This window comes from Plectropomus leopardus, chromosome 23, assembly GCF_008729295.1.
Source record: "Plectropomus leopardus isolate mb chromosome 23, YSFRI_Pleo_2.0, whole genome shotgun sequence".
Lineage (NCBI taxonomy): Eukaryota > Metazoa > Chordata > Actinopteri > Perciformes > Serranidae > Plectropomus > Plectropomus leopardus.
This window is the reverse complement of record NC_056485.1, coordinates 12,613,474-12,677,659: the sequence shown is the minus strand read 5'-3', so window position 1 is coordinate 12,677,659 and position 64,186 is coordinate 12,613,474. Positions and strand designations below refer to the sequence as shown.

At 38.0% G+C, this 64,186-nt stretch overlaps 2 protein-coding genes across 2 annotated transcripts; both read right to left on the bottom strand.

Moving 5' to 3' along the window:
• Positions 1-20,140: 20,140 nt before the first annotated feature.
• On the bottom strand, positions 20,141-22,316 carry LOC121962422 (homeobox protein HMX2-like). Its single transcript, XM_042512677.1, has 3 exons — positions 22,284-22,316; positions 21,063-21,360; positions 20,141-20,688 (listed from the first exon to the last, which is right to left on the bottom strand). Exons 1-3 carry the CDS (start codon positions 22,314-22,316, stop codon positions 20,141-20,143), a joined length of 879 nt encoding a protein of 292 aa, XP_042368611.1.
• Positions 22,317-23,976: 1,660 nt separating this feature from the next.
• On the bottom strand, positions 23,977-26,666 carry LOC121961797 (homeobox protein HMX1-like). The gene is made up of 3 exons (XM_042511826.1): positions 26,417-26,666; positions 25,602-25,784; positions 23,977-24,404 (listed from the first exon to the last, which is right to left on the bottom strand). The coding sequence occupies exons 1-3, from the start codon at positions 26,664-26,666 to the stop codon at positions 23,977-23,979; spliced, it is 861 nt and encodes a 286-aa protein (XP_042367760.1).
• Between the last annotated feature and the right edge of the window lie 37,520 nt (positions 26,667-64,186).

Below are 64,186 nucleotides of genomic sequence, written 5' to 3'. Positions count from 1 at the left end.
TTTCCATCAGCTCTTGTTTGGGTCTATATATAGCAAAATTCAGGCGCAGTAGCCAGGTTACAACCTTTAGAGGGAAGCCTCTGCATGTTTACGACACAATATATAACATTTTAATACTTTGCACTCAAATATTACGATAAGAATCAATCATCAGCACTACTAAATACCCAGATATATTGAAAAAAGTGGTGTGGGAGTTTAGAAACACTTTAAAGTGCTTCTTTTTGCCACTGACGGGCTCAGATTTTTATAAGTATTGGACCCTGTATAGAAATCAAATGTATTTTATTCACCTTTGGAATGATTTTGTTTGTTATTATGTGTAATCAAGTCCCACTCGAGGAGAAGTATTGTTCTGAGATCTCGTGAGAGTTGACTGTTTTGCTGCTGAGGCTGCAACTCTCTCTCTTAATACTGGACCCATTTCAAAAATTGTTGTTTCATTAGTCACATACAAATACAAAGGTCTCCTCATAAGTCTAAAGATCTAGTTGCTGTCAGTAATTCTTCTAAAGATTTGAACTCACCTCAGGTCCCCCCTTTAGGCTGCACAGTCCACATTGCTCATGCCTCTCCATTCAGGATCTTACCAAACTCTGCACCTTTTTTCCTCCTTTCTCTGCAATTTTAGTTAAAGTTAAACTGCATGTATAAACAGTGCAATGTGCTGGTTGAAATCCATGTTTTATTTGGTCCAAGAACACATGACAATAGACGTTTTCACAGATTTTTAGGGCTCCAGTAAAAGCCAAAGCCAAAGTCCAGATAAATTTTTTCTCTAAAATTTCACTGATTTAAGTACTGATTATCATTTCAAGCAGCAGACTGAGAAGGAATTTTTCATATAACCATGGTTGCTTTCTTATAATTTAATAGCTGACAGTGCAGATCTTTTATTAATGTAGCAACTAGTCAAATATTCATGAGGAGCCATGCAAACTTATTCAGAAAACCACTTGAAAATCTGAACATTAACATGACAGCAAGCTTTTTTTTTTTTTATAGCACATTCACATATACAGCAGAAAACATTATTGTTCTGTTTGCATCAGCTCCTGGCGGAAAAAATCTGTCAGAACAGCTTTAGTGTTTTGCAGCTCAGAGGAAACACAATGAATTTTATGCACTTGATTGTCACAGTTTATCAGTATCAGAATCATTTTCAGTTTGGCTCCAAAAAAACTACTACACATGCAAGCGATGCCTGCGAATTTGGCAACAGGGTGCAATAAAAAAAGGATATCCATAGGGTGTAAGTTATTCAAAAGCACCGGCCATTAAAAAAAAATCTGATTTAAAGTTTAATTTGCCCATTCACTGCTGATTTATGGGGATATTTCTGGATCATGCAGCAATTTCATTAACAGCCCATCTTCTTGTAGCTTGTAAATAACTCGTTATAAACCACTTAATTTTGATATCCCTATTCCCTTCCCAATGATGAATAACTGGTTTTTAATTTACAAATGGGTGGGCGTTTAATGAGGCCTGAGATATTTTATTCTCCTGCTATAACGCTGTCTCCAAAATTGTGCGTAGTGTAATCATGCAACGCTATCCGGCACAGACACTTTCTGGCAGCAGCGAGGCAAAACCTGCAGCCCAGAACTGCTCCACTTAAGGGAAGCTGATGTGAGAGGAGCAGACAGGCGAGAGTGGAAGGCCCTCCAGTCATGCAAAATGCAAAAGAAATATGACTTTATTACAGCTCCCTAATGGTGACATAACAATCTGTTCAGCCACTTCCCTCTAAATCTCAAAGCATTTTTGGAGAGTGCTTCGGTGGACAGCAGAGGATGGCTTTGAAAATCTCTCTGTGTGAATGAGTTTAAACACAATTGAGTTTGAAATATGGCTTTGACCGGCACTCATCCCTGACAGCTTTTATTTATTTATTTTGCTTGTTCTTCATGTCAGAGTATTAAATGTCCTGAGAGAAAAAAAACAACACACAACAGGATATCTCTGATCAGTGAAAGGGCTCCTATGATACAACATCTGCTGTCTTTTTGATATTATTAACTGTGAGCAATTAAAGACACATGCAACATTTTGGAAAATAAGGCATCGATGTTACACTGTTATGTTATGTTTAAGTCAAATCTTGCAAGAGCAATATTGTATTATTTCACACGCGCATATATTAACTGTCACTCGCACGTTTGACTTAAAGGGAACTAGAAGTGACTTTCAGAAGTCACCCAGCTGTTTGGGAGCATTTACCAGACCTCTGAATCACTGTCCGTGTCTCAGATTTGTTCAGAGCTGAGTCCTGCATAAGTCTGATCATCAAGACCTACTCTTGAATTGAAACTTTGACATTGCAGAATCTTTTTTTCTTTACTTTTTTTCTTTTTAAATAATATTGAGCAGCACGTCTCCACAGTTTACGTACCTGTCAGTAATATACCTGATTGATTGCTGTCATATTTTCACTCTTGCTCTAGTCAGGGCCGACATACAAAGTCAGCAGTCAGAAGATTACAATGTTAAAACATTTAATTTATTCTCATTTTACACTATTTTTTTCATCCAACAACTGAAATCCCACTTGCATCATTTTTCTTTCTTTTTGTCCAGGACTGAACCTGGATTGCATCCACATGTAGAGACCTAACTAATTTTAGGTAATAGGTGAATGTTACAGACTTACATAAATATGATTAGCAATCTTTAATCAATGTTAACCTATTTAAGCTAACTGCTCCTAGCAACCACAGCGGCAACTTAAGGGTGTTTTCACACTTGTTTTTAATTTGGTTGAATCAAATCATAATTGTCCCTCAATTGTAAAATTGTAAAGTGCCACATTGGTGTGCTTTTCTTTGTCTCATTCTTTACTTCCAGGAGTTTCCTGCATAGAAATTTTGATAGATAGCCGTTTCCTCGTGCATTACAAATTTAGGCCCGCTTGTAAATGCTGCCATGTGAACACAAAGCAAACTTAAGACAATAAGCGACATTGTCACAAATTGGTCCCTAATTTAGACGAGAGCAAACAAACTGTAGGTCTGAAAATGACTTTAGTGTTTACTGAAGATGAGTTATGGAGGCTGTTAGGCTAGTTGTTGGCCAAAAAATAGTTAAGAGATAGCTAGGCTAGCTGTTTCTCACTGCCTCCAGTCTTTATGCTAAGCTAGGCTAACCGCCTCCTGGCTTTGTGCTTAAAGTTCTGACATGAGAGTGGCATCAGTCTTGTAACTGTGACCATCAGAAAGAACATACGTAGGCATGTTTTCCAACTATTTCTTTCTTATTCTGAGATACATTTGTGGACAGGAGTTGGTGGTTATTTTTATCATTTGTTCACGTCTGTATGTACTCCTATGATAAGTGACTTCAAGGGGAAAATGTACTTTTGATCTTAGACACCAGGCTATCAGCACATATGTTGATATGAAGATAGAATTTCATTTTCAGATTTCCTTTTATTTTACCTTGAAAAAGTCCAAACATGAAAACAGAAAGTTCTCAGTTTTAGTTTCTCTACACTGACAGAGTATTAGGTTTAGATCTGGATATTGGTTATAACCCTTTCAGGGTAACACCAGCAAGGGTTCACTATTTGCTGCCTGCTCCATAAATCTTAAATGAGGGACATTTTGCAGCTATCTATTTGTGGAGTTTAGAGATGAATAAAATAAACACAAACTCTTGTGTTTTCTCTTTTGTAGGGTTGTGGAATTAAAGTGGTGAATAATGCATGGCTGAAAGCATCCGTCTCTCTGAGTCACCTCTTCTGGACAGCGGGGGATCTGAAGGTAAGTACGCACAGATATTTCTACTTAAGTGTTTGATTTCACAACAAACTGGTGCTGTCGAATGACTGCAGCGCTCACCTGTTTTTAAAAGCACCGTCAATAGACAGAATAATGCAGGAAATCACCTTTTGGCTTTGTAGTTTTGGATGGATGGGAAGACTTTTATTGACTCACTGATGTTATAATAGAAAACAGATAAAGAGAGTCACTGTATTTGTAAAAGAGAAAAGCCTGAGCAAAACTTTGGAAGCGTTGTAATTCAGTAAAACGATAGATAAGATCACACTGAATGTCAGCGAGTTTGTACAAAATTTAATATGCGAGTTAAGTAAAAGCTCTGGCACTAAAATTGTAAGCAATACAGGGGTATTGTGCTGTTTTTACACATTCAGGTGAGTTTGCTTGTCATATTGAGTGCAACTAAGTCTGAAAACTGTCTTTTGTCGCTTTGTCGAGCTTGAGAAAGTAACTGATGATGATGATGTCATAGTGATGTCAGATCAGAGCAAATGCGGCTGATCAGCCAATAGTGGCACTGAAGCACTGTGTTTGGAAATGGAGAAGTTGTTATCCCGTGTTTTATCTCTATATTTGTTGGATTATCGCACTATCAGACTGCAAATTGAAGCGTCACTCTTGTATGTTTACATTCTGCAGTTGCTCTGATCTGTTTTTTATTTGCATCAGTTTCTAAGGGCTTTAATAGAATTCATGCATATCAAATCGAAAGCTGATAGTTTGAAATCAATGGCTGTTTGCAAGGCACGCAGAGTCTAACAAAAACAGGGGGGCCACGTGTACTCAAAAAGTCTTAAAATGTCTTTAATCCTTTTTAAGGCCTTTTTTTGTTTTAGTAAATGTGTATTTAATTGTCCTAAATTCAGACTGGATGGTGCTTACTTTTTTTTTGTTTTGTTACATCAATGCAAAAATTTCCATTGTTGGCACTACGAGAAACATCATTTTAACAGCAGGGGAACACTTTTCAACAGGGGAACTGAATTTGATACAACACCTGCAAGCACAAAAGCCCCAAATTTTTGGCCCTCTGCATTTTTAGATCCCACATCGAGTCTGCATTGTTAAACTAAGGCAGTGCTTGCCAGCTTGCTTGTTGGTTTATTTAAAGGCACAAAGAGCATCATCAGTCATTTTACCTCACTGTTCATTTTGAACTGACATCAGTGTGCTGACTTGAAATGAGTATATTTTCGCTTTTGGTTTGTATTTCCATTGCCAGTTTGGTGTGAACTTTAATTTAAAGTGGTATTACAGAGGTTTTAAAAGTCTTTAATTTAACTTGTTTATACCTGTAGACACCCTCAAAAAGAAGCTAATAATTTGCCTAATGGAGTTGATGGATTTGTATGCCATTATGACATAAACAGCTGCTTCATGGTTGACAATCCATCGATCCAATCAGTGACGTGGAGGGACTCTTGATTAGCCGATTATTATCACGACAGCATTTACATTGTTGCAATTGTTGTTAAATAGACATGTCTTCTCAGTATTTCCCGACATTGTAGTTTGGTTTTATTTCACTCTGCTGTAGCAACAAGTATGTCAACAAGTACGTTGACATGGTTTGACATCTGTGTGGGCTTTAAATTCTTTTAGATTCAGGCTGATATGTAGGTCTCTTGTGACTGGTTAGGAAAAATCAAATCCCTTCCTGTGGAAATCAGTAAGTGTGGATGCAGCGTCAGCCTGGTGTAAACACCAGTGTGTAGCGAGTTAACAATCCTGTCTTATATCAGGCAACAGAAAATTAGGATCCAAGTCTCTTCATTTTAACATCAGGGTGATGATGGAAGTGTTTGTATGCTTTTATCAGTTCTTGTTGTACTTGCCTCAAATTAGTATTCTTTAGAGAAACATTTTAAGTGCAATATAAATACCCACTCTCATGGCTCTCTGACCTTGTGCACCTGTATGTGGCAGTCATTTCAGATTAAAGCTCGCGTTATTTTCTGTGATATTTCAAAAGCCTGTGTTTTTTTGTTTTTGGGCTTTTAATATATTGCAAAATAGCCTTTGATAAAACTAATGTGGTAGTCAAGACCATACTAACTGAGACCAAGACTTGACTGGGACCAGTATGCGAAGACTGAGACCAAGACTTTAAGGGGCCGAGGCCGAGTCAAGACCAAGAGGGTGTTGGCAGCTGATATCTGTGACAAAAAAACAGCAGTTTTACATCCAATCACAGTTATTATGTTAACTAATAAATCCGTTGTGGTCTCAACCAGTCTCGTTTAAAATCCCAAGTCAACTGCGTCCAAGACAAGACCGAGTCAGGATGAGTTTGATTCCAAGATGAGACCAAGACCTGCCTCGATACCAAGACTGATGTCGAGCACTACAACACTACATAAAACAAACAAACACACATATGAACACCTTTGGTGATTTCCAGGTCAAAAGTGACATGTTCTAAAGAACATACATGAAATGCCGTGTGTTTTTGACACACAGCTGATTTGACTCAGACATGTGTTGACAGTTTGAAGTGGCCGTGCACTGTGGCCTTTGCCGCACATCATTCGTCTCAGCTGATGAGTAATGTGGACAGCCGTGTTAATAGCAGCTTGGATAGCAGATGACAGGTTGGATGAGAGTCTTTTGAGCGTTGGATCATGATGAGAGTTCAACCTCAGGCTGCTGTCATGCTGGATCCATTTGTCGGCTGAGATGTACTGTGGAGGATCTTCCAGCCTCCGTCACCAGCCTGAGCACATATAGAGCTTCTTTATTATTTTTGTGGTTGTTTTCTGCTTATGTTAGCTGAACGCTCCTCATGCGGCAATTAACAGAGCAGTTAGTTTGCATTGCACCATCTGCATCCGCATATCACCCAGAGCCACAGGATTTGTTTCAGATGAGTGCGTCAAACAGAGAGAGCTGGACTGTTACAAATTGTGTTTCGCTTGGGATTCCAGCGAGGGCCACCGAGCTGGTGAACGGGTCACAGCTCTGGCACCGAGGCAGCATCGCTGTTTAGCTCTGCTGTGACCAGCACTGCTTCAGAGACCCGACTCAGAGGGCAAGTGGAGCAGGAAACTGCTGATTAATTCTTCACTGTGAAAACAATCATATCGTAGCATCGTGTCACAATTATTGTCAAACAGTGCGGCGCATTCATGTGTGATCGAGGGTGAGGCTTTCATCCAGAGCAGGTTTCAGTGGGTGTTCAGGTAGGAGCTCGATATCAGGCGACATAATCAAACATTACTGGCTTTTTGTTTAACACACAGTTGCGATAAAAGTTACTAAACTTCAATTATTGACATACAAGATGTAAGAAGGCTGTAAACAACACAAAGTCTTCTCCATCAACTTTAATGTGCAAGTATAAAAACTTTATGCCAAATCTGAACCTTTTTGTAAACATGTTTCATGTTTAATCACATTTTTCAACACCATTTAATTTGTGCTTGCTGTGTCATGTCAACATTTTGCTGTCTGATTGCTATAAATGAATTCATAAGCAATGAGTTGGATGATTTACTGATGCAATGGTTCCCAAAGTGGGTGCTGCAGCTTCCTGGGGCACCAGGCTACTGGATAGGCCAAGAAATCTGTTTTTTTTTTTTGTGCATGTGTGTGAGCATATTAAATAACATTTCAAAACATTACACTCAAAATTAGTCAACATTCACATTGACATATGACCTTTTTAAAGGAATACTTCACCCCCAAAATGACTCTCACTCTGTGTTATGTTGAAATTGTGAAGAAAACGTTTTTCTCACATGCCTCCGAAGTGACCAGAGCATCAAAAACCGAGACAATTCGTGATGAATATAAGTCACAGGGGTCCACCTTTAACAACAACAGCTTTTCGGCTTACAAGTATTTCACATGAAAAACAGTATCAGAGCAATAGAAAAATCCCCATGAACAATAGACGTGTATGTGTGTGTTCTACTGTCTATAATTTGTATAGACACTGGGGATGAATTAGGTTATTGAATTGTTTCACTCCAAAAAAATATGCTTCTCAGGCTATTGCACACAGTTGTGTTGTTTTTTTGTGGCTTCCTGACAGGGAAATCCAAACCATGCTGTTGAAGCCTACAGGTGATCTGAAGCTTTGTCCAAGTGTTTGCACTGGAAAATGATCATAGTATAGCATGTTGAAAAATCGTCCGAAAAAGTTTTTGACATTAAAAAGAGTCATAGCATAGCACGTCAAAAAAGCATGATGAAAAATTCCCCATTTTTGACCTCAAAAAATAGTCATAGTATGGTGCATCATATCTCTGATTTTGTTTGTTGACATGGAGCACTGTAGGAACAGATTAATTTGTTGTGTTATTGAGTGTAAAGGTTGTTTCTCAGCAGCTGTGAGTTAATGGTTCTCTTGGTACTCTACTTTAACGGTTTAACTGCAGCGATGACACAGCCTGTTTAAGAGCCGCAGGTGCATCTACCTGGCAGGCTGCCACTCAGGCTATTAGCCCACAATCCAGTGATCCCTATTTGGGGAGCAGTTGTCCTTTTCACTGCATCAACCACAGCTTGACTTGTATTCCACTCAGCCGCTGATCGCTCCGTGATATGTGTTTACCGATGAAAAATTCCCATGACTGAGGCTGTTGCACTTGTGATTTCGGGCTGTCACAGTGGATGAGCCGAGCGATGCGCAGCTGCTCGGCCCTCTGGGAGAACTGAGCTAGGAGCACATGCCGCCAATTCAGAAGGAAGCAAAATGGTTACAGTGCATTTTATGACATTTTTTGTGGTGAGAGATGTGGGTCAAGTTACCGTCCTGTCGCCAATTGCCTGGAAGAGGAGAGTAAATCAGCAGGAAATACACCAGCTGTCAATTAACCGTCACTGTCACACTACAGTCTGATATTGAGTCAGCACTTTGTACACATGCACATTACAGGACGTAGATGGGGTTAGGGTGTGCAGGCTCAAGCACATATTGTCATTTTTTTTTTACAGTTTCATTACAAACTTTACTTGAGGTAAAGAAATACAGTTTATTAAAGGGAAGCTCAGTAAAATATTCTGTGAAATTGTTTCTCACTCTGTGTGTTTCTCCAGTAACTTTGTGCTCTATGTGGCCATAAGTTGCAGTTAAATGTATTGCAGTAGTATTTAAGAAGTACACAAATCATCCTGGAACGTGCAAAGAATCTCATTGACCCCAACCTCAAAATCCAAGATGACGTCTCTGCATCAACATTAGTAGAAGCTGTCGTAACATACTGTTAATTAACAAATTTGTCTTATTTGTGTCTCATCAAAACAGTCGTAACTGCCAAACAATAAATGACCATTTAATGGGTTTATAACAGCCTTCTGAACATACTAGTAGGCCCCTTCATATCTGACACTGATAACCACTTACTCAAGCAGTAACATTTTGAAGCAAGCGTAGTGTGATTCATTGTCACTGAAGAGTAGTAGTTATACAAATGCGAAAATGAAATATCGAGCTTCAAATTCGTTTTTTTTTCTTTAGATATTTGACCAAAAATGCACTTTTCAACAAATATTTGGTGAATAAAGCACAATTTAAAGGAGAAAGTTTACAGTATATCTAAAATTTGGAGGCACGTGGGAGTTAGAAAGCTTCCCCTTGGTTTTCAGCTCCATTATGACATTAATTTTACAGAAGAGCAAGCAGCGTTATGACACAAACATGTTTTCAAATGATGTAGTACTGAAGCACAAATAAACAGCAAGGTCATTTTCAAATTTCAGTGTCTACACCGTCCTGGTCCTGAGCAGAAAAAAGTATTATTACTACTAATAACCTGCTATTGATCAGTGTGAGAGTCCCTCAGGACTGCTAAGAAACTGATATATCTGCATTCACACACATAAAAGGTGCATGTGAACAAGCGCCTGTACAGACACATTTATTCCAGTGCAGGTATACGCAGACTCTGGTCCTCCCGGTTAGTCACAGCAGCTTCTTCCCAATTCAGTCGATAGGCTTCCATTAAGACGGGGTAGGCTGTCAAAGCAACCTGTGACCTCCTCTCGCCCCCTTGGAGCCCACTGGCCTGTGATGTCCGTATCAATATGAATTTCAGCCCTTTGCGCCCATCAGCCGCAATTCCCAGTGTCCATTAGTCTCAAGTATCTGTTTCCTCCAACTTGTACTATTGATTTCAGAGTGTCTTTTGTAACAGAGCATGTACACTGATCTTAAAGACGAGGACAGACTGATAGGCCGGGTGGATTCTGTCATCTGGGGCGTCACAGTTCCTCCACATTGTTCTTATTAAACGATTTTCATAACTCGTATCACTCTGAATGGCACTGCTAGTCTTATTACTGCTCGTACTTGGCGTTGTAGTTGCGTGAGGCGGCAGACATCTGATCCCGGGTCAGATGACATGTAGTTTAAAGTTGGCTAGACCAGTGCCCTCGAAGGTCAGGGCTTTTCATCTCCGAGGCCACAATGAAGTGACCTGTTGTTGCCATACACAGAGGGATATCACAGCAAACACAAGGCACAATATGGTCTTCTGTCCCTGGGGACGACGTTTTTCTAACACTCGCCCACATCTGTTACTGAAAAGTGTCGCGCTGGAGGGATATTAGTCATATAAGATGTCACCTTCCTTCACAGCATAAACTGAGGTGTTGCACATAAGATGAGATACGATGAAATCAGATGTAAAAAGATTCCATTGATTCCAAGAAGCAGAATTAATTCAAATCAGCAAAAGAAAAAACAATCTTAGGTTGGAAAAAATGATTTGGAATGAATAGCATGAATTAATGAGTGAATGGATGAGTGAATTAACAAAATAAAATATTTCAATAGTTACATTTAAAAAATAAATCTATCATAGTAAAGTTGGCATAGGTGTCTAATGTATGTAGAATACATATATGAATATTAATATATTTGATATTGTATGTAGAATACATAATATTAATATTAATGTTTTTCAACATATCCTAAAAGTTCCCAGCAACTTCTTTTTTATTAAGTCAAGTGAAAATTTAAATAACAAAATGAATGAAGTAAAATAGCTCCCTGATGTTTTACAAAGAAAAAGTTTCTCCCATTCTTACACTTTCTTTGCACTTTTTAATTCATTAATTTTATCGGTGATCAATAAGATAAAACGCAGATACAGATAATCTGCAAAATGCCAAATATCCAACAGTCTCCAACAGTCGACCAGGCTGTTTATCTGTCAACCCCTGATAAAAACATCCAGTACAGCTCCTAAATGGACTTTTTGAGAGTAATTTTGTTATTAAGAAAAATTGATCAACATTCTCAACTATTTGCTGGCCCAATTTTAACAAATTTGGAAAATTACACATAATATGACCTCAGTGTCCTCATTGGTAGCTTTGGCTCTGTGTGATGTGAAAGGAAGCAACATTTATTTACAGTTAGTCATTACAGTCAGACCCTAAATTAGTTTAACAAATATAAAAATGAATGCAGAAATAGAATCCCCCGGGTACCTTGGTCCCCACCGCTTCCTCCCCGCTGTTCATCTCCAAAGTGTGAAGAGCATATGCTGACATTTGGCCGCTCTTCACTGCTGTGGCGTATTTGCCACTAGGGGGCCTTCGGGGATGAGATGAGATACCCCTCGACACAGTTCCTGAGAGGGGAAGATGGATGACCTTTGGCTTTATTTATGTCGTCGCCACTCATGCAGGACCTTTTCATCAGATACGGTCATTGTAATCCCCTCAGCCCCCATTCAATTTACAGAGGCACTCTGTCACTGCAGACCACTAAAGTCGACGAAATTAATGGATCAATAAGCCCTCTGAAAGCCTGTCGAGAGGGTCCAGATCCCCTTCGGTCGCTATCAAGTTACGAGTCATAATGAATGGGGTGTTGTTTATGTTGTAAAGTGCAGCGTCACTGAGTCCTCTGAACAAACCACCGTCTGAGCCAGCGCTTAGTGCACCTCTGCACAGTTTTACAGGAAACTGTGACATGCATAGGTGGAAAATGTAAAAAAAATATAAAAATATAATATATATCAGTTTGAAGCCATGAATGACAATAACTTTTATGTTGCCAGTTTGTGAAAAACCCCTTAATTGGTGTTCATCCTCATACATGACATGATAAAAATATTGTAAAACCCCTTTAGTAATGACTTAACAACATCTATGACTGCATACGTGACAGCTTACTAGAAAGTGAGAAACCCCTGGACATCTTTATTATATGATCGCCAACATTTTTGAGCATAAACAACAGCCAAATGGATTTTATTAACAACCTGGTAAACAAAATACTGCTCTTATTATTGGCTTAATTGACAAACAGCATATGAAATTATTTACAAGCATTAATAAAACCATTAGTCACAATGTATAAAGAAATTATAAAGGGTGCCTTTGTTGCGTTGGTGAAAGTCAAACAGGTGCACACACTCCTCATTTCAAAGAAGTAACTAATGATTAATCACAATTCATCCCTCTGGGTGTCGTCTAATGTGTCATATTTTCCATCTTTAGTAATAGTTATTTTACTTTCTTTTCTGAGTTGGTGCCAAAGCACAGTGTTTGATTTTGAAAACGTTTCTCTTTGTTCTGCTTTTTCTGCTCATTGTTCGCTAGTTAGTTAATAATAACTAACTAATTAGAAGTTAGAACTGAAATGGACTGTAGGATCGTGTCACAACACTTGAACCTTTTCTGTGGGTGAGAAATAAAGTAAGAGTAAAAATGAGACTATTTCAGGATTTCCTGGTTGGTAAGCGGGTCAAGTGAAACCATCTGAATTGCAAGATGGGTTTGATTCCACTTCATGTGTTGCATGTTGTTCCTTTAAAGGTCAGTAGTGGGTATTAATGACAGAGTCGTGCCTTTTTTTGTGCGTTTATTGGTGCCGTTTAAAGGTTCTGTGGAAGATGTTGGCTGCTGCTGCTGTGTTAGTTTGTGGAAATGCTCCGGAGACAATCCTTTAGAGCAGCGTCTAATAGGGGTCAACCGATGCTGTTTTTTTCAGGGCAGACACCGATCATTAGTAATTAATGAGACTAGTAACTGATATTTGGAACCAATATTCATTTGCAATAAAAATGAAATCTTTGTGTCAATATTTAAATGAATATAACAAAGTCCAACACAAAAATTAGTTTAAATGCCTTTAGCATATGTTTCATCAAAACTGAAAGTTCCCAGCAACTTTTTTTTTTAAGTCAAGTGAAAATGTAAATAAAAAATGAAAAATCAGTGTGTAGATGCTGCCCTTTTTACGTCCATGACAGCAGTTTGGCTTTGTATTATCAGTGCTATTTATTGGCTATAATGTCAGATAATACACGATAAATTTTCCATTATCAGCCGATAACTTATCGGCTTAATATTTATAATGCATCCCTACTTGTCTCATGTGAGGCAGTTGTTCTTAAATTACATTATCATCTTGCTTTTTTAAATTGTTCTCTGGCACTGTCTCACATTTCCTGCCATCTCTCACCAGTTATGGTATTTTACAGCAGTTAGAGCTCACCTCTGATGCATCATGAAAGAAAATGAAGCTCGGTCTTCACATGCTGCATCCAGAGCCAGCCTACCTCCAGGCGGCTCTAACGGTAATTGGTCGTAATTATAAATCCCATCTGAGAGCGCACAAAGAAAGCTCACGGCGAAACAGGCCTGTTTTTCAGCCCTAGGTCGCCAAATAGTGCCAACATTTAATAGCTCCTTATCTGGGTTATTAAACAACTGTTCAGACGTTTGGGTCTAGTTACAAACAAGGCCAGTGGAGAATGATTGATGTGGAAATCTCAATCAAAGTTGTCACTCGGCGTCAAGGAGATGAGATGAGAAACGACAACATGTCAACCTCTCTGAGACGAAGACAAGATGATCTTCAAGATAACACACACGTGCTCAAACTTAGTGCACATAATACAAAGCAGCACTAATATGACTGCAGCGTGTAAACATTGGTCTCAATTCCTTATGTTTGGATTTTGGACGTGATTTAAAAAGACTTCACGGGGACATTTATGAATAATACTGGTGGTAAGACGAAGCCGTAGCAGTCTGTTCACATCTCCATATTTACATGCTAATGGCATGAGAGAAACTCCCACCACAATCATTCAGTGGGACCGCATCATCACTTGCAATTTGGGGATCAATGATCTCAACAATAGCGCTCGGCATTCGTGCGTTTAACACAGAATGGAAACCATGTGGCGTGCGGTTTAGTGATGGTCAAACTGGAGGAACGTGCTGACAGCTCTGGATGGCCTTGAGGTGCACATCAGCCCGGAGTAACTCTGCCAAACTCGCAGCTCTATTTTCTTTGTAGAAAAACAGTCTTTGTTGCCACTGTTGGCAGGAAGTCAATCGCATGTATTAAGCTACCCCAGAAAATGCTCGCCAGTCATCGATAGCCCTAAATGAGCGCATATGGTGTCTTGGCTTTGGGCGTCTTTTTGATCAGGTTGAGATTTTAATGGATTTTTCTTCGCCTCTGACAGACGGGGCGGGGGGGGGGGGGGGGGTGGGGGGGGGTTGCGGCCCGGCCCGGGGCAGACTGCAGGCAGTCGGTGGGGTCACTTGAACCTTGTGGTTGCAGAGCAGAGTGCTGAGACACAAAGAGCCAACGCTGCGCTCACAAGTGTCCGACAGCAGGAGAGTCAGGAAGTCTGGCGACTGTAAACCCCACCCGACCCCCCCCCCCCCCCCCCCCCCCCCCCCCCCCCCCTCAGACACACCCAAGACACGCCAAGCAGGCACTTTAGCACACAAACCTGTTCTGCTACACTTGTGAGGACATTTGTATTGACTTACATTTAATCTCTGCAGAGTAATTTTTAAACATAATCGCTCCATGTATGACCCCGACCTTTAACCTGAATTACCGGTAGCCGCAGTTATAACATTAAAGGCACAATCTGTGATCCAAATGTAATCAAAGGTGTCACCCGACCTCCAAAGAATTAACAAAATTACCACAAGGAAATAAAAAAATCTAAATTCTTAGTGTTTTTATTATTAACTATTAGCATTACATCATTTGGCTTTTTAAATGAGCACCAACTATTCAATAATATATTAGGGAATAATTTCTGAATTAACATTTGTTTTTAGGGTCAAAGGACAGATCTGTATTTTTTTGGTCATATACATTTGAAGTATATTGTCCTGAATAATTAAGTAGTTTAAGCCATTACTGATAAATCACCATTTTGTGCATTTTCCATTGATCATAATTCAAAATAAAGGCATATTTTACAGCAGTGTTTAGTAAAACTATTTGTTTTAACTTAAAAGTTACTGTTCAGGCTGCCTTAATTTTTTAAGTTGACTGAATTTGAGAAGACAGGTTGAATCATTAAATTACCTAAACTTTTGTCTTCACAAATTCAGTCAGCTGTTAGTTTTAAGGCACTTAACTTTTTTTTAAGTCAAAACAAATACTTTATTTTTACATTTCCTGAGTAAAATAAGCATTTATGTTGAATTATGATTTAAAAATGCACAAATTAGCAATTTAGCATTCATGTCTCAAACAATTTAATTATTCAGGTGAATATACTTTAAATTTCTATGGTAAAAAAAAAAAAAAAATACAGATTGGCCCTTTAACCCTAAAACCAAATCTTTACGCTTAAATTAGTGTTAATGTTTAATCACTAAATAGTGATATTTATTGGTGTGCTTGAATGTATTGAAACATTTTGTAAACACACACACACACATACACACACAGTCTCAATATATAGGTTTTTGTGTGTAAAACTTTTTGTAAGTTGTGCACTCAAAAAATTTATATACAAAAACCTAAACATTTAAACTTAACAAATTAAGTCAGACACACAAGCTTGCACGGTGTACAAAATTAACTTTTGCAAAAACACAAAATTAAGATTACAAGTACAAAACTCTATTTTCAAACACAAACAGGTCACTTTGACTGATTTTTTTGGTCCCAGATGTGAAGATGCAGACAACTTTTTGTCTTTAGAACATATTGAATATTTACTACATATATTCAGACAGCTTATAGTCAGGGAACCAAATCCTAGTCACCTTATTGATTTTTTATGTATTATTTTAAATTTTTGCTCATAGGCCAACATACAATCAAACATGCATATAGAGATTAATCCTACGTGCAGGGGTGTATTAAAGCATTCTGCGCCTTTTTTTACGGGATGAGAGGCTTTTTTTAATGTCAAAGTTGAGTCTTTCAAATGTATTTAGTTACGGTACTACTTAAACATACTACTACTTAGTACATCTCACACGTTACGCCAGAACTGATAATACATATTATAGCGTTTTCATAATGTGAACTGACAGTATATTATAGACACATTTTAATTGATATCACTAATTTAAATGTAGTGTAATTCAATAATACACTGTAAGTTACTTATCAGAGGTGATATTCTCAATGATTCAGTGTCTATCTGATACAGTCTAATTAATGCTCTGAATTTAAATAGGATCAATGTTGCTGGTGGTAATCACTGTCCGAGTTGGATTATTGACATTTTCAAAGGGATCCTGGCGCTTTGTTGGACAATAAGACGCTAAAATCCCATTCAACTGCGTAGCATTAAAGGCTTAGAGGGATCTGCAATAGTTTACAGTTGGTACCATGTTGCTGAATATGTAACATATTAAAATTGGGCAAGCTGCTAATAATTATACTGATAATTAGATATTTTAGCCATGCAAAAATCTGCCTTAAAAAGAAAATAATTGCCTTTTATTGCATGTTAATCCTTTTTTTAAAATCTTTTTTTATTTTTATTTTTAAAGAATAACTACTGTTTCTTCTATTTTTGGATTTATTTCAGAATTGTAGCCCCATATGAATGTGTAAAGGATCAAAAGTGTTATAGAGGCATTTCCTGTCGTTCTACTCTTCATTTTTACACAACGTATTCAACTCATTTCCTTTGTGGGAACAATGAGATACAGTAGAACCCAACATGCGTTGCGAAGGTGGACAGGAATTTAGCAGAGAAAACAACAGATTTGCAGGCAGACTAAGTGGTTGAGTGAACAGGTTAACAGCGACGGGCCCTTGAATGGCTGTGACAGGGAGAAAGCAGTGAGAGGCTCCAGCACTGAAGGGGGAAGTGACCCGGAAACGGTGTGTAAGTGCAGCTTGCTGGGCCCTTTAGGAAAAATCTCTCCAGAAGCACTGATGCAAGTCCACCTAAACACACATTTCTCTTATTTCTCTCACTCTCGCTTTCTCTGCAGAGATGCATTACTCAGCTGCACTCGTGCACGCTCATGCGCCCTAACGGCAAAGACAAACAGATAGTGGGGGGAACCTCTGATGTGTTCATCACCAACAGACCTGTAACAAAAAGAACTGCTTTTCTTTCAAATTAAAAACACGAGAGCTCCTTGTCGGTCAAGGACAGAAGTTGTCGGTCCAAACAGCGTGAATGTAATGAGTCACAATGCTATGACGTGACTTTCTCATGGTCTCTCTGAGGGTGCTTTTTGCACATATGCCTGTGCGGTGAGAAAATATACACCGTGCCACACAAAGTTGATGATGTGTAAGTTGATCGACTGTCTGAGCTCAGTGTTTAATGATGCAATCGCCTGGTTTGTCATTGGTTATCTCTTGTTTTTTTACTCCCATATTTGCTACTTCTTCTCATAAATCATTTAACACTAAAACTTTTTTGTAAGTTTCCACAATATAAAAGACTTATCAAGAGCCTCAAAGTCCAGTGGACTTAATATATTTTTGTTATAATAAACTTTTTGCCACCGTAACGTTAAAATTTAAATTTACAAGGAGCCCTTTCTTTTATGTAATGATACCTCATCATTACTTTTTCCAGTATGTATGCAGTAATGTTAAAATGACATCTTATACTATTTTATGTCAGTATGTTTATTGTTAAAAGCAGTGAGTGGGAGTGTGATAGAAACTTTTTGTGACTGCCACATGTTTTCTTTAATGCGCTAAATAATAACAAACATTATACTGTAGGTCTGCATATGGTTGGCCATGCCTTTCCAACATAATAATAATAATAACAATAAAATAACAGCAGAAAACCACAAGGGCACAAACCTAATATATATTAAGATTTTGAAAAAGTTAAATTTTAGTTAGAGGATCAGATGTTATGTTAATATACATTGGTGGCAGGTATGAAACAATACAAACAATAAGCAAACAGACTTTTCACTACATTTGGCTAATTCTTCTAATTATAAATTATAATAAAAATATAAATATAGAAATTGTTTTTACAAAACTTTACTTCTTTGAAAGGATCCCTCTTCTGTCTTTATAGAAATTGAACCCAAATTAGGCATTTGTATCTGGTTTTTTTTTTTAAGCAGTTGTAAAAATCATGTGGACATCAGATTTTTTTTTTTCCTTTTGTGTAAAGTGGTACCACATGATTTTTCACCTCACACTGGCTGTTGAATTTTTTACAGTCCAAACTGTAGTCATTATTATTGAATAATTGTTTTTCAAAGTAAAATTTTAAGTTTAGATTAAAGATGAGATTTTTCTCCATTGTTTACATTTTATTAATGGCAGTCTTTAAAAAGTTTCTAATAATAAGGAAGGAAAAAATAATGTCTGAATTGAAAATGCTCTCTTCAACCTTCTAAATCACTCTGAAAAAATGAAGCTAAAAAGTTTCAACAGACTATTAAGTTTAGGCCTGAGAGTTGTTCACATCTGCTGACATCTAAATCCATTTTTTAGAGACAAATAGCCCACAAACCGTTAAGTTTGCAAGTATTTGGTGTTTAAGAACACAGTTTAGGGATTTTGGTGCAAACTAAAAGTGGATGTTCAGACAGGCAACAAGATATGTAAGCAGGCTGAGGCACAGTGCTGAAATGTGGCTACATTTATACAGTACATATGTTCAGTTCTGAGATACTTTTAGTTTACATGAGTATTTCCATTTATGCTACTTTATACTTTAGTACTTTACTTCAGAGGAAAACATTAAACTTTTTTACTCATTCATCTGACAGTTTGAGTTCATTTGAAAATGTAGATGATTAATACAGAATTAATCAACTGATAAAATATGGTATATCAAGGTATATTAAGTACTTCAAATGAGCCCCACCTTTACTAGCAGCAACATTTAAGTGAGGAACACATATAATGCATCAATAATTATTATCTAATATTATTCTGAAGTGGGCCATTCTGCACAATGAGTACTTTTATCAGGTACTTTTAGTTTATTTTGAAGCAAATACTTTTGTAGTCTACTTTTACTTAAGCTAATATTTTGACTTTTACTTGTGTATTTTTATACTGTCACTAGTAAAATTGATAGTTTTACTGAGTATTTCTTCCATCGTTGCCGAGTATGATACAAATAAAAGTTCCAAAATGGATAAATTAATACACAGGAAAGTGAGCTATTGCTGTAAAAACATTTCACAACGTAGTTCTGTTCGTTCGTTATTACGCAATTAAAGCAACCTGGAGCCTTTTTTTCGACCCGCCTGGTTCCACTTTTTACTGCACATGCAACAGAAAAATCTAAACTTTAACTTTGGTGTTGCCCATGATTACATAGCTTTTTAAACTTTCTGATATAACAAGCTTTCTTTGATACACGGGACGAAATGCAAAAAAGGTAAATGTAATAAAACACAGTCAATTATCAAATGTGGGTTTTGATTGGTTAGAGCTTCTTTTGTCCGAATATAATTCGGCTTGAGTCAACACACTGGTAAAATTGCAAATATTACACTTTTTATTGCAAAATTCATTATGATATACTAACTGTATTCACAGTTTAACAGTCTGTCATAAGAAATGTCACGTGATGAGAAACGAGTATTTAATTAATTAATTAATTAATGATAATAATAATAATAATAATAATAAGGCCATGTATATATATATATATATATATATATATATATATATTATTTACACACACACAAATGATGCGTTGCTCCACTGAAACTCATTTAAAAGTTCAACCAAAGAGTTGGAAAGAAAGATAAAAAGATTATTGCGGGGTGATAAAGTTGATGCAGCATTAACGTACATTCATTCAGATGACATTACTGCGCAAAATAAAACTGCAGAGGAACTTACATGCATGCACATTTTTCTGACAAACTTTCTATTCGAAATGCCCTAACAATAATAATAATAATAATAATAATAATAATAATAATAATAATAATAATAATAATTATTATTAATTAATTAATAGTCATTATAAAATTTAGAGAAAAAAAATTAAGAGGGACAAAAAGTGGCACATGCATGTCTAGGATTAGTTGATATGTTGACATCAAAATTGGGAGAATTTTTATGATGTCCAAAAATAAAAAATAAAAAAATAAGTGACAGGCCTGAGGCCAAAACAGACTGTCCGACTGTCCACACACTGTCATCTGATCCCAAACAGAGAAAAAAATCAGTCTGCATCAAACAGGCCGAAATATTTGCCAGTGTTGGAAAAGTAGATGTAAGGCGCAGCGGTCGCAGTCGGGTACACGACAGGGAAAGGCATGGGTAACAAACATCCGCCCAGCAGGCTGCTGTCTTTGTAAAAAGTCGGTAATTGCACATTTTTGGCCGCCTCTGAGAGGTGCTCTGCGGCCAGCGGCCCCTCCATGTCCGTGGATAGCTGTCTCTTGAGCTTGTTGCGGCGGTTCTGAAACCAGATTTTGACCTGGGTCTCGGTGAGCTGCAGGGAGCTGGCGAGGCACGCTCTCTCCGAGCTGCTCAGATACCTCTTCATGTCAAAAGTCGCCTCCAGCTGAAATATCTGTCTCTTGGAGAAGATGGTGCGCGTTTTCTTTTTGACCATAGCTTTAGAGTCCGCGGTTGCCTCCTCCTGCAGCTGCTTCTCGGATGTGTCCTCGGCGGTGAGCGCGCTGTGCGCCCCGGGACAGGAGTTAGCGATCAGCGGAGGTTCGTTTTCCCCGTGGTCCGGACGGTGGACTCTGGGCTTCGTTTGCGCTGTGGGTGAAGCGACAACACGTGCTGTGATGCAGCGTAAATGCAAACTTGTTTATTTAATGCGTGCAAACACCTGAGAGGAAGCTGCGTAAAAGCAGCTGTTGCCTGAATAATAAAAAATAAATAAATAAAAAAACATTTGGTCTGCGATCTTCACCCCACACTTTCTGGAAACCTCCAGAGTCTTTTATTTTAAGCCATATTTATCGTTTCGCGTTATTCTGTCCCAAAATCACTCTATTGGCATCAAACTGTATCAATTCGCTTTTTAAAAAAAATTAATATCTGTAAAAAATCTTAATAATAATACAGGAGAGACACTTTTTAAGTCTTCTTACTGTCTTGTTCTGTGAAATTATTAAATTCCCAGTTACCTGTCTGTTCTGATCCGCTGTCATGCCTACTCCGGACGTCCCACACAGCCTCATAGCGCGCTTGCAACCCATCCTTACATCCACTGTCCCTCTGCTGTCCCTTGGACGCGTCCGAGTCTCCGCCGTCCCGCTGCTTCAGGTTCAGGATGTTGTCGATGGTGAACGTCAAAGAAGCGCTCCGACCCGGGGCGTCCTCTTTGCTCATGTTCCCCGGCATTTCATCCGCTCCTCCGAGAGTCCCGAAACACCGACGACGACGTCCCCGGACGCTCCGAGCACCATTGCTCCTCGGCTTCGACTAGCGCGCGCGTGAGGAGTGAGGTGCGACGTTCTTCAACGACCCGGAAGACTGCGGTTTGGCAGCTTTTGATTGGTGAGGTTGTGGGGCAGATGATGAGGGCGGGATGCAGATTTAAGTCTGGCTGCCATATTGAAGCTTCAGCTTTTTTTTTTCCCCCCCTCTGAAACTCCAGCTCATGCCTGCTGGCTTCATGAACCGAAATACTCAGCAAACTTTGACTTGACAAGTTGATCTTTCTTAAAATAATCTGGGAAACCAATTGCCTTGAAAAAGGAAACATAACTATCAATCTTAATTTATTTATATCGTATTAAGTTTACTCAAAATTTAGCTTTATTTGATTTGTGAGGTTGTTGCAACCTAAAAATGACAAATTAAATTACCTTGTTCTTTCTAAGTGTTAGCAGCTTTAATGAACCAAGTTAGTCTGACTTAACTTGATCATCAGATGATTTTGACGATTATATAGTTTGGAGATCTGCGGGTTCTGTTTTGTTATCATGTTGAAGAAAATACAAATGTGACTGAGTTTGTAACCAGCAGAATACAGATATATAGCACAGTAAACTTGGTTTACTGAAGTTACTAAAACTTAGAAAAAGTGATTTAATTTAACTTGTCATTTTTTGCAACAACTTAAGAAAAGTAAATATAACTATTTTTACGTAAACTTGCCAATTAGGAAGTAAACATGGATGAAGTAAACATAGATTAAGACTAATAGTTATATTTACTTACATTTTTCAAGACAGTTGGGTTCGTAATTTTTTTTTTTAAAGTAAAATCAACTTGTCAGATTTTACAGTGCTGATATCCAAAGTGGCTCATTTTTTAGGAGTCCTGGTTGTCAACTTTATGCAGTCATGAGAATTATAGGACCTTAAAGGGTTTTGAGGACTATTTAATTCTGTTTATAGTACCCTGTGAACCTTATTGTCTTGTTTATCTAACATCCAAATTTGTCCACAACTCTATCTCAACTTGGCCTACTGCACTGTAAAAAAACAAAAAACAAACAAACAAAAAAAAAACAAACAAAAAGACGAAAAAAGAAAGTATGAAAGTAAGTGTCTGGGCTGCCCTATTTTATTTTTAAGTTGACTGAATTTGAGAGGACAAGTTGATTCACTACAAAATAACGTCAACTTGTCTTCTCAAATTCAGTCAACTGAAAATTTTAAAGCAGCCCGGATACTAACTTTTTAAAGTTAAAACAAATAGTTTATTTTTACAGTGTACTGTAGATAAAGATGCCTTTATTTTGAATTATGATTAATGAAAAACACACAATAGTGATTTGTCATTAATGACTAAAACTATCAATTATTCAGGTGAATGTACTTCAAACTTTATGGTAAAAAAAAGTAGACTGGCACTTTAACACTAAAATCAAACATTTACTAAGTTAAAACAAAACTTTGTTTTTACAGTGTATGGTTGAATTTATAAATAAGGACAAAAAAAAAATGAGTTGCCTCGCCATTTAGAAACCACCAAAAACTTTGTGCATATATTTTATTATTCCCATGTGAACACATCAGTGTACAAAAAAATCTGTATTAAAATCCTCTTAAATAAAAAAACTGTGTCAAAGAATATTGCTAATAATGTACCCATGCTCACAGCTATCAAAAGTCACAAGCACCAAACAGCTTTTTCATAAATGATCAAGTCTCTAAATGTCCGAGGACACAGTGCATAATATTCCCAAATTATATGTATGGGGTCAAATTTGAGTCAAAAAAGATTCAGAGCTTGTGAAGTCATTCTGAGAAAGAATTTCAAGTAGTGTGAATAGAAAAGATTACCAATTGACCATTAGAGAACAGATTAAAAGCAGAAAGTGTAAATAAAAGTAAGAAAGTATATGGAAAGTAGAAATTTGGCCCTGATTTTGTAATTTCCTGTAAAAGCAGTGCCAAGATTAGGTTTATTTGTAGCTTTAGTGTCACACACAATATGGGAACTTAGAGTTTTCTGCTTGGAATCTGAAATTCACAAACACCTGTTTTCTTTAAGTGTTAACATAACTTGTGCACTTATAATCTTTTAATTTATTAACCACATTTTTGTCTGCATTTTTTAAGTTGTTTTATCGGTTTACTATGGCTGATATTTGCCATGGGTTCATTTCACTTGCTCAAAATCTTATTGACCCTATTTTGATCCCACATACATACACATATACGTTAAAGTTCTGTGAAAATAATCAGAAAATAGAGCTATACTTGAAACATTTGTGACCCGGTGTGTAATGTCCTCCATGTAAACTTGAGGACAGGATTGTGGGCAGTTTAAACAGCCAAAAATATCCATCGTAGTCTAGGTCTAACAGTGAATCTCAAAATCCCTTAGTTTAAAATAAATCGGCAAATACCGCCACTAATGGGGAGCAATAGTCTTGTTTTCAGGGTTTTAAAGCAGCCATTCAAGGATGATGATGTTGCTTCTAGGAATCTTAAACGCAGGATGAATTGGGTTTATCATCATGTGACTTTACAGGATTTGAAACTGAACTAAAATGATATTTTTGCAGCATCTTTATTAGATTAACTGGTGTCAAAAGAGTAACAAGTAGCTCAGTCTTTTTTTACATCACCTCCACCCTCAAAGTCACACCAGTCCAGTCATCTGTGGCGTTATGAACGACACCGGATGTGTGAAATGGGAAGTCAATGGATAGCTGATAGAGTTAGAGAAGCCGATCACCGATGGCGTCATTTGAGGCAGGCTGGTCAGCGTCACGGGAGTACGGGCATTCTCACGATACAACACGGGAACTCTGACGACCCTCTGGGCAGTGTAGGGGACAGCGGCGCTGCCGGCCTCCACGTCTGCAGCGATCTGCCGCTTCCACTTGTTCCTGCGGTTCTGAAACCAGATCTTCACCTGGGTTTCCGTGAGCTGCAGCGATGCAGCCAGCCCGGCTCGCTCTGAGCTGCTCAGATAGCGCTTTAGATCGAAAGTAGACTCAAGCTGGAAGACCTGACTCCGGCTGAACACGGTGCGGGTCTTCTTTTTTCGTGCCACCTTTATGTCACCTGAGAGGAGGAAGCAGGAGAGATTCCACTAAATGGAACTGGATCCAACTCAAAAGCCCTTTCCTAAACCCATTTACACCCATTAACATCTGGCTTTTGTATTTAATGGCAAAGGTCACAATCCTCATTCATTTACCAGGACAATTTCCTCTGTAGCAGTCATCAGTATTTATTGGCTCCGGCTCTGATCGCTTCGATCGGCAGTGATGAAAATACGACACCTTGGTGGCGATTCATTTTCGCCTGCCACAAAATACTGTCTGTCTCTGTGCGAGCAGCGCTCGAGCATTTTTTAAAATTAATTGGCACCAAATTCGAAAGAGAGACTGAATTAGTGGGAGGTATAAAAGAGAGGTAAACTCAACATTTTCACTGGCCTCCATGCTGCTTTCTACTGTTTACTAACCTGTTTTCTGGTGAATTCATGATATTGAATGTGACACACCAGAAAACAAACAAACAAAATGTAAACAGAATGTTTTTCCATGTTTGAACATCCTGCAGAAACGTGCTAATACTGGTGAAAATAGGGCTAAATCATCTGCTATGGTGCGCTATGTTTTCCATATATATTGTGATAAACTTAAAAATGTCTAGACTGTCAATTGGGAAATAGTGTATTAATAAAATAACCACACCTGGTTTGGGGCCAATCCAGTGAAATAAATGTATAAAAAAAGACTTTCTTGCAGTCTTTATGAGTCTAAACACAAACATTTATGATTCAGCTTCTCTATAACTTTCTGTTGATGTTCAATTGGGAAAATATGTGCTTATACCTCCACATTGTATGGGCAACTGATGAAAAAAACTACAAAAAAAAAAAAAACACATTAAAAAATATAGGATTTTATTTATGCTTTTTAAATTTTAAAGCAGTGCCTGGTCAAGTGTTATTCTCCCTTGACCTGGGAACTCTTAGCTACGCCCCTGCAACTTAACAAAAAAAACGTATGTGGACCTGTTTGTTGATAGTGCTGTCAGGAAAAATAATCAAACTAGTAAGAACTAAAAGTTCTGGAAACACCAACACCTAAAACACCAATAATCTTACATTTTGGATAAGACAACCAACACACTAGATGACGAGTTTGGGGGGGAACAGCGCAGGCGTAGTGAGGATTCTGCTCTTCTGCAGACCGCAGAGTGGATTATTTTGTTCAAGTTTAGGATGTAACCGGTGTGCTTTGGCCTCACCTGTATCACAGCTGTCCTCTCGAGAGAAGCAGGAGGAGCGTGCGTCCTCTTCTTCTCTGTCATCCGTCAGACTCTCGTCCCCCTTGTCCTCCGGCTCATCGGTCTCCCCCCGCCCTCTTAAAGTTGGGGAATCCCGGTCGCTCGTCGGCACAGGGTCTGTGTGTTCACTGTGGCACGGTGGACCTGCAGAGAACGTGAGACGGTAACAAATCTTACTCACTGTCCAGGCTTCATTTCGCTCTTGTCCAGCAGCAGGACATTATCTGACATTTTGCTCCAAATGTGCGCATGCACGCCGCCCCTCCTTTCCAAGATTATAAATAAGCGTCAGTTCGCCACTGCTGGTCTATTTGGAGCATCAGAGTGAGGGTTGTGTGCATGCCAAAAACTGTTGGCTCGCGCTGCAGGCTGATAATTAGGAAGTTTGGGTGATTTACGCACGGAGGAAGGGACAATGAAACGTGCTAAAGCCCCTGTGACCTGTCCTCTTGTGGCCCTTTGAAGAACCAGAGTGAGATGTTTATAAGAAAAGTATAAACGCTGGACATTTTTTGCCTTATTCTGGTCCAGGTGGCAATTTACGCACTTTTACGCACGGATTGGGGAGGTTTTATTACGAGTATGAAATGTGTTACTGGGTTGTACATTGGACATCAGTGTTTTCGCGATCCTGACAGGTAGTACTTGGTCACGATTGAGTCCCGTAAAGCAGGTTTAACAGACGAAATGAGAGCAATAATTTACTCTTTTCCGAACATTTTTTATTCATCTTTCTTGCCAGCTGCGGACAAACAAATATTAAGAGGTGCACTCACTTTTTGAGGTGCCGTGCGCTGTGTTTGGTGACGTCCCGCTCCAGTTCAGCACTTTACTATCGTCCTCACGTTTACTTTCCACTCCGGGACACATCACCGGGCTGTGGTCGGTAACTTTACGGCTTGGAGTGTCCACGCGCTCCTCAGATGAAGCCCCTGTGTACGCGGTCCCCAACAGATTCTCAATGTAAAAAGACGAACCTCGCGACGGAGGACCCAGCTTCGATCTCGGCGCTGTGTCGTCAAGCATGTTTTCTGTCCTTCCTCGGGGAGCTTTTCAGCTTAAAATACAAACACAAAAAAAAAAAATCCCCAAATTTGGATTTTATAAAATCATTCTGGAGAATGTGACTTGCTCAAAACCAGCAGTGTCTCCCGCTCCGCGCAAACCATCCCGGCGCAATCCATGAGAGCAAAGATAGCTCAGTCCTCCGCTGTCAGAGATCCAGACAGAAATTTGGTCTAGTAGAGAGACGAGGAATTACTCCAGAAAAAAGAAAACACGAGACTGTCTCGTTCTCCGGAGCCTCTCGTGCAGGCTGTGTGATAGTGTGCCTTGAGGGAGCGCAGAGATGCTGTATTTAGGTCAATTAGGGAGCAAACCAAAGCAGAGATACAGCGCTGTCCTCAGGGCTGGAGACAGAGTTTCATGAAGAATGGCACAGTACCGCCTATTGGCTACATCTGTCCATGCACACTGTAGATTTACTGTGCATGCTGTAAATCTCCTATTCTGTCAATTATTAGTCGGTTTTTTAGCGCCATTGGAAGCTAAAAATATATAATTTAAATCCATATTTCTCTTAATAATGCTGCATTTGCTTGATCAATTATTTTTATATAGCCTTCTTTGTTATTAATGATTAAATTATTATTTTTTTGTCATGGAGGCTACCTTAACTTTAATAGAGAACACAAGGTTTTTCGATCGAAATGTAACTCAGGCGAGATGAGAAAAAGAAAACACGTGAATCCTTTATTTCGTCCGCCCATTTGACAAAAACAAACACTAAAATTGTGTTTAAAAATAAATAAATATATGTCGGAGAGCCTAGAAAACTTTTTTTTTTTTAATATTGAGACATAAAACTATTATAATAATAAAAATTATTATTACTTATGTTGTTTAAAAATTGCAGAAAACCTTTTTTTGTGATGTTTGGACTAGAGAGGGGCAGCCGCGCGTGATGAAGCCTGTAACAGGCCGCTTGGTCGCATTTTAACCCTTTACAGCTGACAAGTCTCCTAATGGCTCTTATTAACAGCTGTTATACTGATTCTATATGTTAGAGTTCTTTAATTTGTATTTCAGTTTTTGAGAATGAGCATGTTGTCCAATACCTGCATCTTAAAAAAGGAAGAAAAAAGTCTGACAGTGAAATTTTTTGGCCCTATAAAATTCTTGATGGCATTTTTACAAAAACTGACTTTTTAAAAAAAGTTTTCATTTTTGAAAAATTTGATTAATGGAATCTATGAGCAAATATTGACTATGAGACACTAGATGTTTATAAAAAGTTAATTCCTTTGAGTTTTGAGTTTACATCACACTTTTTCAAGTTGTTTTTTTGACCAGCTATTGGCTTACAGACTAGTTTTCAAGCCCCAAATTATGCTAATAAACACGTTACACTCAGATTTATGGAGAGCACAGAAACTTTCCCTTTTCAGCAATTAAATGTGAAAACATATTTTAAACTCTGCACAGTAAACATTCAAGTGACAATAAGCAAAACACATTTTGGAGTGGAGGGAGGGCTTTTACTTGGTTCACCACTTACATGAAGAAATTCTTCTGCAAAAAAAACCCCAAAACAACAACAAAAAACATAGTTCACAGAATAATTCATGTTTATGCATGAGTTGTTTATTTGCAAACATTTATTTCCAAATGCACACACCCGCAGGCATCCACACTGTTGACATCAACATGCTGTTGAAGCTGTTCTTTGCACCACAGGCTTCAAAATACTAACAGAAAGCCATTTCACCATGCAGTCATTATAAAGCCTTGTATGAACACTCAAGTGTAACTTATCCTTGAAGAATTTATCTTGTTTTTTAAAGAGCCTTACCACCTTAAATGTCCGTGGATAGTCCTGGCTTAGCATGAGCTAATGAATGCAGGAGGTGGAGAATGTTTCGTCAGCTGTAGAGCTGTGAACAGTGGAGTAAAACACCACCGCGTTTGGAGTTGTAATAGGATTTAAACACTATGAAAAGCTTACTTTCATCTGTTAGTAGCCGAGAACAAATGCAAAACATCCCAGGCTGCAGGTTTTCAGACTACATGTTAGTCAATCTTTTATAAATCAAACTTTTTTTCTATTTATTTTTTGCAAAGAACACACTGTAAGAAATGTAAGTTCAAGAATCATGAAAGAGGAAAGTGGACAGAGTGGTAATCTGTCAGTGTATTAATCCCTGTACAGCTGACCGGCCAGCACAGAACAACAAACCGTTTGTTTTCTCAGAGGAATTACTCACAATTGTTCTCCATTGTGGCACTAAATTGACTTTATTTAAGCCTCTTTTGCAAGTAATAGCCTATCAACCTAATACTCTGGATTCTGGTCGGGGTGTAACACCTCCACACACATTTTTACATGAATTCTCAAATTACAAGAACACTAACATAAAAGTTTAACTCTTTCTTCAGCATTTTTTTCTTTTCAGAATGCACATGGCGTATAGTTAAAGCTGATATCTGTAATTCATAAGAAGGTTATGAGTAGAGTATTATATTGTGGGAATGTTTTGTGGCAAAACTTGCACGAACAGTTACTTTACCTAATCTGATGTTTGTGCTCACTGGTTTGAGGCTGTTTTTTTTTTTTAATTAAAAGATGAATTTGGTTTGACATGAAAACAATTCAGGAAACAACACAGAAACTATTTATTTAGATACATGGGGACAGAAGCAGGATTAAAAAAAATCAATAAATAGTTTTATTTACTTACCTTTTTAGAGACAGTTGGCTTCCTAGATTTTTGTAAAAGTGAGATGTTTCAGTGTATTGATAGCAAAGTTTAGGACAAGAGTTTCCAGTCCTTTTGGTTTACGTTCCCTCAAGGCCTCTAAAAACGTGGCTTCAAATATTAAGTTTTTCTGTGTAAAATTAGGCATTCATAACTAAATGAGCAATAAGAGCAACAATTCATCTTAGGCATTTTTTTAAATTTATGAAGTGTTTTAGCACTCAGAAATCAGCTAGTCTTCTTCTTCATTGGGACTGTGTAGTTTGATTTGATTTACAATGACAAAACAACCTCCAACTGTCCTCAGATTCTAGTTCAAATATTGCTGAACTCTGATTGGTGCTCGGAAGTATGACATCACATTTTTTCCCAAATGAAACCCAGCCCACTTCAAGTCAGTGATGCACAGCACAGAGGAAAAAATACATTAATCTCTCATGTGAGATAACTGAAACTCCTTTAACTTTAGCATAAAATCATGCTTTGGTATCATCACTCATCACATACTGTAAAGCAAATGGAAAAAATAAAGTTTTTAGGGCCTTTAAAACAGAGGCGTGTCCATTTTCAACCCCTTGCTAGAGGTTGCATACGTCTGTGAGCAGTTTAATTTCTTAATCATTTTTATCATTTTTTTTAAAGGCCACATGATTTACAGCTATTAAATATTTAAAAAGAGAAGAAAAAAGACTAGAAAAAAAGCCTGAAATAAAACTAATTGGCCGTATGTACATGTAGCAGAAATCCACCTTTTATTCTTCTTTCCTATTTTCAAGTGACCCCTTAGGTTTTTTTAATGACCCCCTGTGGGGATCTAACCCCTATGTTGGGCACCCCTGGTTTAAGATTATCCAGATGTGATTTACAGCCATGTTGACTCCTTATTTATTTAGTTTTTAGATGTTAGTTGGAAAAAAGCACAAAGATGTTTGAGTATCTGGTTGTTTAATTGGTCTTTTGTGAAGTTCAGTACTTTTGGTGGATTTTTTTTTTTTACCAAATGTGTGCAGTTTTGGAGTGTTTTTTGCCTTGTTTTTAAGTGCAGGGTAATTTGACTGTGGTCTTTTTAGTGGAAGTATATGTGTCATTACATGCTTATTGGTCAGCGGTTCATAAAGTCAAACAGAGACGTGGCGGAGAAAGAAATCAAAGGAAACAATTTTTTCAAATTACCTCACATCCTATTAATCTGGAACTACTTTTGCGGGCTGTGAAAGGACTCTGCAGGGCCGAGTTGCAAAGATGCTTGCATGCAGTTGAGGTGTGCGGGTATTTAAAAAGATACAGAATGATGGGAAATTTAGCTTTCTGTTGTTTTTTTTTCCTCAAACAATAATTCAGACGGACATGTTTTTGTGTCAGTTTGAAGCAAGTTCGAAACAATCTCATGCTACGATAACCTTACACTTCCTTTCCTGTCCGGCCTCATTGTGAAGCGTTGCACAGAGGCATGTTCAGGATCTCTTAATTAAGGCTGGCACTGCTGCTTCACAAGGTGGATATGATGCAATGGAGACCTTAACCTCTACATTTCCTGCTGCATGATCACTTAGGACAAGGAGTCTTTTTTTAGGACTCATTGTCTAGAAATTCAGTCATATTTCTAATATATTTGATTTAAATAGAGTTTACAAGCAAGGAAGGAAAATCAGACAGAGGATTTATTTGGTCACTAAATATTCGTAGGCTCACTGTTTGTGTTTACCTACTGAGTGAATATAAGTTTTTAAATGCAATATTGTACCGATACACAGACACCATGTATCCATTTTTTTTATTATATAAATTGAAAATAAAATTAAACTTTTTGTAGCCTACTGGAATAATCAAACGAACAGCTTTTTCAGTCCACTGTCACATTTTGTTGCAATAAAAACAACTGAGGTGTGATGAACAGACTGAAAAATTATCTCATTGGATAAACAAAAGTTTTCCTTTGGGGATATATAATTTGCAGTTGAAAAAACGTAATAAATTGCATGTATCGCAGTATATGTCATCACAGTAGTATATCACATAATGTTTAAAATTGCAGTAATATTGTATTGTGATTCAAGTGTCATAATAATATCTTAAGGCCTCTGGCGTTTATCACCCCTACTATTGTAGTTAAGGTTAATCATTGTCATATAGTTAATCATGTTTAAAAAGCTAATTGTAAGTTTTGTAGAAAATCTTAATTTGCAAAATAACTTTCACTATGGATTAAGCAAGAAGTGTAATATTTACATCTGAAATGTAGTGAAGTAGAAGTTTAGCATAAAATGTAAGTAAAGTACCTCAAACTGCAGTACTTTTATACCTTTTTCCCTTAACACCACTGACTATTTGACTATTTGTTACTATTTGAACAAGATACAATTATTAGGCAGTCTCCCAATACTACTACTACTACTACTACTACTAATAATAATAATAATAAACACTTTACAAATCAACCGAAATACATAAATAATTAATTAGATTTATTATATATATATATATATATATATATATATATATATATATATATATATATATATATATATATATATATATATATATATATATATATATATAATACTAAATAACTAAGTCAATAAGTCAGTAATACATGCTTCGCTGTACAAAATAGACATAAATGAGTCCCAAACAAGTTTTTCTGTTTACCTTCAACAATATATGTCAGCCAGCCCAAGACATGTAATCAACTCCTTTTTCCACATTCCAAGTAATGGTGATCTAATAAGATTTTTAAATGTTACAAATACTATATATCTGTACAAATAAAGTGGTACTAATTGTTAATTAAACATAAAGTCTAAATAAATAGTCATTTTAAAGCCACAGTACTCCCAGCGAAGAAGTGCAGGACAGTAAATCTTGCACGATCAATCCATGTCATTATTTTGATTTCCTGATGACAACTCGAAACATAATCATAAATTTAATACATACATATAGGACCTTAATCCGGTATCATTAACAGTGCATATGTTTGTGCTGCTTCAGGATGGGAATCCCTTTATAAATAGTCTGCTGCTGGGGGAATCCTCCACATCATTACTGCCACTATAATGGGCCACTGTGGCGATGCAAGCTGTTGAGGTTAAAGCCATGGCCCACAATGCAATAGTGTATATGAGGTCAGGAAGGTCCAGACATCTTAGGTCGGCCTAAACAGAGCCAGTCAACCAGAAGGCCCCTTTATGCACATCAAGCGTGGAGCTATTCACCAATCTGTCTGATTCTCAGCTCTCCTGCAACTCCTGCTCGTCGTCCTCTGCTGTTGTTTTATCCCAACAGCACTTTTATTTTTCTTACTCAAAAAAAAAAAAAAACAAAGTGCTGAACTAGTTTCCATCAGATGAGATTTTAAACACGCTGTTTCCCTGGCAGCTTGTGTCAAATAGGTCAGCGTTGGACCCTGCGTGAAAACAGACCTCCGGGCTCCCGCTGTCACTTATCAGAAATGCTTCTTAATCTGCGTTTTATACCTGCTCAGAAACTCCAAAAAGAACACTCCAGATTACAAGCATCGAAACTGACACATACTTCTCCTGCTTAATCCCTATTAGCCCTCACCTTACTGCACCCGGAGCCCGATTCACTGGGACAAAACAAAAGGCATTCTGGGAGCTGTTTTGTTTATCGCAAAAAAAGCCTCTGCAGCCTCGCACAAAAGCTTGTTAACAAAAATAATAACCTGGTTGGCTTTTCTTTTTGTTAGAGTTTTGTCTCTCAAGCTTGAAAACACATTAGAGTCTTGGCTGGAATAAACTATTAATGCCTGTTTGTTTACCCTTGAACGGCAAATTAACCCCTGTTAGAGCCACCTTGTCAGCTCAGCACAAAGGAGGGAAAGGCTTGATATTTTAACCACATTGTGGCCTAATGCCACACATCCCCACCACTGTCTGACAGAGCAAATCATTTTTCCTTTAACAGCTTGAAACCTTCAGAAAAAATACCCACACTGAAAATCTGACAAGTTAATTTTACTTTTAAAAACAAGGCAAACTGATTGCCTTGAAAAAGAAAAAGTAAATACTCTTAATTTATATTTACTTTGTATCAAATCGTTAAGTTTACTCAAAATGTAGCTGTATTCACTGATTTTTTTTAAGTTGTTGCAACTTAAAAATGACAGGTGAAATTACTTTCTCATTGTTATCAACTTCAGTAAATCAAGTTGGTCTGACTTAACTTGATCATCACAAAGGATTTTGCCAGTGATGAAGTTTGGAGATCTGCAAGTTGTATTTTTTTTAACATGTTTAAGAAAATACAAATATGACTGACTGGTTTGCAATGAGCATAATTCAGATATAAAGCACAGTACACTTGGTATGCTAATGTTGCTAAAACTTAAAAAGACTGCTTTAATTATACATGTCTTTATGTGTGTGTGTGTGTTTTTATGGTGCAACAACTTCATGAAATTGAGTAAATTTTAAGTAAATTTAACAGTTAGATATCAAGTAAACAAACTAAGACTAATAGTTGTATTTACTTACATTTTTCAAGTTTCAAGTTTATTTAAATAGAACTAAAAAAAAAAATGTTTTTTTTTACTTAATTTTGTGAAGTTGTTGCAACTTAAAAATGACAAGTTTTATTAAATTAAACTTTCTAAGTTTTAGCAAATTTAGAAAACCAAGTTGACTGTGCTATATATCTGAATTGTGCTGGTTGTATTTTCATTAACATGTTAACAGACCAGAGCACGCAGATCTCCAAACTTCATGATCAAGGTAAGTCAGACCAACATGATTTACTAGAGTTGCTAAAGAAAAACAAGGTAATTCCACTTTTCATTTTTATAAGTAGCAACAACTTGAGAAAATTTAGTAAATGCAGCTAAAATTTGAGGAAACTTCACTCTTGGATATAAAGTAAACATTAATTATGATTAATGGTTATATTTACTTTCCCTTTTCAAGGCAATCAGTTTCCAGGATTATATTAAGTATAAAATGAACTTGTTAGATTTTACAGTGCATTACAACCATTTTTTCAAGGTTTTGCATCATTTTCATGCACTTTAACAGCCATTTAAATAACACTAAAGCATTAAACAGCTCTTTTCTTTGCACGTTTAGTGATCAAGGCTAATCACATGGGATAAGTGCAGCCGCCAGCAGGTATACCGACACAGGAAACATGTTTTATCCCTGTGGGTGTGGGGTGGGAACGAAAGGAGCACTTGTGATGGATTACAGGCCCCACCACAAACACTGAGACTTATGGGACATCAGATCAATGAGAAAACATCCCTGTAATACCACTAATGTCTTTAGCCGTGCCGGGAACTGGGGTCAAATGTTAACGTAGCACTTCATGGGATAATTTCAGCTAAATAATAATTGAAGGAAAGCTTATTGATAAATGCTTAAACTTTGAAGGTTTTAAAACTTCATAGAGATGTCTAATAATAGAAGTCTTTTCTTGCTGTATGTCTCTCTGTGCACACTCTATCTGACCCCGAGGTTCAGAGCGTTTTTTACATGCAAACTGAGATTAATCTGCAGAAAAGATGGACATCCAGCTGATAAAGAGGAATCGCGTGAGAAAGAAGTCCACTCAAGGTAGCAGCTGACTGCCATGAAGAGTGCACTGCCCTCCGAGGTCAAAGCACTTCTGTCATATTAGCTCATACACAGAGTCCATATTTTTCAATAAATCATGGCCCTGAAGGAAAGCTGGGAGTGCACGAGCTATGAGAGCTGCAGTCAGTCCTGCCTGTGGGCTTCTTACTACACCACTGCTGCTGAATTACACTAAACAAGGAAAGCTAAGGTGTTTGATTTTGATCATATGAGTATCGACTTCTAAAAACTGTTGCTTTCTCCTTGAAATTACAATTCATCTATGCAATAACAATTAGAAATCATCTCAAAGAGATATCATGGTTTGTCTTTAACATTACTGTTCATTAAGCAAAGTTGTTTGAGTAAAATTCTGTAAGGCCAAAATTTATAAGTCTCTAAAAAAATGCTGTATCTAGCATAATAATAATAATAATAATAATAATAATAATAAATAATAATAATAATAATAATAATAATAATAATACCAGGAATAATTATAAAAATAATAATAATAATATGTGCAAATTTGCCTGGGAATAAAAAAAAAAATAAAAAAACATTTTCTAGTCTTTGCACTCCTTAGATGGCTTTTGCTTCTTCATATTTTTTTTCTCACTCATATCCTCTCTACATACACTCCACTTTACCATTTCCCTTGTGTTGTCCAAATATATATCCTATAGGCCTATATATAGCCTATTATAAATTTTGGGGGGTTGGCCCCCCTCTGCGTGCCCACCTATGTTGCTTACAAGAAGACCAGCCACTGAAAAAAAATGTGTTCAATATTTAAATGAGAATTTAGACCTATATGAAACATGCATTATTCATTTCTCCTTTTTCTTAAGTTTTTTTTTTTTTTATTTATCACCCCCCAGAGACAGCCGGTGCTATATATGTCCAATATATGTCCACTTCTCCGTCTTTCATTAGAATTGGGGTTGATCTGTGGAAGGTCTCCATGGAGTCTGAGGGCCATCTGATATGATTAAACATACATGCAGAAGAGGGTCAGGCCAAGAAAACCCAGGAGCGGCAGGAGAGATGAAAGAGACCACTTTAATGTTTGCCTGCAGGACAGATTTCCACGGTCGTGTTTTCCCTCCTCTTGTCACGCAAGTCCTCTGCTTAGGCCTACTTAAAGCCGCTGCCCCGAGAGCGCAACCCGCAACTCCGATCTGACAAGGTGACGGCGAGTCTGATCGCTGCGTGCCGTTTTGCTCGGTAAAAGCAGATTTAAAAACAAAAAAATCCTAATCCGTGACACGTGGCAGTTATGTTATTGGGCTAAAAGTTACAAAACTTAAAGTGTAGCGCTCGAAGCCCACATGATTGCGATAAATCCGTAATTAATGAAATATCTTAATATTTTTAATTTATAGATAGCCTACGTGTAATTGTGGTCAGTTTACTGAGACTTTAAATTGTGCCCCCTGAACTTCGAAAAAAACAATTTGAGATTTTGGGGAGAGGGTTTAGAATAGAGCGAATTTAAAGGTCTGTTGTGTGTACGTTTTTTTTACAAGACCAAAGGTGCTGCTGCGTTATAAGGAATTAAAAAAAAAAAGTATTTTTGATTTACACTTATGAGAGCAACAACAACAAAAAACCCCAAACAAACAAAAAAGCCTATTATATTTTGTATTAGTATGTAAACTAATTTTATTTTGAAAAAAAAAAAATGTATTAGCTTCTATAAACTAATATTTAAATATATGTATAGAATTTTTTTAAGTGAATTGAAATTGAGCTGAAGGTGTTGGGCTGTAGCCTAATATGATATTATAGCCCCCAAAATGCATTGATATTTCTACTTGAGGTAAAGTTGCTCCGATTTCAATATTTCGCTCACTCATTACATTACATTAATGTACCATACTTTGTTTTTTCCCGCCAAAAAAATCGTTAATTGCTTAAATTAAATCATAAACAGACTGCGGTTCTGCTTGGTTGTGATTGGCTGAGCTGAAAAAACGTTAAAATAGCCGATAAACAGAGTCATGCAAAGTAGTTGTGTCCACATCCAACCTGTTTTGAGGCCAGGTGCTGATGTTATATTGTGTTCCACTGTAACACATTTTTATGTGTCCTGCTCTTCTGGTATATTTACAACAAATCTCTTTTTTTATCATGAGGTGGTGAATCGGGTGCGGCCATGTCCCCCAAATATATATCATAATTACTGCTTTTAGATAATATTTGACTCTTTTAATTATCTTAACACAGCTAACACACATTTTTATCGCTTCTTTAGGGACTAATTCAGTTTGTTCTGTTCTCGGGAGTTTCTTTTTTATTTTGAAAACTATTTTGAAACTATTGCTTTTTGATGAAGTACGTAGAAGAAATAAGTCGAAGAAATACAAAAAGCCCAAAACAACACCTTACCATAAAAATAAGGCTGAAAATGGTAATTATGAGATTTATTTAGGCTGCATTTAGACATATGGGTTGGGTGTTTACTTCCATGGCTTTATGTTGTGTGAAGTCATTATTAAGTTTATAACACTGCTCATTCACTGTAACTTTAGGTGGAAAATCTGATATATGAAAAAAAAAAAACACTTTGTACTTCATTATGTCAACATCTGACTTAAATTTCTGTATAAATACCCCCTCTTTATATTACACATAACATAATTATATCAAATCCTGGGAAACAGACCCACATTTTTTCAAATTTGTATCTATTATATCAAAGTATAATCAGAATGTCTCCCACATACAGTAAACAGGCCGAGTTCATCACAAAATCATACAACTGTTTTCCGACACCCATGTTTCTGGTTAAAACAAACTTAAAAAAAAAAAAAAGAAAAGAAAAAAATCCCGCCACTGTGCTGCAGTGTGTGTGTGTGTGTGTGCTAATAACTTCGATGGTGTGACATGAAAGAAACAAGCTAATGTGAAGTTGTTTCAGAGGGAGTCAGTGAGGGAGGTCAGTCCAGCGCCTGAAGCTGTTTCTGAGACTGGGAGACCGAAAACTCTGCTGTTGTGTGTGGAAACATAGAAACAGACACTTTCATCTGCTGTCTGCTGGTGATTAATGTTCCTCTGGTTTAGATCACTTACTGTGATGAAGACAAACAGAAATATCCAGACTGGGAGAGATATCGCACAGTGTCAGGATTTAACTGGTGTGAAAGTTCAGTTTGATTATTTTGCATTATTATAATATACAGCTGAAAATCATTAGTACAAACGAAAGTGAGTCACCGTGTAAAGGAGGCACATAAACACCATGTGCAGCCTGATAAAGTTTAATCAACATAAATTATGACACAAAGCTTATTATGTTGTCTTTCACGGCATCACAGTCAGCCAGCAGAGGGCAGCAGAGCTCAGTTTGTACAAATCAATAAGTGTATTAATAGAAAGTAGATATAGTTTGCTTTGGATTATGGGGGAGCCACTGTCAATGACAGAATGATTCATATTTATTTATTATGGCGTCTCTTTATTTGATTTTTTCCTAAACCAAAAACATCTTTTGTGATGATTCAGATGAAACCTTTTTGCAAAATGACAAAATAACTGAGTTACTTTTGTGTTTATAATTATGTCCAATGTGGGGAAAGTTCTTAACATTGTAGCAGCTGTAGTATTTGTTCCTTTGATGAGTCCACACACTAGCTGTATACTTTCCTTGGAGATTTTACACACATTGAAATTGTTTTTGAGAGTTCATTGAACTGCAGACATTTCCTCGACAGTATAAACGCTGCTCAGTGAGCTTGTAATGCCACAGTTAAGACACTAGATGGCGGCGTTATACTTTATTCAGTCGCAAATCTTTTGCTGCAAAAGCCTCAATCACTGTTGTTTCTGTGAGAGTCAGTTAAATTACAGTAAACGAGAGAGAAATCGACCAGTACAGAAGCTGTAATCAAGCATTTCAAGCTGGGAATATTTTGAAGACTTCACAGATCACAATAATGTGGCTTTAAACCTTTGAATTCTGTGCAAATTGGTTTGATTTCTTTAAAACAAACATGGGTAAAAAAGCCAGTGGATAACTTGGCAAGTAATGTCCTTTAAATTGCAAACAGTTAGTTTTAAAAAGCTAGAGATAAATATCCAGAGAACTATATATCATAATTCTGTATTTAGAATTATTTCACTCCATTCTTTGAATTTTTAAAGTTTTTTCAGATCATTTCCTTGTTTTTTATTTTATTTTTATCTTCCCCTTTTTGTGTGTTTGTTTGTTAGATCTTATTTTCTAATTTTCAGGATTTTTTTTAAGAAGCTTTCTTGGTCATTTCTTCTTTAACTGCTCATTGTTTACCTCCCATGTTTTTTTTAAATACATCAGGCTAATTTGTTCAGGTTTCAAAGAGTTAACAAGTGTTATATTTGCGATGTAAATCATGCCATTTGTTGGCAGCTCAGTAGACTAAGTAACATGGCTCATTTTGGAGGTCACTGGGCAGAACTTTGTTGTGGTGTCCTAGCTGACACCCAAACTCTACTGTTCTCTGTCTAAACACAGCTTTAGGTGGACAACATAAATATCTTTAAACCACATTTTTCCACAGACAGGGCCCAATTTTTAATAATGGTGGATCATAGAGTGTTTTAAGACTGTACAGACTGTATAAAAATAATGGACATAGACATCTTGTTGTCACCCATTTGTTTGTGGACTTCATTTTGGTGAGTAAGCCCGACTTTTGGAGCACGTTGTGGCCATATTTGGCTAAGAGGTTGGAGCTGTGGATGAGCGAGTACATTCACATGTACTGAAAATGATACTTTTGGAGTCAGCAGTTGTAATGAGTACTCGTATCGTACAGTCTTTAATACTTAATTTCTGTGGAGTATTTCGGTTTAAATGTGAATAGTAGAAACTTGCTTTGCTAGATTAAAAGCTCCAAATCAAAAGAAAAAAGTTTGGCACTACAATATATTCAAGTATATAAGAATCCTCCAAAAACTATCACCCCAATATGTTGAATTATTTAAGCATTTAACTTCAACAAGTATGTTACTGCTGCAGATCTTATGTTTGTTTTACATGTAAAATTATAGTTTGACACATACATTTTAAATGCAGCCTTTTTGATTACAAAAAGTGACAGAATAATGTACAATACTTTATTTTTTAGTGCCCTGAGTTGAAGTGTTGTACAGTGTCATGCTGAAATATTTCACCCTCTGATCTGTAGGCACAGTTAGTATGCACAGTACAGCGAGAGGCTTTGAAAGCCCCAGTGCCGGCCAAAAACCAATCAATGCGAAGCTCATTAATAGATAATTTACTTGAGGAAAATGGGAAAGCCTCATCTATCAAGAGGACTGTGTGAGCTGCTACAGAACAAAATTACATTATCATCTGTTACCTGAGAGTATTATGTCTGTGAGCAGAAAATGTCATCCCGAGGCAGAGATGTCTGACAGTAGAGAGGAGATCTTCATCTTGGATTCTCATGGATTTTCTCATGTCATGACGGCTCTTTAGCTGTTGATTTAACCCTTTGAAACCCGAATCACTTTTCCTGTGCTGCTTTCAGATGGCTTTCACAAGTATTTAAAACTCTGAACCCTGAACAAAGTGGTGTAATTTGCAAGATAAAAAAAATGACTTAAATGTTTTTAAAAATGTTTGGCAGCTGTACTTGTAGAAAGTGTTTGGTAATTTAATTTGCCAACAAAACATATTTTATAAACCCTTCAAGTAGCTGTTTTATGGCAATCTGTCTGGTTTTTCATAGACTTTTCAGGCTCCAAAAGTAGATTTTTTGTAGCATCCCATCAGAGGTTTTCCATCTGCTTTTTAGGCTCCAAATGAAGGGGTTTTATAGCAGCCTGTCAGTTGGGATAGTGCCACAAAAAGCTGTTTACCAAGTTGTCACTGCTTTTTCCTGCCTGGATTGCGTCCATAAAACTGTGTATTTTCCTCTTTTCCTCACCCTAAGCCAATGGCTTTTGTGCTTAAACATAACTAAGTTATGTTGACAAAAATTATTTGAATTCTGAGATTTCAGAGATTCTTAATGAGTGTCTCTTAACCATCCATCACTCGAGGTCAGTGTTGTCCACTCACGAATGGACATGAACCTGTGAAAGTTGCACATGACCCAGCAGCCCTGAGCTGTCACTGAAATCTACAAAACAAGACGGATGGAGCAGTTTGGTTATTGAGTGCATTTTGCTCAGTGGAATTAACACCTGCCTGGGATGGAAATTAAGACAAGCACCAGTCTCTGGCAATTATGTGTGGCTGGCTGGAGACGCAGCGAGTGTGCATCTAGGAACCTGTGCATAATGTACAACTTAATTCATTACAAGGAGACAGCGTGCTCCTTCTCATGCACACAGCACGCCTTTTCTCTCCACAGCCTATCAAATCAAATTAGTCCTTCAGAGGGGCTTAGACAGACAATATCGCCTGTCACAGAGTTCTTGTACGGAGAGAAACAGAGACATATAAATAAATAATTGCACAAGGCTATGTCTCGTAAGAGAAAAACACTTCCATCATAATGCAAATTAGTGTTACTGGGCTTTCATATCAACAGGATTTTTAAAATCAGTGTGCGGGTGGCATCAGGAGACAGTTCCTGGGAGTCCAGTTAGACACGGCCATTTGCATTGCCTCCAGCTGCCTCTCTTCTTCAGCAGCCTAACATGTATTAGAAAATCATTTAATTCTCCATCGCAAAACATCTGATGAAACAAGAGACAGAGACAGTGAGCACAAAACAAAGCAGGCCCTGCAGAATTAGCAACCTTGGTGCATGTGCACTTATCACCTCTCTGAACGCAGTATGTGCTGTATGACTGAGTCTGCATACCAAAAATGATTAAATTCTGATGAAAAAGAAGATTTCAGTAAGTTGATCAAAAATGTTTTGTTTCAAAAAAGTAACCTGATGACATTAGTCGTAACAGTAAGCCTGCGATGCTGTATGTTTTGTATGTTATGCCTCATCCAGTGGAGATGGAGTCTGTCTAGCTTTCGGTCTTCAAATCAAATTAATTGCTGTATGGGTAAAGACCAAAGGAAGTGCAGAGCTGAGTACAAGCTCTTGAGATGTACAAGACGTATTAATTAGCTGTGCTTAACTACCACCAGAAGTACACTCTCTGTAGTGTATTTAGAGGGGACAGCGATTAACTGTCACTCTGCGGAACGACATGCTGGCTTCAGCTCGCTCTCCGTCATTCGCTGTGCAGTTTTCTGAGAGCGCTGGTTTAAGTTAAAATGAATAGATTTCTGTCAGAAAGGGCTTTCTAGGAAAAGTCCACAAGGAAACTTCCCCCATGTGTACTCAAACAAACTCAAACATTTTGAGCGGAAATGTAACTTTCAGGTCCCAATGAAGCACAATCCTAAGTGTGAAGTTGTTTGGATCAGAGTTTTTCATGATAACCACAAGCAGCAATGCCAAAGACCAAGCAATGGCCCTTCACAAACAGGCACATTTTGAATAGGCACTGCCAAGGGTGTAGGTTTAATTTCAACTTAAAACACAAATTTTTGAGTGTCAAACACTTGATTTCACACATTTTGGGGAACTTTTAGACAGCAATTTGTTCATCTGCATTGATTTATGATGTAAATGTCCCCTGTACCCCCCTAGAAATCCACACCGATGGGTAACTGCACTTGTTTACAAATGTCACACACGTAACACCACTTATGAAAACCAGCTGCATTCGTCTGCTTTACCACTTATGGAGTGATAATCTAAATGTTGTGTAATTAATTCATTTGCTTGTATCTGTGTGCATGCGTCATTGCTGCAATTTACCAACCATCTGTTGCTCTTTTCGAGTTTAAATTGATTTGGATTAATTGCATATTTTATCACCAGGGTCATGATTAATACTTTTTTTTTTTTTTTAACTGAATAGAAAATTATTCAGTGAGTTAGCAAACGTTTCATGCTTACAAAGAGCTGAAAGGGTTAGACTGCAAGGAACAAGAAAGTACTAAAGAGGTTAATGAACTTTGCAACATGTTTTACAGTAAATTATTTAGGGGTGCAATATACTCTGTATACCAAGATACCTGTATGTACCTAAAAAAGTTAAATTTAGAACCACTTAAATAAAGTTTGTGCTGCAATTACAACTTTACTTAAAAGTGCTAAGAAATCCAAATAGTAATTTTGTGTTAATATATAATGTATATAACTGGCACTGGACTTTGGCAGTATTATTTTGTCATACCTTCCTGATATATCGGGGTATAGGGTACATGACAGTATTTTGTAAAAACATATGAACAAAAAATGCTGAACTGCTGCTGACATAACTCATTAATATACAGTTGGCGTACTGTCTTGTCTAGTCTTGTTGGGTTTAAATACTTATGTGGCAGTACCCTGAAACAGGGGCAGTGTAGTTTTTTCTTTTTTGCTAATCCTGTAACGTTATCCCTGTAATCTTTCTAATCTCAGCTGCTTATTTCACCGGTGGAGACTGACCTCTGGTGGCAGGTGCTGTGCACTACATCGCTTAAATACAGCATCTCCTTATCAGTTAAACCACCTGAAACCTCGATCGACATCAGTTTTCTTATGCTGTGTTGAGATACCTTTTACAAACTATTTATCCCTTGAAACCTCAGCAAATTGGTTTAATTTCTTTTTAAAACATGGCGAGAAAAGCAGTGACCAACTTGGCAAGAAATGTTGCACAAACTGCAAGAAATAAGTTCAAGGTGACAAGAAAATGACCTGAAAATGAGTTTAAAAACAGAGGAAAGTTTCTAAAAATTCCAGGGAAAAATGTCCATAAAACTGCATGCATTATTATTAACCATATATATAAAATCATTTTACAGAATAAATATAATCATATATTCTTTTGAAATTGTGTCTGCTTTTGAGTCTAGCTTTTGCTTATTCTCAGGTAATTTTCTTGTTATTTTCATTTTGTTTTTTTTACTAGTGTCATGCTAATTTTTGGGCCATGTCTTTTTGGGTTACAAATTGCTTTCTATTCATGTTTTTAAAAGAAGTCAAACCAATTTGCTTGGGTTTTAAAGGGTCATTCGCATCTGTATTTTTTAAGATAGTGAAAAATTAGCTTTGGGATTTCTAAAAACCCCAGTATACCATAATACTGTCACACTGTCAAATATGACTTTGATTTTTTTTTCTTGTAGTATCATCTGATTTTCAGACAAGCAGACATATATATACCTCACTCGCTTTCTCATCACTCCTCCTCTTGCATCATTTGCATCCTGTGCAGGTAAATTGGAGACTTGTCTCAATACATCACGTCCGATTCAGTTTCCTCCACCCTTGATGTTCAGAGAGCACAATACCACAGTGCTCTTTCCTTCCTTATCAGCCTCCCAGATGGTGCTCTATCTCGCAGCTCTCCCCTGCTAATGGAGGGTGTAGATCTGCCAGCTGCAGATGTGCATTTCGTCCACCTGAGTCTGACAGTGACAGGGAGGCCGCAGGTGGCCAACGTACCTGTCACAGACCTAAAGCTTAATCACAGGCGCTCGCTAATCCAACAGAAGTCTTCTGTTTTCACTCTGCGTGCGGCACCTGTGACTGGTGTTGTTCTGCATACCAACAAACACACTGCGGGCACACTCAGATTATAGAGCAGGGAAATGGACAATGAGAGTCGATGTAACTCTGATTAATATGCAAGTTGAAATGGTGCTCGTACACTATACTGTTGTGAGCAATCTTCAGTGTGTTGCAGATGGGATTTGACAGTTGTATTGCTTATTTGTGGTTGTATAGCACTCTAGATCACTGAGGCTTCTGCTTTTAGCAGAGATGTTGGTGTCGGTGCCTCCTCTCTAATGGATTTTTTCCCCTCGTGATTGCTCATTGTCTAGAGAGACAACCTTGCTCTTTTATTTTGAAGGATTGATACTAATGGCTTGATGTTTACCATTTATGGCGTTGATAAGTTTAATATTGCTTTCTTACTTCAGTGATGGAAATATTTGACTTTAAGTGACTTTTTGAAATTCATACTCACTTTGAGGGCTTGCCATGGGGTTGATATTTCTGGTTCAGTGAAATGTCTTGAAACTATTATCATGACATTTGGTTCATGCATTCGTGTCCCCCTTGGGGTGAATTGCAACAATTTTGGCAACGACTGGATTTTAAGCTTTCAGCATCTTGTGTCAAATTCAGGTCACCATTTTTGTCTCGGATTATGGCAAAATACATACAAAAATAATGACTTCGGTCTCTGCTTTTCTTGTGCTAAATGGCCAATGTTAGCATGCTAAACTGCTAACTCAAGTTGGTGAACGTTGTAAACATTCCACCTGCAACATTAGCATGTAGCATTGTCATTCTGAGCATGTTAGCATTTAGCTTAGCTTTCCGGCTTATCCTGTCAGCATGTCAAAATTTCCTTGCCGCTGCCCACTGCATCTTATACTGCTGACCAAGCCGCCACTGACCAAGCGTCACATTTTGATGAGTTAGGAGTGAGACTGGGGAGAGTTTTTATATGACTCAAACATTTACATTTAATTAAAGTATAATCAACACATAATCAAGGGTGATGCTGCTTTGAGTGTCAGGCTGTCTGTGCGGTATCACAACAGTCCAAGTCCATTTGTCTCACCTCCATAGTTCCACCTTCTTGTCCAAATTTGATCACTTCTGACACCAGAAATCCAAGATTGCAATTGCCAAAGGAGTTCACAAATCGATGGGTGATGTCGCGGATGTCATGTGTGTTTTTATTGCTGACTTATTGACTACTCAAAGTGGCACAAGTGTTGACTGTTGTTTCTGCTGAGTAAAGCTTTTGTGTTGTCTTCAGTACTTTAAAGATGACAGTGGGGCCACATTTGCAATTTAAATCTACAGCAAACCTGCAAACCTTTAGCTGTGATAGTTCAATTTAATGCATAATAATGGACGTATAAACAGATTTTTTAGCACTCAGGTCTCATTCAATCAGTCCATCACCACCCAGACCTTGACTTGTTCTTATCCGTGCTGCTGAATTATTTACCAGTGCCCTCTTATCCTGACACTGAAGTGTGTGAGTGCGGGCATTATATTATGCATGAGGTAAAGAAATACATGACATTTGTGGAAAAACGATGACATTGTGGATAAAATGGGACCAAAGTCAAATGCAAATCTAAATCTCTCAGCATCAAAGAGAATTCAGTCATGGCAAATCTGATCGAAAATCTATACTTTTATCAGTCGGCTTTTTTGTTTTGTTAAACTAACCCTGTCGTACTTTAGTTGACCTTTTGCAGGAAGCAGAGTGAGGATTTGCAGAGATAACAGCCACAGCTGCGGCAGGTGTAGAAATAAAAGCTGTTCTCCAGAGCCTACGAGAATAAAAAATCCCAGACAATGGGCTTTTTCTCCACTGAACAACAAAGCTCTTAAATGAAGGGACGTACTTTCCTCACAACTGTGACTTTGATTTGAGGGATGCACATAAAGAAACGGGGTTTAGTTCAGGGATATTCAACTTGCTTTGTTTGGGGGACACTTTTGCAAAATGACACGAGGCCAGGGACTAGTTGCAGCAGCCTCACACATGTGTCGAGGATTTTAGGACATTTCTCAGGTTTTAGGATATTTCTAGGATTTAAGGACGTTTCTAGGATTTTGGAACATTTCTGGGATTTTAGGATGTTTCTAAGATTTTAGGACATTTCTATGATTTTAGGACGTTTTATAGGTTTTCAAGATGTTTCTAGGATTTTAGGACATTTCGGGGATTTTACTACATTTCTAGGATTATAGGATGTTTTGAGGATTTTAGGACATGTCTTGGACTTTAGGACTTTTCTAGGATTTTTTGGATGCTTCTAGGATTTTGGGACATTTCTAGAATTATAAGGACATTTGTGGGATTTTAGGATGTTTTGGGAATTTTACTACATTTCTAGGATTATAAGATATTTTGAGGATTTTAGGCCATTTCTTGAACTTTAGGACGTTTTTAAGATTTAATTACATTTGTAATTTTTTAGGACATTTTTATTTAGGGCTTAGCAAGGACCTCTGTCAGGATATGTGGGGGATCCTCCACTGGCATTTTTTTCCTGATAAATAAGCTCTACTTTGAAAATTTTTAAAAGTACAAAAAACAATTCCCACTGTGAATCACCTTATTTTTATTGTGAATTAGAAAAATGTTTTGGGCCCACTCGTTAACCGCTCGGGGGCCAGATTCGACCCGAAGACTGTAAGTTGAGTATCACTTGCTAAGAGAGTAATGACATTAAAGTTTGCCGCTGATTGACAAGTCAATCTCTTTAATTAATCAGCGGGAGCAGTTGTAGCATTGGCCTCTCGTCCCTTAATTCTGCCGTGATGAGAAACGACGCTCAATCAGCAGAGATACAAACCTTCTGTTTTAGTGCCGTCTTCAGGGGAATTAGCGTGCAGACAGAGCAAACTGACATTCACTTTATTGACTCAGGAAGCAGCGCAATCACCTGATGACATCAAAGATAACAGCAACACTATGTTGCCCTCAACAGCCGCATTGATCAGTCTAATGAAGACAGCTGAGAGGGAGTGATAAATCAGGACCAGGCAGTAAACATAAACACGTGCTGAATCAGGTTTTCTTCTCAGATCTGAAAAATGTGATGAAAATGGTAATCATGTTATATTGTGTTTTATTTCACAAGCAGTGTTATCTAAGTCAAAGTGGCTGAGCAGCGGGAAGCCTTTGATCGTTAAACACTTCAGTGCGGGATTTCCATCATGTCTCAGCTCCGCGCGTGTAACACAATATCTGGTTCATCTTCTGTTTATGGCTCTTGTCAGTGTTTATGTGGATTACTCTGTTGTAATGGTTTCTGGAGTAGTTTACTGGAGATGCTATTAGAGACGTTTTGAAGGAGGCAATTAAATTACATTTGTTGTAAATGATTCTTATACCAGGTGATATCAACGCTGTGTTTTTGTCTGGCCTAAAAGGCATTTTCTAAATTCTCTGTAGCCATAATAATTTGCCGTTGTGTACAAGTTATGTGACCAAACAAGCTGAATAGGGATCAGACTGAATTGGCAAGTTTAAAAAGAGTTACATTAAAAGTTAGACTAAAACCCTCTTACCTCGGAGCAGAGCTATGACGGGCCCCAAAAAATAAAATCTGACCCGACATGAACCCACATAGTTTATACCCAATTACGAATCTGGCTCAAAACAAAGCAGCATTTTTGGGCTGAAGCCCAGATTAAAAACCCGAATTTCCACTGTAAATCGTATTTTTGAATATTAAAAGATTTACTAAAAGCTAAGCCTTTTTAGTGCAATAACAGCTGTAAAACTGCCATATGCCATACATGCCGGGGTGGCTGTGGCTCAGGAGGTAGAGCAGTTCATCCACTCATTGGGAGATTGGTGATTTGATCCCCAGCTCCTCCAATCCACAAGATACTGAAACTCAAGTTGCATGTGAGTGCATGTAAATGGTTAACTGAGTAGCTGGTGGCCTCATGTTTGGATGGCTAAATATGCCATGAAGTGTTAAAGAGCTTTTAGTGGTCAGAAGTCTAGGAAGATATTATATAAATGCCGGTCATTTTACCATTTAGCACATACATTTAAATGGAGATCGTATAAGATTTCTCCTCATTAATTAGAGATGGGATTCAGGATGGCAACACAGCACATACATTATTCATCACATTACACAGACTATAAGGTCTGTATCTAAAAAAAAAAAAAAACACTGGGAAATTGGAGCAAACCTTACCCGATTTAAGCCCAGGGGAATTTAGAGAATTACAGCCCTTGGACCCAATCTGGTTGTGGCAGAAAATCAAAGCTCTACCTCGGAGTAGGACTTGAGAGTTATTTATGAAATATATACTTTCAGAAAGCATGATGTTACCATTTAACGATACTCACACAAAGTAGAAATTGTGGTCTCGATTTGTAGTTTATCTGATAGGTGTAGTTTGAAGTAGTGCCTCTAGCCTTTAATGTTTGTCTCAAAATGATTTTTACCAAGATCCCACATGCATAGCAGCGAGAGCGTAGATCTCTTTGGGGTGGACGCACATGAAACATAGGGTTTGGGGTCCTCCCCCAGGAATTTTGAACTTCATATAGTGTATTCAACTTTATTGTATGACAGTAGCTACTTTAATTAACTATATTGTAACTGCAGTTCATTTAATAATTTTGTATTTTAATAGTTAGCATTAGTTTAAAGGACATTTAAAAATATCGAGATATATAGTATGTATTGTGATAAAGTCTGAAAACATCATGGTATTGTTTTAAAGCCATATTGCCCAGCCCCAACTATATAGTATGGTAGTATGGATATTGTAAAGCACAGCAGGGATCTAGAGCCAGTTTGATTTGTCCATTCTGGGCTCCTGTAGAAACATGGCGGTGCAACACGGTGGACTGTGAACGTGGACCTGCTCCCTATGAAGATCTAAACGACGTTTTCAGGTGATTGTAAACTAAAGAAAAAAATGATTATTATATTATATTCCATTTATGCGAATATATCCCTGTAAATTCTACACACTGGACATGAGCTCTAATGTTGCCATGTTGTCTGATATTCCTGTTCACTTTTACCGCCTCTGCTTCCAACATCACATGACACGTCTACAAGGCTCTCCTGCCGATAAACAGAGCTTTGTAGGTCATGATTAAGGGACTCATTTGTCTCGCCCACTCCGTCTGCTAAGTTTCAGCCTTCCAAGTAATTAAAGAGCTGTGGAACACCGAATGCTGCGCGGCCTCGGGGGTTTTCGCTCTTACTTTCATGCATCCATTAACAACGTGGTCAATGCCTTCCAGATGTCCGCTCATGCTTGGGGATTTGTTGCTTTCTTCACGGGAGTCCTCAGATAAATTGCAATTGATGTTGTAATTATTCTTTGGGATTTATTTAAAGAAGAGGCTGTGGAGAATGGAAATGATATAATTATTATCTGATGTCCTTTTCTTGCTTGCGTATAATGGCTCATAATAACCTGTATCTTAGGGGGATCTATATCACATTTTCAGAGCTCAGTCGTTCAAATGCAAGGTGGATAAAGACATTATAGAATACGGAAGGCATTATTCAGTCTAATCAAATCTTACAACAAATTTATTATAATAAAATCAAGGCAAGGCCATTTTAATCTCATTACCTTTCAGCCGAAATCCCGTGTTTGTCACCTTGGATGCGGCAGAATTTGTATAAAAACTGGGTCTCAGACATCAAAAGCCTCCTGCAATAAACACAGATGTCACAAACACAGAAATTTGGCTATTCATTCAATGATTCATTGCCGTGTGCAGGTGGAGCCCCCCGCGCGAACACACAAGAACTCACAAGGCAGCAGGATGTGCATAAAATTTGGGACCGGGACTACAAAAGCTTGATAGGTACGCAATGAAAAAGACGCAGCGGGGACCTTCTGAATTGTTCTGTGACTGACAGCTAATCAGAGGTCTCGAAATTGTTACATTCATACAGCAGATTTCTATTTTCTTCTTAAGAGATTTAGAAATACAGTTGTTATCTCCGCTGCCTTCTGCCGCAGCGTGGGAGAAATGAGGAAATGCTGCAAGTGGAATTACAACAGATACAGGGTCTTTGAGGGAGAGGCTGGGTTTCTTTTTAATATGCAATTGAAATGTAAAAATACCTCCATGCACAGAATACAGTCCAGTATGAAACAGGTTACGTTAGGTCAGACTTAATTAATCCCTGGGGGACATTTGAATTGCATGAGAATTAATATAATATAACCAGGGGTAACATTAATGACATGACAGATGCAGGTAGGGCCATTTTTTACCATAAAGCAGCGGGTTTTAAATGAGATTCTCAATCAGTGAGACTTGTGCATGGCTGTCTTTGTACATCTCCCTCAGTTCACCAAGTAACAGCAGCATGAAAGGCTCAACAGTCGAACAATACTACAGTAATATATTGGCAGTATTCCATTGAAAGCATTCAATTCACTTTAGAGTGAGTCAACTATACGCCTTTGCAAACTTTCCCAGACGCTTCACTTTGTGCACTTTGTGCTTTCAGTCTCCGTCTGTGTTGTTCTTGGTCAACTTTTGCCCATCAGTTTTTGGGAGCTCAAGGATATGTGCAAACTAAAGATATTGATTTGCTCCCATTCTTATTCAGTCTTCAGTGAAGTTTGAAATTTTGTGGTCAAGTGAACTTTGTAGCCGTGGTATTTATGGTATTTATGGTGCAACTGCTTTGACACGGGGTCAAAGTAGATGAGATGTAATGGATGCAAAGTCAGCTCTGTAAGAAGAAAATGTTGCTTGGAAATTCTCCATGTTTTAGCTAAATGCCAAATAGCTAAATAAACTTGTTGTTGTATGCTGATTGCACAGTTTAAAAATTTAAATTCAGCTGTTCATTCCAAAGTGAAAAAAAATCTACACTACCACCTACATACTTTGGATTGAGGGTCTGTGTCAGCCTCCAGCAATAAATGGGAGGGCCAGGAGGTGAGCTTACCGTCCTCCTACTGCAAACATCGACTGGGTTGCTTGGTAGAAAGACCATTGTAATTTCAGTAATCACATCTGTGCCAATTAAGGAAATTGACACTGTGGAGGGGGGCAGCGTTCACACCCTCAACCCCTGAGCCCCCGAAGACTTGACTTTAGTTACAAATAAGAATCTGTTAAATGACATGAAACAAGCCTGAACACTGCCATAAATAAAGACCGCTCTTCGTCTTAGACAGATCTATCATAGACGGATCAAAAGTGCAATCTTATTAAAGTGGATAATCCTGTGAAAGATAATGTTGAAAGTGACATTTAACAAAATCTATTGAGCTGTTTACATTGTGGACACACGCATAAAAATCGGTGTTAAATCCTAAATAATGGCAGGCGAATGGTAAACATGACCCACTTAAAGCACTGGGTATATATTCTTCCACTGACATGAGTGCTGTAAGGTTGAGCTTTAGAAACCCAGCGTCTGAGGGAGCAGCTAAAATGTAATTAAAACAGGAATCTCTTAGAAATGAAGACATGCATCTCAGAATAATCAGTATTATTAAAACAGTTTTAAGTGGGTTTGTTGTTCAACCCAGAAACTAGTAATATCATGCAAGGCTCTGCTAATTTCCCTGATGGCCTGGCCCTGTAATATACAACATGATATTCAATTTGGGGTGGAGTAGTTGTTTTACCGGCAATAATTCTTAATAGGAGATGAACACTCAGACGCCTGTGTGCTGCTGGATGAGGCATGAGCCACTCCATTAACTGAAAATCCCAGACCTGCCCCAAGCTGAGTTCCCATTAATGCAGAAAGCGGTGAATGGGAAAAACTGCTCTATCAATAATTCCTCTGTAGTCCCAGCTGACTTTGCCTGCCGTCTAAACTCATTTGCAGTTTATTGGCCCCTATCTGAATAATGTGAGAAAATTAAAAGCAAAGCCTTTAGTCAACGCGTTTTCTTTGACGCAGCATGTTGGAAATAATCTTGGATTAAGGGAGAGCACACGGAAGTCAACAGTTGATAAAAAGTAAACAAGGAAAGTAATGTGATGATATAATTGGGTGTATTAAAGTCTGGGTAAAGCTTAATCAGATATTTCTTTGTAAACACTACGGCTGCCTTGTGATTTTACATATTTTTTGGTGGTAATAACACATTTTTCTGTAGAATGACACCCATTTCAAATTTAATTTTGCATTACCAGGACTTTAAAAAGTTTTACGATAATATCATTTGACTAAAATCTCCAAAACAATTTTTGAGGCCTTCTGTTTCCGTCAGTACTCACCCGTTTTTGTTTCTTGGTCCCGCTGTGCTCCTGCTGGTAAGAAGTGGGACACCAAAGCCAAAATCTGTGGGCCTGCAGGTGCTGAAAACAAATCCAGTGATCAAACAGCAAACACTGTGTGCCAGCCACAGTTTGACTTAGTCAGCTGTGGCAGGATGAGACTTCGCTCTCTGTGTGGGTGACGGAGAGAAAGAGGCCCCTGCAGGAACAACAGTGGGAAGCACATAAACACTGTTCAAACAGTTTTCACAGAGATGACGTCTCTGAGTGAGGACACGGGCGGCTCATCTCTCGACGCTTTTGTTCACATAAAAAAGAATGTCACGGTCTTGCAATGCTGTTAGAAAGCTGTGAAAAAGTTGAAAGGGAGCTACTGTAGAGAGCTGACATTAAAGTACATTGTTAATATTTGTCCCATTTCTCTCCTCCCCCTCGCACTCGAGATTGCGCAAGACTTTTAGCAACCACACTTGTCATTGAGGGCTACTCATACAGGGTCGAAACTGTGATTTCTAGAAGCTGAGTCATGAGTCCAGATTTCTCCAGTGCAAGCCACCATCCCTAAGAAGTGTTTGAAGTAGACACCACATTTTTTGGACTTTATTTTAAATAAGTTTCATATCATAATTTCTCATTTCACTTTCTATGTTGTGCAATACATGTTTCAAATGATTTTCCACATTCTTGTCAATGTAATTCTGGAGGAAAAAAGCTAAATTTTATTTTAATATAACTATAGTGAATCCAAAACAGTCAGATTTGAAGATATGTACCCTGGACCAGCCTTAGAAGAACCACACTGTGTTATTTGTAGAAAGTAAACTCCTGAAGACATGACCTCATGTCATGGTATATTTCTTTTTAAAATATATTTTTACATGTATTCATGCCCTCACCAACCCACGAGTTTGCTACATTTTGTAGATGTCAACAAAAGGTAATACAGAGAAAGACAACCATACACCTTCTAAATCCATGTTTCTTTTTACTGAACTAGGACAAGCTTAACTGCCTCATTAGCTCAACGTCAAACACACCTCATCCAAACGCAACAGAAACAAAATAAAACTCACCAAAGCCGTCTTGGTCAGTCATGTCAGTCATTTAGTTATTCCACTGTTCTAAGGATCCCCAACTCTGGTTTTGTCGAAATGGTCCCTTAATTCAGAGAGTTAGATGAAATAATATGTTTATTACAGCCTCTCCAGTATGAAGTTCATAGGAAGATTTTAACAGTATTAAAAAAATCACACCATTGGGATTTCTGAATACTCTGGTATACTGTACTACCGTGATACCACCCAAGTCTAGCCTTACATCTTGAAAACAAAGGGCAATGCTCCAGAGGGCTGTTTCCCTATCAGCCCAATCAATGGTTGTTATCTGTCCTTTTAAGCCCCATTGATATGGGTCAGTAGGGCCCTACTGTACCTAACATCTACATTGATTTTAATCTTTTTTTGTGTGCCATCATGAGTCCGATGGTGTAAAAGGAGAGCAAAGCTGAATTGATGCAGTACACGTTTAACTCCCCTGTGTCCTTGGGAGAGAGATCTGAGATTGGTGAGCATCCCCAAACTGTCAAGAGGGTCGTCTCAGCTCTTGCTTTGACACACGAGTACAATTCTGATTCAGCTGAGGATGCCTGAGGAAGGGAGACGATCATTTCACTGACTCATAAGTTGCTCGATACTGAAGACGCTTTTGAGATTTATTCATGGATGCTTAAAGTCTCTTGGAAAAACATGCGTATTGAAAACTAGGACATATGGATACAACAATCTGAAAGTGGTTTCGATCATTTGTCAGTAAATCATCACAAATACGCTATCTATCATCCTAAATTACACCCAACAGATTAAACATTTGGCATCACTTGAAACTGAGCTCAGCTGGCAATAAAGTTTTCATTATCTAACTTTGTAATCAATTTTAATGGGTACATGTTGATGTAAATGTGATGGATCCTATGAAGCTTTTATTTTCCTGTTGCACCCTGTATACCCCTCCAAGTTATATTTTTGGATGGGTAGCAGACACCAAAAGACTGAACAGACTGATCCGTAAAGCCAGTGACATTGTGGGAGTGAAGCTGGACTCTTTGACAGAGGTGTCTGAGAGGAGGATGCTGTCCAAGCTGCATGTCATCCTGGACAATGTGTCCCACCCACTCCACGACGGGCTGGTCAGTTACAGGAGTACATTCAGCACACGGCTGAAAACACCAAAATGCACCACAGAGCGCCACAGGAAATCATTCCTGCCTGTGGCCATCAGACTGTACAAGTCCTCACTCTGAATGTCAGACACTCTGATAATGTGCAATATCTACTTTAATGTGCAATAATCCAGTGCAATAACTACATCCATGTGTAATATTCTATATTCAAATGTTGGTAAGCTGTTGTTTTATTTATCACACGGTAGTAACAAGAGCAAATGTACATTTATATTTATACTTTAGTGTTTGGATATATTTATTTTATATTAGTACTTATGTTTAAATTTTATTGATATATTCTACACTTCCCTACTTCTTTTAAGACTTTAGAATGGGAGCATCTGTAACTAAAGGCAATTTCCCCTCAGGGATCAATAAATATTTCTGATTCTGATTGTGATTCTCATGTGACAAGTTTCTTAAAGTCTGGTGTTTCATAATGTCATGATTGTACATCTATAAAACGGGACGTTAATATATTGTCTAGGGCTGTCCTGAATACCATTTGGGCTCTGAAACTTCAACATTAATCAACGGAGCGGAGCAGGGATGACAGATACCGTGCTGACACCTTTCGACCCAGAACGTCACTGTAAGGTGACTGAGGGAGAGACACTGTACGCCACGTAGCTTCAGCGTCAAGTCAGAGAGAGCCCGTTGTGCCTCCGACTGCTTGTCAGCCGTTGTGACACTTTATAGTTTGTAAAGTAAAAAAAAAAAACTCTGACAGTAACGCAATACAACAATCTGTGTCCCGTGTCAGTTTAATTAGTCTGTTAAATTTCACTGTGCTAGTGGAAGATGTTAAAATTCACCTGCTCTGTGCTTAATAACCACCGGGTAAAATGGTCATTCCTCTGAAGCAGTATCACACTGAAATGGCATTCATCCTCGGAAAAAAAAAAAAAAAAAGATCATCCGAATGTCTCAATTGAAAACCAAATACCTACCCAATTAGCGAATATCTAAATATCTGAATATTCTGCTCCAGCCCTGATGTTGTCTAAGCACAACTGCACAGGAGCAGTTGAAAGCTGTCCTCACATAAATCCTATCTTAGCCACATAATGCATTTCAGAGTCCAGTGCTCATGTCATCAGATTTTAGGGGACTGTTTGGTGCGGCTGAGGAAACTCATGTAAAATCCTTCATGTGACACATATTGTAATATTCTGCTGAAGGCTACACTGTGCCGTTATTCACTCGACAACTGATACAGAAGCATCACGAGACCTTGAGGCAGATACAGGCTGTTTGCTTTGATGGTGAGGCTGTGTATGACTTTCTGTTGTGTGTATGAGGGGTTGCTAGTCATGAGCCCATTATTACCTGACAGTTACCTACAGTTCCTCCTAGCTGTAGGGAGCTCTTTAGTGTCTTTAAGATCATTGTTTTGGTTTTACGGCCTGCAATAGTGTTTTGGTTCACAGCTCTCATTGCGTCACCTCATGCAGCTTTAAAGACCTGGGGCCATATTCTCAAATCTTCCCAGTACAAACAGTTGCTCCTAGAAACCAAATTCTAAGCAAATTCTTAGAATTATGATGTTTTCCTAAGAATTTCCCCTTAAAATTAAGACTAGATCCTGGTAAAGATAAAAGTACAAAGCATCTTAGCCCTTGATAGAGCTCCTAAGGTGTAAAACTGTCAGAGGTAGGGAGCAGGATTATAAGGTCCCTGAAGAGTTTTGTAAGTAGAGAAGAAAATGCCAGAAAGACAAAGAGGTAGGAGAAACATTCTCCAAACGCTGGATGAGAGTGAGTTGATGTAATGCTACAGATTATGATGCAGGGATAATGTTTGTGGTCAGTCTTACTCTGGATGCTTAAATACATTTGACAACTGGAAACAATGCAACAGTGTAACAGTGTGATCACAAAAGAAGCACTTCCACAGTCTCACATTGTGATGCAGTTAATTTAATTTCCACTGTGTCCACATCTTGTGGGGTCACAAAAAAGCATGTGTGACAACCAATCATATCTTTAGACAGCTGTCTGAAAGTATTCTCAACATGTTTTTGAATACACCCCCAGTAGCAAAAGATATGATTTGTTGCCAATTTTAGCGCAAAAATATTAAAAGTCTTAAGCGCAATACAATACACACTGACTAGAAATGTAACCAAATCACCAGAATAAAAGCTGGCATTGTTCTTTTCTGTAAACCATGGATATGTTGAATTCTGCATAAAACACAAAGCTGGAAAGATGTGACCATGGGTGGGGAGGTGTGATATTTTTGTATGAACGCATATTAAACAGAACATATTGCTTAGGAGTTAGATGTTGAGTTCTGCAATGGGCTTTGAATTTGTGTTGATTTGTTGTTGCTTTTGGGCTGAAGGTCTGATAACTAGTTTAACAGCACAAACACAAGCGCACAGTTATTTACTTAATATTCCTTTTTGTCCTCACAGCATCCGCAGTTATTCTCCAGTGTAAAAGCGCTAACTTTGACACATAAAACAGTGGCCTTATGAGATATTAAATGACATCTTGTTTTCTGTGCCCTCTCACGCCCTGCACAAGTAATTATCACCAAATTCACACTGTGCCCGCGGCTTTGAGTTTCAGGCTATAATTATATATTGTAAATTGGATGTGACTAGAAGGCCTTGCCACATTGTTGGACACTGTTAACAGGGGGGATATTACTCATTATATGTGATTGGATGTGAACAGCTGTGACTGGTTTTGCAGTAGACTTTGTGATGCAGAAGAGTCAACCTCAGCCTCACTGTTTGCCTTCATGTCTGCCCTGAGGCTGAATGAGCTTACTGGAGCAAACAAAACAATAAAAGTGACTTATAGGGTGGTTAAAGGTCCGCCTGTTCTTCTATATCTCAGTGTTGTTCCCTATGAACACAAGATAATAAAAACAGTGCAGCCAAAATGTAGAGATAAATAACCTTTTGTTAGGTAAGGCAGTTTGAGTGTTTATAGCTACGACTTGCGGTACAAGTCAGTTTAACACTTATACAAAAGTAAACCATTGATTTTTTAGGCATTTGTACTTTATGCTGCTTTCTCCTGATTTTACATTTCAAAGGCGAATTACTGCACCTTAAACTCCACTACATTTTTTTAACTGTTATACTGGCTACCTTACAAATTAAGGCTCTACATGAAGTTAAAAAAACAAAACAAATGATGATCATATATATTATGAAGCACTGTTATTGACTTAAACAACATTGCTACAGCAATAAAATGCTACATGCATGTAAACATGAATGCATCGCAATAATGATTATCTAAGAGCCTACATAGAATAACAGCTACATAGTTATTTTTCTGCATTGCGTATTTACACTTTTGGTAAATTCCGGTAAAAGTACTAGAATTATTACTATGTCCTGTTGTTCTAACACGAACAACTAATGAATACAGCTCACAGCTTTCATTTTTACCCACAAGGTTTACTGCTGAGTTTCTTGGTTAAGTTCATATCTTTGTTTTGACATGTGCAGTATAGCTCAACCCCGTCTTCTAGTGTATATGACCAAATATTTGTCGGAAATGCATTGTAGTATGAATGTAATCGCTGCCAAGATTAACGTTAATGAAACACTAAATTTATGTATGACGCTGGATTCACAGGAAGATGGTCAGGTTGGATGGTGGACAAACAAAATTCAGCACTAAATTCCATTTCTTCCTCAGTCTAGTCTCCTGTCTGTGGTTAGATTTTAGCAACAAAAACCCTTTGCTTTAAGTTTCGGTTTAAATTACAGTGTGTAGGATTTAGGCTGATATATAGTAGCAGAAATTGAATACAATTTTCACAAATAAAGCCAGTTTGCTTAGGTTTTAAAGGTTAAGTGCACAACGTATACAGAAAATGCATATAGAAAAATGTTATTTGTGACTGAAGTTACCGTATAAAAAGTTTTAAGTTCAACTGAAGAGGAAAATATTCGGCAGGTGTTCGGTCTGTTTCCACTTGAGTCGTTCACACTTGCTTGTATCCGAGTCGTTTGGCAGAAATGACGGCCGACTTTCTGCTCAGGCAGAGAATTGTGAGCTCAGCTGTGAAAGAGTTAGTGAACAGTGACTGAGGTGCTCTCCATCATGATGTGTCACAGCTACTCTGATGTATGTTTGGCCGAAATCAACAAATGGGATAATTCATCACATGCTGAATGTTGATTTAGGCGCCATAATGCTTCGATGCTGGTTCAGCAAACTCGACCGCATTGCATCAAATACGATCAAATGTTGATTAATAAGCTAAGCATCGGCTTGCATAAAGAGATGATTCATTATTAATGCCTTAAAACACGGAAGGACTTGTTTTACTTAGATTTCAGAATGGTTTTATATTGGTTGAAATCCTGTCCACCTGCACACCGTCAGTTTATCTTGATGCTTGGTAGAATATTTTGAGACGTCTCCCGATCAAGTCTTGATTTAAGAATTCATAAACGAGGCTGCAAAAGTAGAGGACAAACAAGCATACATTTTACATTCATGGTTCAAAGTGTGGAAATCTGAGGGAAACTCTGAAATGTGCTTTCAAAGACAAACACATAAATTTGGATTAAACTTTTTTTTTTTTTTTTTTTGAGGGACTATGCTACCAAATAACTCTTTTGGGTTCGGATTGCTGTTGCAATCTCATGATAGCCGACCCATATTTCCCCACTGCCGGGGTCTGATGTCTGGCAGAAAATTGAAGGCAGTCAGGTGTGGCAGCGTCGTAGCCACAGGACTGCGAGGCCTTTCATCTTTCACAAAATTTTCCAGGTTTAATGATGACATGAGAATCCTCTTCTCCTTTTGAGTGAAGTATGCTGAGGAGAGGGGAACAGAAATGCAGTGTTTACTCTCCAACAATGATTCCATTTTCAACAAGTGTTTTTAAAAAGGAACTGAAAAACACTTGATATGCTGATTGCTCTGGATGAACCTCTTGATTTGTTTAAAAGTGTGGATTTTAGAGTGTATTCCATATTCAAAGTTTAATCTCTAATGATTTGTGCCATCCAGTAATGCATTGGATATAAACTTTGAATATACTGTTTCTGTGTACTTTCCAAACAAAAGATGATCGTGACATCTGTGTGAAAAAAGTTAAAACACTACATTTTGTTATATCATAGAAACAATCTTTATCTGCTAACTTCATGACTGTTAAGCTGTTTTATTTGAAAAAAATAAAGTGCAAGCCAGCACATGACATGAATCAACAAAAAAACGGACTAAATATATGCTACCATTTCATATATTCTTTAAGAAGTTGTGAGGCAGATTATGTTGAAACAATAACACAGCACCATGGATCTGATATGCTAATTAGAGGTAAAATTAAAGATGCACCATTCAAAACATTAATATCATTAACAATGGATCAAATTACTGAGTAAATGTGTAGTGTGAAGGTGCTGTTCATAGTAACAAACTCACGGAGAACTTGAGGGACACTCAGAGAGCGCAGACACCGCCAAGGCCAAATGTCCCATCTGACAATGTCAAAGGTGCAAGGACATTCAAGTCACACTACTTCTCCCTGATTTGTAATCTGAGCTTCTCTGTTCTTTGTTTTTGGTAGATGGGCTGACTGTATGTGCATGATAGTACATGTTCTGCCACTGTAGTTTGGGAACATTGTCAGTTGCCAAAGCATAACACTTGCTTTCTGGTTACCCCCCTAAGGTCGACCCAGTCAGTGTGACCCAGCCCCCATTATTACTGTCGGCACTGTTGCCATTGTCAGCAATGTGTGTTGAGATGGCATTGTCACAGAAGTGCCTTATCCACCCTCTCGTTCAGCCCCCAGGTTGCCACAGTGAGTGTGAGTGAAGCCCCATTTGCACTGTTACCTCTGCTCAAATAAGTTTTTTAAGCCTCCATCTAGTGGCCATAAGCTGAATAGCGCTGGCTTAAGAGGTGAACAGCTCTCATGTCAGAGTATTGTAAGGCAAAGTCATTTTATTTATATAGCACACTTCAGCAACAAGGCTTTTCAAGGAGCTTTTACTGTAGAAACTGACAGGTTCCTTGTAGATTCAAGTGAATAGCTTTCTATTCTTTCGGTTGCTTTCTATTATTCATGTAAAATGCCTTTTGAAACCAAGTTTAACCAATCGAAACTATGCGACCGAACACTCTTTAATCTAAAAGAACGCTATTTCCCTGTTGACACCTTCACCTTGATTTCACGCCAGAAAAGAAATGAAGCACCTTCCATTTTACAAGAATTGCTCTCTCAGCACAGACTTTTCAAACAAAGTGCAGACTGTGGAGTTTTTGAAATCTATACAATCTCAGCACCTGGCAAAGTTATTGTTGAGTCGCTTCAATCGATCACAAACCCTGTTGAACTAATATTTGCGTTCTGCCTCCTGAGAACCTCAGGGCCTTAATGTGCAGCCAAATACATTTTATTTATCCCAGTGAGGAAGACACTGTCCTCCCCAAACCTATAAATCTGGAGGAGAACATTGGGAGAACAGTGCACGTAATCAGATTCATCTCTCATTGACCTTATGAGGACAACCATTAAGCCTTGGTTTCAAAGTGTGTAAAGATTAAGCACAGTTTGAACAAAAAGTGACCCTTTTGTTTATGACAGTGAGAGAAACAGCAGAGCAGTTTGGCTTTATACAATACACACAGATTGGTGACGGAGATATATTGTGACTGCTGTTATCCATCTTTACACCTACCTGTTTTTTCTCGTTATTCAAACAATCAAACAGGCCACGATGCTGTTTTCTTCTTTTGTTTTTGGGGACACAAATCTCTGATGGCTGCAAACAGTAGTTGGAACAACGGCAGATGGACTCGTAGCATGTTACTAATGGCTTTTTGCTGTGCTGTCAGCTGTGCTGTCAGCCACAGCAGAAAAGTAGGAGGAAAACAACAAGAGTTTGGTGTGGGGAATTCAGTTTCACCTCAGTCCTGCCCACCGGGGCTCAGGGGAATATTAGATTATGAGGCAGCCAGAGCCAACATCAAACCTGTTGAGCTGAAAGGTCACAAATACCCTGAGATAAGCATGGCAACTGTCCATTATACAGACTGAACCTTTTATTTTTTTATGTTTTGACCCCATCATAGCATCCTATTGATTTTAAAGTCCAATCTCACACGGCTGAGAGTGTAATATTGATTGGCGTTAAAAATATGACAACTTAAAGGAGCAGTGTACAGAATTCAGTGCCATCTATTGGTGAGGATGGCAAATTGCAACCAGCTGAAACTTCTCCATGTGCCATGTGTGAACTCCCCGTTAGGATTCCTTCAGTGCTCTGAGAGTTTTTACCGGAGGCTAAATTTTTAGTAGAGGTCTCTTCCTCTCCTAAACAAATGGACCAGGTGAGTAAAACCAGAAAAAAACACAAAAATAAAGTAGTTTCACATTACAAATCAGTGTTTTCCCCTTTGCTCTTTCTAGAACCAGCTACTGTAGAAACATGGCGGTGAAACATGGCGAACTCCATGGACGAGGACCAGCTCCCTATGCAGACATGACTCATTCTAAGGTAATGAAACCACAACGCGTCTTGTTTTCCGGTGATGATAAACTGAAGACTAGAACAGTGGTTCCCAACTGGTCCAAACACAAGGTCCAAATTTCTCTTTAGTCATCAGTATCAGGTCAACACATTATAAATTACCACAAAATTCAATTAAATATCACAAAATGTAGACACAATGAAATAAAATATATTGCAAAAATAAACAGAAACAGAACTTAACCATGAAAGCTCTGTGCCGGAAATTGACAGTACTTCAAAATAAAATGTTTTTTCCAAATGTGACACATTTACGAGTCACCTGCGGCCCATTCAGAGTGGAACCCTGACTTGCTCTTGCATCGTGACTCACCAGTTGGGAACCACTGCTCTAGAATAACTGCCTTGTGGTTGTATGCCTCTGGAAAAACAAACAAAGTTGCAGTTACAATTAACATCCATGTCTGTGAAAACATGGATCCTTCACACACTTTTTCAACCCGGCAGCACAGAAGATCAATACACTCAGCACAGTTTCAAGATAAGTGTCACCGATTTAGTATCCAACCCAACGTCTCGTACTCTGTTACAGAGTTATGACGTTGAGTGATGGCCAGAAAAGTGTTGTTTTTTTTTTTCAAACATTATGATGTCAAAGTGAAGTTGAAATCGGTTGATCTTTTGGATATGAAATGTCATCACTTTAACATTTTATTCTATGAGGCAGTAATGTGGAATTCTGTCATAATTAGTGTGTGAATTCTTTAGTTATGGCCAAAACATGTTTTGCAAGGTCACCCTTTAACACCAAATTCTGATAAGTTCCCCGTTGACTCCAAATAAATGTTTGCGACAAATTTGAAGTAATTCCCTCAAAGTGTTCCTGAGATATTGCATGCATGAGAATGCAACAGACGGGGTCACAGTGACCTTGACTTTTGGCCACCAAATTTGAATAATTTCATCGCTGTGTTTAAGTGGACATTTGTGCCAAATTTGAAGAGATTTCCCCAAGTCATGCTTGAGATATCGCATTCACAAGAATTGAATGGACATACGTATGACTGACATATGGACAACCTGAAGACACAAAGCCTCCCACATAAAAACGTGTTTATTATGTTATATTCCATTTCTGCTAATGTATCCTCCTAAATCTTACACACTGGACCTTTAAATTGGCCACACTGCGCAAATCCGCTGACAGATAATGAGCAGCTACAGAATGTAGTCACCAATCTGCTAGTTATTGTTTTAATCTTTCCGATTAAGCCACATAACTCCACAAACCGTGAAACCAAATGGCAGAGCTCACTGGCTTTGCATAAATGGAGATTATCTCTTTCAGCTGAAAAGTAAACTGATGAGTTGGGTTTAATTAACATGTGCCTGTTAATTTGACGATTGGTAATTCATCTACACTTAAAGAAACCACTTGATCTGGAGCTGTCAATGAAAGAATGATGGCTGTGTAATTAGCCGTTGGAGTGCATGGTCTCTGCCTCTGATTTTCAATTAGAAAATTAAACAGATTGCATATATGAATGTGCACGACCGTCAAAGAGCCACATATCGCATAACATCACCCCAAAACTTCACATAAGACTTCTTCATCTTTTATTTTTGCACAACAGCAGATAGATTAAGCAGAGGAAAGATGTGTACTGCGCTTGGCAAAATGTAAATCCAAAAACAAACAACAAAAACTAAACAAACAGAGAGGTAGTTTCTGGAAAAATAAATGCAAAATAAATGCATTTGTTCTTTAGCACTCAGTAGTTCATGGCCACTGTGAAAATAGTGTCATAAAAGTAACT

Coding starts and splice junctions, on each gene's coding strand:
- LOC121962422 (XM_042512677.1), bottom strand. CDS start 22,316: ATGTTAGATAAACAAGACAATAAGGTTCACAGG. Junction 21,361..22,283: donor AAGACAATAAGGTTCACAGG/GTACTATAAACA, acceptor CGCGCGCGCTAG/TCGAAGCCGAGGAGCAATGG. Junction 20,689..21,062: donor CAGCGGATCAGAACAGACAG/GTAACTGGGAAT, acceptor CTTCACCCACAG/CGCAAACGAAGCCCAGAGTC.
- LOC121961797 (XM_042511826.1), bottom strand. CDS start 26,666: ATGCTTGACGACACAGCGCCGAGATCGAAGCTGGGTCCTCCGTCGCGA. Junction 25,785..26,416: donor AGCGCACGGCACCTCAAAAA/GTGAGTGCACCT, acceptor CGTTCTCTGCAG/GTCCACCGTGCCACAGTGAA. Junction 24,405..25,601: donor AGAGGACAGCTGTGATACAG/GTGAGGCCAAAG, acceptor TCCTCCTCTCAG/GTGACATAAAGGTGGCACGA.